The sequence below is a fragment of the Diadema antillarum genome, unplaced genomic scaffold, assembly GCF_040938485.1.
Source record: "Diadema antillarum isolate AM-2024a unplaced genomic scaffold, OU_Dant_1.0 seq00000283_RagTag, whole genome shotgun sequence".
Lineage (NCBI taxonomy): Eukaryota > Metazoa > Echinodermata > Echinoidea > Diadematoida > Diadematidae > Diadema > Diadema antillarum.
In genome coordinates, this window is record NW_027271311.1 from 56,277 (window position 1) to 128,365 (window position 72,089).

The window sequence follows — 72,089 nt, forward strand, 5'->3', positions numbered from 1 at the left end:
TTTACAGTCCCAAAACTGCCGTTTGTAGCTATATTTTTTCGCTTTAGAAATTAAGGGGAGGGGGCGCACCAGGCGCAACTGCTGGCAACTACTGACAGCAACATCAGGCACCGTCAGGAGAATTGCATAACGATTAAATGCGAGCGAGCGAAGCGAGCGAGCTTGAAAATATTGACATTTTACAGTCCCCAAACTGCCGTTTGTAGCTATATTTTTTCGCTTTGGAAATTCGGGGGGGGGGGGGCGCACCGGGCGCAACTGCTGGCAATTACTTGCAGTAACATCAGGAGAATGGCATATAACGGTTAAATGCGAGCGAGCGAAGCGAGCGAGCTTGAAATTTTTGACATTTTACAGTCCCAAAACTGCCGTTTGTAGCTATATTTTTTCGCTTTAGAAATTAAGGGGAGGGGGCGCACCAGGCGCAACTGCTGGCAATTACTGACAGCAACATCAGGAGAATTGCATAACGATTAAATGCGAGCGAGCGAAGCGAGCGAGCTTGAAAATTTTGACATTTTACAGTCCCAAAACTGCCGTTTGAGCTATATTTTTTCGCTTTAGAAATTAAGGGGAGGGGGCGCACCGGGCGCAACTGCTGGCAATTACTGACAGCAACATCAGGAGAATTGCATAACGATTAAATGCGAGCGAGCGAAGCGAGCGAGCTTGAAAATTTTGACATTTTACAGTCCCCAAACTGCCGTTTGTAGCTTTATTTTTCGCTTTGGAAATTCGGGGGGGGGGGGGGGGCGCACCGGGCGCAGCTGCTGGTAATTACTGGCAGTAACATCAGGAGAATGGCATATTATAACGGTTAAATGCGAGCGAGCGAAGCGAGCGAGCTTGAAAATTTTGACATTTTACCGTCCAAAAACTGTCGTTTGTAGCTATATTTTTTTCGCATTGGAGGGAGGGGGCACCCGGTGCGCCCCCTGGATCCGCCACTGGTATAGTCAAGGGTGTCGGTTAATGTTCATGATTGGGGGAGGTATGACCAGCGAGGGGGCGTCGAAGTGACCAAGCGGGAGAAGGATGTCCAAAATCTGCACTTTATATAGAGCATCCCCTAATTTGTTTGTGTTTGTGAGTGTGTGCGTTTCATATAGATGGAAAAGTTAGGAAATGGCCAAGGTCAAGTCTTATTATTGGCAATGCAAGGCATTTTAATATAGACTAGTATGTAAAGCAACACTGCAAAATCAATGATCAAGCTTTGATAGCAAATGTGTACAACCTATCAAACATTGCGCAACATTGCAGCGACTCTTCTTGCCATTCCGATATTCTGAGTACACTGCGCACATCCTGCTTGTATTCAAAATGCCAACCAGGAATCACGCTGAATCACAATCTTTTGTCGTCTCCGGGCTTTTTGAACAATGTTATACCTCTTTAATTATATGGTTAAAAGAAATCTTAGAAAAATATCTTTTTTTCTTGATCATCCTTTCATGTCGATTACCAAGTCCATGTGTTATTACTAATTACATTGAGTATAGCAATGCTACTTCCAGAGCTTCCAGAGCTTGCTGCTTCCAGTAGGCTACTATACTGACTGTACTTGGTAGTCAGTGGCGTATCTAGGGAAAACGGCGCCCGTGGCAAGCGCGAAAATTGCGCCCCTAATTTCTGAAAAAGTGTTCAACCCCAACCCCATCCCGGTAGGGACTTTAAAAGAGTCCTCATGATATGGTTTTTGAAGCACTTGAGAGGGGTCTTTTGAGGGTGATTTAAATGTAATAGGCAACCCTAAATTTTGATATATTTTGGCGAGCGAGCGCAGCAAGCGAGCCGAATTTTTTTTTTATTTCAGCTTTATACATAACATGGAATTCTTGTCATTTTTGGTTATTAAATCTTCGAATTACAACTCTAATCATAGTGACGGCCTTATAGATAACGATTTGTACCAACAGTGTCCAACCCCATCCCGGTAGAGACTTAAAAAAAGTCCACATGATGTGCTTTTTCAAGCACTTATAGAAGGGGTCATTTGAGGGTGTTTTAAATGTAATAGATATTGAAGAATTTTGGCCAGCGAGTGCAGCGAGCGAGCCGAAAATTTTTGTATTTCAGCTTACAAAACATGGAATTCTTGTCATTTTTGGTTATTAAATCTTCGAATGACAATTCTAATCAAGATGTTGTGACGGTCTTATAGATAACGATTTATACCAACAGTGTTCAACCCCAATCCCATCCCGGTAGGGACTTAAAAAAAGTCCTCATGATATGGTTTTTGAAGCACTTGAGAGGGGTCTTTTGAGGGTGATTTAAATGTAATAGGCAACCCTAAATTTTGATATATTTTGGCGAGCGAGCGCAGCAAGCGAGCCGAATTTTTTTTTTATTTCAGCTTTATACATAACATGGAATTCTTGTCATTTTTGGTTATTAAATCTTCGAATTACAACTCTAATCATAGTGACGGCCTTATAGATAACGATTTGTACCAACAGTGTCCAACCCCATCCCGGTAGAGACTTAAAAAAAGTCCACATGATGTGCTTTTTCAAGCACTTATAGAAGGGGTCATTTGAGGGTGTTTTAAATGTAATAGATATTGAAGAATTTTGGCCAGCGAGTGCAGCGAGCGAGCCGAAAATTTTTGTATTTCAGCTTACAAAACATGGAATTCTTGTCATTTTTGGTTATTAAATCTTCGAATGACAATTCTAATCAAGATGTAGTGACGGTCTTATAGATAACGATTTATACCAACAGTGTTCAACCCCAATCCCATCCCGGTAGGGACTTAAAAAAAGTCCCCCTTGATATGCTTTTTCGAGCACTTAAAAGGGTTTTTTTGAGGGTGATATAAATCTGATAAATTTTGATAAATTTTGGCGAGCGAGCGCAGCGAGCGAGCCGACAATTTTTGTATTTCACCTTAAAAAACATGGAATTCTTGTCATTTTTTGGTTATTAAATCTTACAATTCTAATCAAGATATAGTGACGGTTTCATAGATAACGATTTATGCCAGCAAACTAAGGACTTGGAAAATTACTTACTACGAGTGAGTGAGCCGAAATTTTTATATTTCCACGTCATCATTACGTTTTGTTCTTCTTATTTTTTTTTTTTTTTATAAATTTTGGCGAGCGGGCGCAGCGAGCGAGCCGAAAATTTTTATATTTCAGCGTTACAAAACATGGAATTCATGTTTTGTTTTTATCTTGTTGATTTGGTTTTCTGCCCCCCCCCCCCCCCCCCCATTCTCCTTCCCCCCGTCCGGGTGAGGTTTTTTTTTTCTTCTTCTTCTTCTTCTTCTTTTTTCTCGTTTTTTTTTTTCACGTGCCCCCTTGCCCCCCCCCCCCCCAGATACGCCACTGTTGGTAGTTGATACTACCGACTTAGCATGCAATGTGCCTATAATAGGCTGCAGCGCAGCATGCATTGTACACACATAATATTATGCATCATACACAATTTACGGTACCGCGTACGGTATAATACCGGTAACAAAGAGATTGTAATCTCTTTGACCGGTAAACAGTGAACATTATGCGCAATGTATCTTCGCGATTCGGTCAGAAAGCAAAGCAGGGATCGGGAATGTCTACTGTTTGCGCGTCAGCTTCGCGCGCGGTGCAGTAACGTAGTATTAACACGTACTGTACACGAGTTCTTTAGTGCGTATGATATAATGTAATGTTCTCCATAATGTATCATCATCCACACAAACATTAAAACAAGGAAGAGAGAGAGAGAGAGAGAGAGAGAGAAAATGAACGCAAAAGAAAGGAAAGGCGGAATTCAAAACGGAAATAAAAGCCGTAAAGACAGCTTTTGTTTCATTTGTCAACATCTAAGCATTGCTGAAGAGGGGTGTTGAATAGCTCAAACACATCCCTTTTGCCCAAGGGGGGGGGGGGGTGTTTGAACACCCAAAACACCCCCCCTCGGTACGCCCTTGACAATGATAATGATAATGATAATGATAATGATAATGATAAAGGACGCAGAAGCAACAGTAGCCAATGACACAATAGCAACAACAAGGAGGAGACTTGTTGAAACATTCCAAGGCACCTTGTTCAGGCACTATAATTAGGCGACCTAAATAAACACGCCTTCGGCATGTTAGGTACATACCTTCTTTAAGAAAGAAAGCGAGAGAGCAACTATCGGAAACTCGCCTTCTAACACCTGCTTAAGCTGCCTATATACAAGCACCTTGTTCAGGACGGGAAGGAGAAAAAGAGGAACTTGCGATAAATGTTTGAGTTTGAGTTTGATTCAAAGAGGGATCTTACTGCTTAGGCGAATTTCAACATATTGCCTCCTCGTCTTGGAACTACAGGTTTTTTTTTTTTTTGTGTGGACTTGATCAAAAAAAAAAGTTCAGGAGAAATGGGGTCATTGAACGTGCGACCAGTTCTGCCCTATTCATAACACTATTTGGCAGAACGTTGTAAAACAGTCTCTTACCGACAAGCAGATTTCTATCTTTGATTATTGAAGAAAATTATTATACCGTGGACACATATGATTATATTACACGTATTCATTTGATCGAATAATATAAATTCATCTTTAAACGTGTGTATAGCGTTCAAACACTCCCGACGGACGGGGTTTCTATCATTACTGTAAATAAAATTTGTTTAGTCGTGCCGTATCGTAGAATAGATGGGAGTTTGATAATCCATCACTTTCGCTTAAACTTAGAAAGCATCAACTTCTAATCGTGTGATTCCAAATTCAAATAAAAATATCTGAAATTCATATAAAAATTCTTTTATTGTTTAACTGTTAGCATAAACACGCTATTTCTGGTCAAATGTTACTCCATCCATAGTGTACCAGATGCCTACGAGCAGATGCATCTGGCTGGCTCCGCGCCGGCTTCGTCTACCACATCTCTGCCAGAAATGACCAGCAGAGCGTCTTCGAGGAGCGAAGACGGCTGCAGGGTGCCGTTGCCGCCGTCGCCGCGAGGCGTCGGGTACCAGGGCAACGACATAACGAATAAACCGTCCCAGCGGGTTGACGCTAAGGGAGCCACGCATCACTGCAACTTCTGCGAGAAGACGTTCTCGCGGCCGAGCTCGCTGAAGACGCACATCAAAACGCACGTCGGGAAAAAGTCCTACCTGTGCGACCTGTGCGGGAAAACATTCTTCCAGGCGGCGAATCTCACTACACACGTCAGGGTGCACAGCGGCGAGAAGCCGTTCAGCTGCAAATTGTGTGGGAAGCACTTTTCACAGGTTAGTATCTTTTTTATAGCAACAATTTTAACATGAAGATCCTGACACACACGACACCGTACATGGCTGCCATGAACTACGAGTATATTTTGGCAAGAAAATGATATTGTGAGAAATTTTATCATCAAACCAGAATCTAAAAAGGCTATTATTGTTGTTATCTTCATGATTATGATGATTATGATTTACCATAAACTTTATAACTACGCAATCATCAGTAGTGATGCACCTGGGCGTCCCTACTGTGAGAGTCTTGGTCATTCATGCCCTTGTAAACCCCTTTCCCTCACTTCCGCTTGTCTTGCCCCACCTACAGAGCTCATCGTTGAAGACGCATATGCGCACTCACTCCGGGGAGCGGCCTTACAAATGTCCCACCTGCTCGATTTCATTCTCCGACAACTCGACCCTGACGAAACACCGACGCATCCACACCGGCCAGAAACCCTACCGCTGCTCCGTGTGCCAGCAGAGTTTCTCGCAGTCCGGCAACCTCAGCCGCCACATGAAGATCCACACTCGTATGCCGTCCCGTAACTAGGGCGCCAACGGGGGGAAGATACCTCTGAGAAGGGGGAACGAGGAGGAGGAGGAGGAGGAGGAGGAGGAGGAGGAGGAGGAGGAGGAGGAGGAGGAGGAGCTGGAGGAGAAGGAAAGGGAGAGGGGGAGCTGCATGCGAGGGGGATTGATACGAATGGGGGAGCTACAGACATGCAGGAGAGGAGAAGGGAGGGTGAATGCCGGGGGTCGCTAAGGGTGTAGCGGTTCCTATAGTTGCCATCACGTGATGAAAAACAACGAAAACAACAGCCCTTTGAATCCCAATCTCATGTGTTACCCGCATGATAAAGTCCACTTTATAAGTGGGGGAAAACACATTTAACTTGTACAGGTAGGTGAGAGGAACGCCACCCCCCCCCCCAAAAAAAAAAAAAAAAAAAAAAAAGAAGAAGAAGAAGGATAAAGCATTAAAGCCAGTGAAGTACATATGCAAGAGTGGTGAAGTTTGAGATGACAACTTCACTTACCCATCCATGAAGCTTTGGATCCATTCGAATAAAGCAGAAAACACTCTTGCGAAAGTTCTTTATTATAGTGTCACTGCGTGATGCTCCTTGTACATACAGATAATTTAATTGTATTCATCGCACATCATTACAAGCAGTTTGCTCATTCCGTAAAGTATAAGTATGGACTCGCTGACCAGTACAATCACGACTAGTTGCAATGACGGCCACAAAAGCATTTTATTTCCGGATTCACCTACAGTGATTCAAATCACAGTTCCACACTTTGCTTAATGTGAAAGTTGGCATTGGCAAAGAGAGCAGACTCAGATGCGCAGACAGACTGGCCGGAGCTGGTTAAAATTGAAAGTAAGATGAAAATATTGCAGGATTTTAGAATTTCCAATAATTTTCTCCAAATAGTATGCCATTATTTGTCGCAACCACACGCGCGGATCTTAGGAGGTGACTATCTGTCACCCCTTCACAACTTTTCATTTGGTCTTTGCACCAAAATAGCATAAGATATAAAGCTTTTGGTCGATGATTTAGCCAGTACAATTCCTTTCAGTGTCGCTGGGTAAAAATCCGATACGAAGGATAACGTTTATTTTCACGCATATCAATTGAAAAGTATGGAACTATTATTCAAGAGTTGTGATTTTAAAGGCAATGAAAAGTTTGAATGGTGATAAATTCATCATCTTTTTAAATTTGCAGGTTATGTAGTTCTGGCTGATAATGATCGCTGTTTCTAGAAAACGCTTGGAACTATGCAATTCCGGAAGATTCGTATTCTAGGCAATTTTCTTTCAATCATTACCTTACAGACTGTCGTACTTAAAACTGTTGCTTGCCACCATACATTATAGTATGTTGTATCTGCTGGGTTTATGTGGAATATCGACATAATTATTGCCAAAGAGTAATGAACACCTTGCACTGTGAAGAATGTTATGTTGGTTATTTTCCTGGTTTTGTTTTATATATTTTAAATGTTATTCCCCGTGATGGCTTCAAAATGTTGGTGGGAACACCTTTTTTTTTCAAAGGGTCGTGCATTTGTGCTAAGTTATATTTCACCTTATATCACATTATTGCCATTTTGTATGATTATGGTCAGTCTGTATCCTAGCTCTCACAGGAAATGTTATGCATGTATATGACGAGGCACACACATTGTTCACGTCATAATTATTCTGGAAGCGGTGAGTTCAATCACTGTGCGTGGCACTTTCACTACCGATATAATGAGATGAGTGTAGATTATATTTAATCTGTTTGAGAACGCCATCGCTTCGATTATAGAAAGGGCACACGTACACACACAAACACACTCACACATGTCATCATTTTTGTAAAAACAGCATATAAATGAAAAAGTTACTCAATGAGTTTTATAAATTCTCAAAGGCGTCGTTGAAAAGATATGGAACGATTTAAGAGAATGCTAGCAGAATGCTTCCTGCTTATACGAATATTGTGGATGCATTTGTCGTATCTGAGAATTGGAATTCGAAATCTGTATCATGGTAATGCTGTAATACAAGAAAACAAGGGGGAAAACAACTTTACGAGCCCCATAAACTTCCCTAATATTTCACGGGTTATACAAGAAAAGGTTGATATCATAATTCATGCGATACTTGTAAGGGTTTTCACGCTTTCGTTGAAAGGTTTATCTGCACCACAAGTTTTCCGATAGTCCCTTTTGAGTATGTACGGTCGATAGCAATGGTTGATAGATAGCCATGACTCTGTTGTCTGAGACATGATTAATCGGAGCTTTATACGATATTTCTGATGTTAGAGCTTTTGTTTTTCATTTTCTTAATTTTTTTTTCAGTTTTCGCTCATATCAACGATTGTTATCAGAAATTTCTTCTTTTCTTCTTCTCATCATCATTTTCAATCGTTACTGTTATTATCATCATAATCAGTATTGCCATAATCATTATTATTATTATTATTATTATTACTTTTATTGTAACTGTATTATTGTAATTACTTTTATTGTTGCTTTCATCAATATGGTCATTATCATTGTTATACAGTTATAAGTAACAGATATAGAGTAGCTGTATTATTAGTATAATTACTACTATTAATACTTCCTGAGTCTCTAACTTTCCACACACCAACGACAAAACAGTTCTAAACTTTTGTTTATTGGTGATTCATCCTTTTGCTACAAACCTGTATTATTAGATATGCTATGTATGATGTACTACAGAATGCGAAGTACTCTTTCCTTGTGAAAATATTAAGTCGCCAAATATACTAGAACATGATTTCGCCGTGTGAGATAAAATGAGCGATACTACTGTCTCTGTCGCAGAAGGAATCGAGCAATGTTTTGGCCCCCGATATTCTACAGCGTTTTCGTAGAGATTTCATCATGTAAGACTCGTAATCCAGCATGACAAATTGTATTTCTTGCCATTAGGTCGGGTTTGTTTTTTACTTTATGTAGTGAAAATGTGCAATATACTTTATGCTACAGGCTTGATTCAAACGGGGGAAAGGTAGCTATAAGATCCCTGTCGCCGACAATGTAAAAAAAAAAAAAAAAAAAAAAAAACACACACACCCAAAAAACAGCAGAATTATGTCACTGTCATTTGCATAAGTTGCCTTTATCAGGTGACGTCGAAATAATCTTCATTTTATTTAATTTCCGACAAATATATAGAGTACAATATGGCGCTCGCATATACAAGCGAATTTAATGCAACTCATTTTTTTAATACAATAAAACAAAACTTGCTCATCGCATATCCTTCATTTTGTGTCTATGCATACCAGCCCTGATTAGCAGATCAAACGTAGAGAAGAAATATTCTATAGAATTAATATGTGTATTTATAGGGGAGAATCTAAATATCTTTCTAAATGCATCAAACTGGAAGGTGTTTATTCATCTTGGGGTTTTCATTGTAAAAGTCTTAAAAAAACAGCAAGGAAAATAACAGGAAATTAGTCCCATTCATTTCATGTTCACAACAAAAACTAATGATTAAGAAGAATCCGAGTAGTTCTCAATTTTCTTATGTTCATCAGAACATTGTTGGTTTTTTTAGCTCTGCAAGATATATTTCAGGCCCATAAAATCCTCAATTAGTTGAAATTCATTTCCTCTTTTGAAATGCATCTCGCCCACTACAACTGGCTTTGCGACACTTTAGTTAGGCAACAAATTATTGATGTTGTTGCTGCTGTTTATTGCACAATGCAGATATCTTTGGGGGGTCCTGTATGTCGGGTTGCTGCCCACCCTCATGCTCTTATCCAAGGCTTTTTGAAGTGACGGGAATAATTATCCTGAGATATGTTAGTACTAAACTCCCTTTGTTAATTTCAATCAATGCAAAGATAAGAATGAAATAAGAGATAAAAGTAAAAAAAAAAAATGAAGTTGATTATGTCATTTGTTATGATGTGGATAATCAAATTAACTGGGAAGATCTGACTGTTGCGTTTCTCGCTCTGCATGTGTGATTGTGCGATTGTGTGACATTGTGTGTGTGAGTGTGTGTGTGTGTGTGTGTATGTGCGTGTGTGTGTGTGTGTGTGTGTGTATGTGCGTGTGTGTGTGTGTGTGTGTGTGTATGTCGTGGTGGTGGTGGTGGTGGTGGTGGTGTGTGTGTGTGTGTGTGTGTGTGTATGTGTGTAGCTTCGATTGACTTTTCGCAGAAGCTTTCTTGCTAATCGTTTTGAATCATATTCCGAATACGATTTATGTGCTAATTATAACTTGACATTTCACAGTCCTTCATAATTATGTACTCACTGATTCCTCTGAGGGGGAAGACATCAAAAGAATTACAGCAAGTTTGGCAATGAGCCGATCGTTTAACCGATTGTATGCATGCTATCCGAGAACAGGGACCGGTATAAACAAGCATAGGAGAATGTTAGAATATTGGAGGCCATGGATTAAATATAAAGCACTCAAAGATGTAGCAAACCTCAAGCCAAAGCAGCCATGATTAAAATATCGCCATTCCGTGGGCAATATTTTCATCACAAACAAACGTGCATATGTGGACATTTACACAACACATTTGGTTTAAAAAAATCTGATTATCAATTGTTGGGTTTTTGGGAGATTAAGCATATCTTATGTCCTTTATAACCCTATGAACTTTGACCTTTGATCTTGTTACCCCAAATTTGATAATTTTTGTGTAACCTCAATATGAACCAACGTTCTCGAGTATCTTGTACACAAACAGACAGACAAACAAACAAACATGGGTTACAGAACCGAAAACATAACCTCCGCCGGCCGTAGGTTTAACTTACTGGCCCACGAAATGCTTAAATCAAGTCACAACAATAATTCACGCTGTCATCTTCTTTGAAAAATGTGACCAACTTGAAAGCCGAAATGTTTTATCAAATAATAAAATGTCATGTCTAATCCGAAATGGGAAACAGATAGTAAGTATACTTAGGAGAAAACGCCTAGTTGTTACAAACTATTCTTTCACCGGAAAAAGTAGAATTACTCGTCAGCAGTTGCACGTGACTAGTATATACAAAAATGCTGAAATATCTCTGAAGTTTGAAATTGAACCCTTATTACGCAGATATTTTTTCCCCTTGGGTTGTTGTTATCATAACACTTGTCATCCCCGTAGGAGTGAGGCCCTATTACCAGGAATATGATCAAAATAATAATTGTCTCCATGGAAAATAAAACCCCTGAGGGATTGTCAAGTGCAATTACAACGATAGTCAAGGCACTGTTACATAGAGACAATCATTTCATTCAAGCACCGTCAGCAGCTAGTCAAATTCTGGAATTATTTTACATGACATGACGTCACTATTCGTGATCAGAGATTATAATCCTTGCTCCATTAGTCATGTGCTTGCATTATGACCAATCACCGGCCAGTAGGCCTATCTACACTGTAAAAACGTCGGTGTTAGATTTAACACCACGGGTGTTAAATCTAACACCGATCAAACTTCAATAAAGGACCACACCCACAGATGTTAAAAATGCACTGTGATGGTGTTGAAAAGTGTTCACCTGACACTTCGTGGTGTTAATTTGACACTGTACTGGTGTTAATTCAAAAATGACACCACATGGTGTTGATTTGATATTCGCTGGTGTTAATATCAATGGTTTAACACCCGTCCAGCTTCAATAAGGGACCACACCAGCTAGTGTTACTTTGGTGTAAATTTATTTTCACATTTTTTCAAAAATCTAGTATTTTAATGTAAAATTCTTGATCGTCTTGTTTAAATGAAAAATCAACAAGAAGTGCAGTTACTATAAGAAACTCTTCAAAAAACAGTTAAAATTTGGAAATGACACCCGTAGGTGTTAATTTAACACCATAAATGAGCATCGAAAATTTAACACCAGCTCGGTGTTCACTATTTAACACCGGACTTTTTGCAGTGTATTATCTAGACCATTTAAAGCTAAAAGTAGTTCTCAGAAAGGCCTCAAATGGATTTGGATTTTTTTTTTTTGCTACAATATCGAAAGGCTCCACGAGGAAACTTGTCTGGTTGAGGCGATTTACCAAGGTAATGAGCTGTTTTGGAGAATTTTTTAGATCAAAAGTGTAGAATGATTTCGATCGAAGTACACGTGCGATTACTGGTGAAGCGCCCTCCCCGTCCAACAGTGGGTTGGCAGAACGTTACTAATATGGGATTATCAAATCGTTCCATAGCAGGAGTATTGCATCGTATTATGAAGCTAACAAACTGCTCCATGCGATTCACTCTCACTGCCCTTTGTTGACCAAGCTTGAATACAGCTCAGGCTGACTTGTTTGTTGTTTGTATGTTTGTTCATTTCCATCTGTGAAGATGGCTGGATAGCCCATATTCAGCTACGTTAAGCTGGGGGGCATTTCATGAAGGAACTTGTCGGATAAAATGTCCGACAAGTCAATCATATCCGACAAGTTCAGAGAAATCAGCCTATCAGACTAAAGAATTTCTCAAAATTTGTCTAATATGATTGACTTGTCAGATATTTTATCCGACAAGTTCCTTCATGAAGTGCCCCCCAGGTCTTCCATGGGGTCCAGTTGGATGTGAGGTGCGACCACTTCACCGGGTTGCGATGAATGGATGAAGCAGGATCTTTTACGTGCATGAGTTGTGACTCTCTCCCACACGGGACCTCCATTTTATGTCCTATCCGAGGGACAGAGTGTTTTGCCTCTTGCTAGAGGGGACGCTATGCTTACACACAACATTGCTCAGTCCAGACTCGGGTTCGAACCCGGGCCACGTGATCATGAGGCAGACGCGCTACCGATTGAGCCAACTCACCGCCCTCAGGTCAAGAAAGGGCAATTATAGAATCAAGGCGGAATGATCTATAGTCTGTATGCAACTGGATCAGGTATTTGATATCGGGCCGAACTAGTTCTATGGAGGAAATCTAACCAGGGGTGCAATATTAGATCAAACTGTGGCAGTTCGAAACATGATGGTGTCAGCATTTAATTAACAATCATCGAAGGGGTCAAACAGGATTCGTAAATGTACATGACGAAATATAAGCACTGTAGGTGAATAGTGGTACACAACATAATCGTATACAGCATTATTCGTCTTTCAAAAACCGTCAAAATACTGCAGCCTACTGCTATGGCTGGATACTGCAATCGATGTAATCGAATATAAAACCGAATATGAAATCGAATATCTCTTAACAGCCATGAATGGGTGCGGTCTGCGACTGCAATACTTCCGGCGTACCTTTATGAGGTAATATTTCGCATTTCCGAACTGTAATCGCAGTGCCATACTGTTACTTCAGACATTTCGTATGCATAACCAGAGTAAATTCAATGGTTTCTGTAGCCGAATTGGAAGTATTCGTTTTGCCTTTAATGTCCTAATATAGTCGCATGTATCGTCGTTTTGAATATCACGGCCGGCGGAACCGTGGGGGCTGCCGAGCCCCCACACTTTTTGTGCATCATACAAAGGAATACATAAGGTGTCATCACTTTGGGCCCCCACACTTTTTTTTTTTTTAACCCGGAAGTACGTAAGTGGCACAAAATAGAAATAGATGGAAATCCTGAAGTGTGAGCGCGGTAAGGTTATGTTTTTCCACTGAAGACCTTTTTTTTCACAGCTGAAAAAAAACCCCCCAAACTGGAAATGGAAAGGGAGAGATATGCTGAGGACCTTTTTGTTTTTGTTTTTTGTTTTTTTTTTGCTTGTCAGCTGAAGAAACCCGAAAATGGAAGAGATGAGCTGAGGACCTTTTTCTTTTTTGCTTGTCAGCTGAGGAAACCCGGAAATGGAAGGGGAGAGATGAGCTGGGGACCCCCTTTTTTTTTTTTTTTTTTTTTTTTTTTTTTGCTTGTTAGCTCATGAAACCCGGAAGTGGGCCCCCATACGGCCCTGAATATTACAATGTATGCGGCTCATCAGTGTAACGCGAAATAACAAACAAGCAGTGAGGAACTAAGGTAAAATGGCAGCAGTGTGTGTGTGTGGGGGGGGGGGGGAGGGGGCGAGGTTATACGGCAACACTTTACCCATACAGGCACATCCACACGTTATCTTTTTAAAATCTTTCACACGTACACAGGCGACGTCCTTTATTGAAACGAAGTTCTCGAGACCGACTTTTTTTAAAATATCGAAATTGATATAATATAGTCGAACGAATCAAGTATAATAAAGACCTATGAATGATAATTTTGGGACCTTAATGAAATTTCGTTAGTCCATGTCTGTTTTAACGGAAGTGCGCTGCATTTTGATGTTCATTGGATTTGGAACCAGGGTCACTTTGCACTGCAGACTTAGAAACGAAACAAGTCAATTAACCCTTTCTGTCTCAATGAGTCAAATGCGAACAGATTTCGCACACATACCTATGGACAGGAGAGTAATGTGGGACACGGAGGGTTAATAATTAGAAAGCATTCTAGGACTAGGAATGCAGATCTCCGCCAAGCAGTTCATTGCTCATAGATTCCCACAAATTGAGAGTTTCCCACTATTTGTTTCCCGCTTGGGAATCCCCCGACTGTATGCTTGTCTTCAGTGACAATATACAATCTGATTATGCTCAAAATGGCCATATTTCCCAATGATAAGAATCGATCAAAAACTACAGAAAAAACATTCAGTGATCCAGACAGTGATCCGGATCACTACCGGTACCAAATTTTAATCGTCTTTTTCTAGTGCTATTCTTGAAAATGCCATCGAAATCTGTCCATAAGTTTTTTATAGCTTATGAACAAACAAACAAACCAAAACCAACAAACATAATAACCTCGTTGGAGGATTAATTATCAACAGTTACACAACTACAGCAACCAGCTTATTGCCTTGAAGGTTTCAACTAGACCACGTACACATTGACGTACGTGCCCATCCCCAGCCCACTGGCAAATTTGTGTTTGCGTAACTGTGGTTTGAGTGAGTGCGTTCAAAACGTGATGGACCATTATTACGTGGAGCACTGGGAGCGTACGCGTTGCCATGACTACGCGCGTCACCTTATTGTTGGAGATGCTGGCTAGACAATACACCACAAGGATCCAAATGACTCGCCCCTTTCATTCCTATACACATTATTTTGAGCAGTGCAACTGGGAAGTAAAGTCCAAGATGTAAATCTAGGTCAACAATCAGTATGCAAAATGACGGTAAGTGCTGATTTGGTTTTGTTAAAACTATCATCGTCAAGACTAACATGTTTTCGTCGTTAATTTCACTTTTCTAGGTTCTCTACAACAGGTTTTTAGTGCAATTGAACCAACTTTTCCCTTCGTATTATGCCATCAGCGTTTAACTTTTCAATGACTTATCTCCGCTGCAGGTACGTCTACGAGTAAGATAAGATTTTTTAACGCGATGATCTTCACCGCAGCTACTATGCTTAATCTTTGTCCTAATATTTCCAGCTTTCCCCACTCCATAGCCCTTCAGAGTACTATTAGATCACATTACTGTCAAAATCACAATACGAGGTCTAATAAATTTGTCTGTGGCTTTTATACTACTACTCCCGTTGCGTCTTCTATCTCAACCATTGTCACTATTTCTATTACTGCTACGATGACTACAACTGAAACATCACGCATCGGTTTTTACATGAGTTGTCAGCCATCCAGAGGTTTATATTAAAAGCACTAGTAAATAAAATGTAGAAAAATAAAACAATTCTTAACAAAGCGCTTCGAAATTAGTGACATGAAGAACCGTTTCTTATAGGAAAGAAAGTGACTATAGCGCCCACAGTTGCCAAGAACATCAAGCAAATAACAAATTGAGCTTCAAATTCTTCGTTTGCATTGCAGTTGAAATGAAATTCTGACCTCTCAAACCACTGACTCAAAATTGTGCTCTTTTGTTGTTGTGTTTTCCAAGAGATTACAGCTATAAAATTTATTTATTACTTCATCGGTATGCTTTCTTTATCTCAGAACATAGGTATTCTCTCACAATTCTCTAGAGACACACCTACCAAAATAGGTAATGATTTGACAACTTATACCCACAGCGGGCGTTGAGGGAGTTCGTCCTGTCCAGAGTGACGATCGGCTGCGTGAGCTTTTCCAGCGGGCTGGGGTCGGGGAACCCTTCGGCTACCGCCGCGATGTCAACCTCCTGCTTGATGAGATCTGTGACCGCCTCTCTGGGTGTGTGCATTTATGTATCGTAGGTCTTCCAAAAAGAAACATGACCAAAACTTCAACATGATAAAAAGACAACAACAAATAAGTTTGATTATTATATTTATCGACAGCTTTTTCGGGCAACAAAGAGTAGAAGAATCGTTTGTTAAGGAAATCTGTGCAATACACACGCGACGAATTTCTCACTACACATAGGGCATACTACATATATATATATAATTATTTCAATTCAAGTGATTTTATTTCCACATAAAGTCATACAAAGCAATATACATAACGCTTACATGAGTACATAATATTTTAAGGAACTTTGAATCACATACGTTTTAACAAAACCTGGATACAATTATAATAATATCAACTTTGTTTTTAGATAAATAGACAAGTGAGCAGTACAATTTTATTATGTAACTCTATATGGATAAGAGGAATTCATAAGAAATGCATAGCTTGTAAATTTCGTGAATTACTATAGAAGATGAGGGCATCTCAAGATCCGTCAAGGGGGGGGGGGGGGAGGGAGTAGCAGTGGTAGTCCCCTGGAGATTTTCATGAAATCTCCCTTTCTTCTGATACATTTGATTACGTGTATCTTAGATTTTCAAATCATTCCATGGGTAAATGGAAAAAAAAATCGCGCAACAATTAAAGACACTATATCTTTCTTTGTTCATTTCTTGTATTTGCTATTACATTTCTTGAATCTCGTTATCCTGTTTTACTGTGACACGAATTCAATGTCATGGCATTATCGTTTATAATATGTTGCCACTCCTTTTACTGCCGTTTATGTTTAATTTTTGGTGAGCGCTATCGATCTTCGTAGGTATTACACAGTGACGACGGACACACAGAGCAAGAGGTGATAGGCCATTCACATTGTCCCTCAATAATGATTTTCTTAATTTTTTATTGAAAATTTCTTAAAACATGCTACCAAAGATGTTTAGCAGATATTTGAATTTCAATCATAGAATTGCAGAAGCTAAGGATACAGCTCTCCAGCGAGCCTGCCAATCAGCGAACAAGGTGCAGTAAGGGTGTATACGAGTTTTTCTATTTTGCAGAGAATTAAAGCTTATATTGTTCGAAATTAAGAAATTTGAGAAGTTTCCCTATTGTCTCATGTCTTCCTTTCTTTACCTTTCTTCATTTCTATCCAGTCGCCTTTGTCACCGCTGCCTGCGGCAGACAAACGATCACGTTTGTCCCCGTAGCACCGGCTCCGATATCAGCTCCTGCCAGTGCCAAGGTAACTCAGAAGGCTCAACACTGGTTCAGATCGAGAAAGTAACCTGCGGCCGGGACCAGATAACACAGACGACTTCCTCCTGTACGCACTCAGACCATGTCCGCAGCGACACGACTGAACAAACGTTCCGAACAATGGAAAACAGTGAAGGAGCAAACTTGAAGGCTCTCTCAGAGGGCGAAGGCAACCTTTGCCATGTTCAAAGGACTCCATCAAAATCAAAGGAATATCGAGGGGACCCGGAGTCAAGCTTTGCCCAAAATCGAGCTCTCCTGTTACAAAAACTCCAACGCAACGTCATACAAGACCCAAAAGGAAAGTCCATATCAAAAGGAATTTCTGACGAGGTTGCGAGCGGCTCGATTCCGAGGGACAACCGTGGGCAAACTGATTCGGACTTAAATGATTTTGATCAACATCTATGGAGCTCGCAGAGTACAAAAACAGTAGGGGCGTACTACCCGAGAAGTTTTACCACTTCGCCCGCAGAGCTACTGCGCAAGCGTTGCAGCAGCTTTGGAATGTGTCGAAGATCAACGGAAAGTCGCGTGCCGACGGACCAAGAACATTCAAGAGACCCACCCAGCGCCTTCATCCAGAGAGTCGAAAATTGGAATCAGTACGATATCAACGGATCCAAGGTATGGAAAGAAGCCAACGCCAGCTCCTCTTCACAGAACACGCATTACCAAAACAATGACGTGAAGCTCGCCTTGCACCGTCATGTGAAAGCTATCATTCCACACGCTCCCGAAAATAAGAAGAATATGTCGTGCAATGCGCTGTTACAGGTGGCTGAAAAGCTGGCTTTTGACGAGTTAGAGATAGATGATTACTTTGAAGACGATGCTGTGTCCACGTCTGTCAGTAATGTAAATACGAAACCTTCGAATCACTCACGTACTGACAGATTCTTGGACAATTACATTCCGGGCAATTGTGATGATTCATATCCAAGAAACTCCCATTCCAAAACCGATACAGTAAAGTCGTTAGACTTAACGGCGGAATCGTCTTCCTCAACAACGCTGCAGAGAACTTCACTGGGCCGCGAACGAAGCGTCCAGGCCGTAGCATCTGTGCAGTCAGCAAGCGTGCAAACTTCTGATATGCCAAGCTCTACGAAGCACGAAGAAGAGAATGTTAACCAAGACAATATGGGTCTTGGCAGCTCCGGAAGTGACATGATACCTCAGGCGGAGAGAGCATCGCTGCTGAGAATTTCACTTGAAGGCGGCTGCGAACGAGGCATCCAGGCCGTAGCATCTGTGCAGTCAGCAAGCGCGCAAACTTCTGACATGCCTTGCTCTACGCAACACGAGGAAGAGAACACCAATAAAGACAATCAGCACATGGCTCTTGGCAGCTCCGGAAGTCACACATCACTTCTGGCGGAGAGAGAATCCGAGGAGTGGGGTCCCTTCACTCACTTCACCCAGGATCGCTCCGTACAAGCAGGTGGACACCAAACGTCAGACGGTACTCAAGACATCAATAGCTCCAGCAAGGCCAGTGGTGCTGAGTTCACTCTGTATTCAAAGCCGACCGACGCCTGCACGCAAACGTCAGTAGAAAGCGTGAAACATTCCGGAGAGCTAGCACTGAACACGTGGACGCAAACATCGACATCCAATCTTGGCAAGGGGATAGAGAGGAATATTACCAGAGATACTCAGACATCTGCTGTAAACCTCCAAGACCGGTCCTCCGCCGATGCCGCAAGTGGCCCGGACTCGCACGATGAAGCAACCTGTGACAAGTCTCTAACGCATAGCAATGGAGATGCCGTGAGTTCTTACCAGCGCTCGTTTGTGAACCTGAGAGATAAGCTTCAAGGACGGACTGACTACTCGAGTGGTCACTCTGACGCTGACTCTCGCCAGCGCGTTGGAAGAGTTCTGGACTCCAAAGCATCAGAAGCCATCCACACCTCAGACGAACTGCCCATCGACAACGCGTACCAGACTAAATATGCAAAGTCTTTTCAATTCGGACATCCGGTACTTCACGGTGTCCTGGCCAGAGATGACCCGGAATTCGTCAACTCTATGACACACTCAGGGTCAAGCGTGCAGGAAAAAGATGCAAATGATCAACGAAACTCAAGCGGTCATTGCTATCCAGAAACTGAATACTACGAGCTTGATTTTACAACATTCCTTGAATTACATCATCACGAGGTTCCCGTTTCGCTTCCCAAGCGAAGGGCGCTCCCTAGCCACAGACTACCCTCAGGTAACAAAGGACCGACAGATCAACTAGAATACGCGAAAGAAGGGAAGCGGGTAAAATTCGACAACAAACAATTAGGTAAGAGTTAAACTATTTTTCTGTTTTTTTTTTTGTCAGCGTGACTATACTTGTGATTTCTAAAGTGTATATTTGAATTTCCAACATGTGATACATAAAATTTCAACAACAGCAGTGGCAGGTCTCCAGAGAATGCCGCCCCAGCCCTCCGTTAATGTTTCATTTTCAACGAGTAATACTTGGTTCATGTAGGATATGAAGTGACTTAATCTAATCTTAAGATGAATTATGATCCATGTATTAAGATGAATTTGATGAACTACGTTACTTTCAACAAAGATGATCAGGTTGCGACAACACGGCAGACCAAGCCAGCTGCGGAATCGGGGCCTGGAGCCAACATGCCTCCCTATCGTCAAGGTGCTCTAAACCAACGTCCACCGGAACCGGAAGTTCGCCGAATGTCCTGGCGGGAAGATGCTCCGATCTCAAGAAAAGTAAGAAGTGAACCAGTGCATGGGTCGAAGAAACAATGATTTGTGTGACTTCATACCATCTCGCTACTTTGTACTTTGTGCCATCAAAGGAGATGAGCAAACTACTATCAGTGATGGCAATGCGCCCAATGGTGATGATGATAAAGATGATGATTATGATCATGGTGATAATGATGCTTTTTTTTTTAATTATTTCAATTATTTCTGCTTTTCATGACAATAACAACAATTCCGATCTTTTATGAAACAGGAGATTTTTCAGTATGATATCATGTTACATGGAATATAAATATATTTCTGCTTTTCATGACAATAACAACAATTCCAATCTTTTATGAAACAGAAGATTTTTCGGTATGATATCATGTTACATGGAATATAATATCATTTTGTCGTTTATAGTATATATATATATATATATATATATATATGTGTGTATATCGTTTTAAAATGAAAATGAAAAACTGTGAATGAATGAATGAATGAATGAATGAATGGTTTTACGATAATGACAACAGCGTCATATTATATCGAAATACAATCAATAGCCATAGCTTGGCATACTTGGATTCTTTGGTCCACGAGGTTTACCTTTTTAAGAGGAGAAAGGAATGATTTAATGAAATGATTAAGAACAGATTATCAACAGATCTCATTTTTTGCTCGTTGTTAGACAGAACAGTGCTGTATAGTTTCTGCTTCCTTCTCTGCTCACAGGCCAAGTATTTCGAAAATGCTGCCCTCATCGCCGAACGGACGGAGACTGCATCAGAGAAGCAGCGGAGACTGTCGGGTGTCGGCGAGCAGAACACGGAGGGGCGTGTCCGCTTCTACGAGAGTGTCTGTCCCATCAGCTGATAAACGTCAGGCTCAGCGCACTGTATACAAACCATGGAAGCGACATCTGTTCTAGTGACACTCTGAGAAGAGCACTTGTCTCTAAGACATTGCCTGGTGTAGAGATTAAGCAATGCGACATGCGCAAAAAGATAATGTACTCTCACACACACACGCACACACACGCACACACACACACACACACTCATAATGTACATATATAATTACTTATATATACCTTCACTCACTAATTGAAAAACATATTTTACAACGAAGCCATTCAAGAGTCGTCTGTGTTGAACTTTACTAATTACATGAAAAGAATGTCTGCTATTGATTTGAAGAAAAAAAAATTAAAACGTAAAATCAGAAATGTGAGAAATTGCGGTAAACAATGTTTTAATTCTGTGTGCACTGTACGTCTCTTTATGTGATATCTTCATGCACAAATTAGACATTGTAGCTTTGATGTCGTTGGCTGAATTCAATGTGTATCAAATCTCAACGCTGTGAACTCACCTTTTCTCTACACACTCGTACTTAATCTTTCGACGGCGCAAATCGACAAGAACGCCCTCTTTTGACTTTTTTGAGCTCTCGAGTTGTTTCGCTGCGAGTGCAAGGGATGTTCCAAGTCCAAAATGCATTTTAATTCTCCTCGATATGGAAGCTGGCTCTGATTAGTACACGAAACCAAACAAACAGAATGGTGAATTTGTTGGGGTTTTTTCATCTATGATGAAAATGAACAGGAACTTATCGAATTCTATGGTTTCATGTGATTTTCCTTATATAGGAGTTAATGTGTTCACTGTGCGCGCACAATGCTTCCTAATGGTGCATTTCGTATTTTCACAATCTAGGTCTCTCTGTACGCATATGCGCAGAAATCCTTGATTAATTGATTTCATCAGTGATTGAAACTTCATGGTTGTTTTGACTCTGTCGTAAAGAAATTCATTCGGAAGAATTCGATATTCTTTGAGTATTCCTGCGTTAAATGCCAAAAAAGAAAAGAAATGGAGGTTAGTTTTGGTTATTTTATACATCGAGAGGAGGAGGAGGCGAGCAAAATAATTCCTGTCAGGATGGCGGTGGGGGTTGGGGGGGGGGGGGGATTTTTCGATTTCAAAGAGGAGATGATTGAGTGAATGGTGCTTTTCTCCGGAACGTAGTCCCACATATGCACATATGTGTGGGAGATGCGTTTCCGGCTGCCAGAAATGAGGCAATTAGAAAGGTTTCTCGAACGGTGAACCAGAATATCTCTCTCTATCGAAGGATCGAGCCTTTGACACCAAAATGTCTATGTTTTATCATATCTATTTTTCTATTAATCAAAAAACTGCATGAGACAAAACGACTATCTTAATTATGTATTTGTCTTAACGCATGGCCTGCGGAATTGACTTTCACTGCAAAACGGGACCATGATGTCTTTAACCTTTTATTTGCTAATGTATACAGATAAACTTAATTTTCGGAGCGTTTCTCGACCAATTCATGTATGCAGTTTTTTTTTTCTGTATTATATTACGGAGAATTAAATAACATTACTATTTGCGAGGCTTATATTTTGTAAATATCATGATCGCGTCTTTCGTTTTCACATGTGTTCCACTTATCAATATTCGGATATAAGCTTACGTAAGCATTGGTAAGCATGTTTGCACTAGGTCTTCTGTTAAGCTCAAAACGTAACTCCACTCTACGTTCCGGTGGATTTTTTTTAATGGATAGAATGGAATATGAAAAAAAACCCGAATGTGAAAGAGCAAAAAATAAATGAGAAAATAGCGTTTCTCTGAATTTCATGTCCAATTTCAATAAAAAGATATAATAATGTCTGTTGAACTCAACTTAAAGAAATTCAACGAGAACATGGGATGGAATCAACTTTCAGCGTGCGTAGGCGATGGACATGTTCCAAATTCCTCTCATATTTCTATGTTATTATAGCCATGGAAAACAAAGAAAATTCCAGCCCTAAACTCCCGAAGTGAAAGTGTCGTGTTTCTGGACAGGAAAATATAATCATACCTGCTAAATAACTGAAAGCGATATGCCTTTCTCTTCGCCCCTCGGTACAGAATCCCCACAGCGCCAAAAGATATACGAGCTGTGGAAGTGTAAAATTATCGCACTCGCATATAAATGAGAATACGTGGCTCTTTTGAAGTCTTCAACCTGGTGTATGGGCTCAACGCCTCTGTGGGCGCTCATCTTGTTTGATAGTCCTCCCATGTCTTGTGAGTCGTGCGATAACTGTGAAAAGGTGGCATAGGGTAATTGGGAATGACTTAAAAGGGAGAAGAAGTGTGAGATGTGCCCATAACCAATCAATCTCTGATAGTGATATCAAAGTGGACTACCAATGAAAGTTTTTACCTCTGTGGTTCCCTCTTTTCATTGTTGTTATGGGAAGAGAAAGACAGAGAGATATAAACGAGAGAGATAGAGAGAGTTGGATAGGGAGAGGGATAGATAGATAGATAGATAGATAGATAGATAGATATATAGATAGATAGAAAGATAGATACATAGATACATAGATACATAGATAGATAGATAGATAGATAGATAGATAGATAGATAGATTGATAGATTGATGGATAGAGATGAGAGAGAAGCAGAGGGGCTGTGGGAGATGGAGAAATATAGTGGAAAATGTTTCATCAAAATCAGGCATGAAATAAAGTGACAACGTCTGTTCTCATGATTAGGTCTTCAGCTTATGTCAATGAGAAACGTACTGTCATCGATCAGGGCCCCGTTGCTAGAAACTTTGCGTTTAAACGCAACTTGCAACTGATTGTCACTGGCCAATCAAAATCATTGTTGCATGCATGTCTTCTTAATAGGGCAGACCCTGAGCCAATCAGAATGGTTGTTTCAAAATTAGCAATTATTTGCAATTGATTGCAACTTTCTTGCAATGGGGCCCTGGACTGTGCGTCTTCAGTGGTCAATAATTCGCAATGTGTAAGATCTCCCAATGCTGGGTTCCCACTGTGGTGCAACGGAGTTCACTACGGAAGCCACAATTGGCAGTTTGCAGCTGATCATGGAATTCTTGTCCGCGACTGCCACGATTGAAATTGTGGTCTAACTCGTGGAATGGTCGTGATGATCTAATCAGATCTTTTTGTCAGTCGTAGCAAACGCGTTGATCGTAGAAAAGTTTGGACGGTCAAAAATTGCCTACAATCAACGCGATTGCCACGATTGACCTCAAGATTTGACGGGATCTGGGGGGCGTTTCATCAACGAGTTCGTCGGAGTTTTCACCGACAAATTTTCTATCAGCCAATCAGACCAAGGATTTCATTAGCTTTTGACAGTTGTCAGTATAAATCCTTGCGTCTGATTGGCTGATAGCAAATTCGTCGGTGAAAACTCCGACGAACTCGTTGATGAAACGCCCCCCTGGTAAGTATGCTAAGGGCACTACGACTACTCCACGATTTTAAGAATGGCGGAAATTGTGATAGACATGCACAAACATTCTACGATAAGCTACTAAGGCCAATCGTAGCGTGCCTACATAGCGGATCGCACTATACAGTGGGATCCCAGCATAACGCTTTGAATCACGAAGAGCAACCTTTGTAGTTGGGAACTTAAGACCTAACAGTCTCCCGATGTAACAGAGAAATGTAATTACCCTGCAATAATGTATTTATCGAACATTTTACACATGCACACACACACACACATACACACACACACACACACACACACACACACACACACACACACACACATGCACACACACACACACCGATATATATTATATATACATATATATACCCATATATATGTATATATATATATATATATATATATATATATATATATATATCCCATCAAATCCCTTACATGGATTATTGAGAATCGTTGATTTTATGACCCGTTGAAATAAGTGAGTTTAACATGGAAAAAAAAACCCAAAAAATTTGCTTCTTTGTCAGCATCCTCTATCACCTAAATCTAAGTGCTCTGTCAAAGAATGAACAGAACGGGCTAAGCACCAGTTTTACTATACTGCATGTTTTAAACTTAGTCCATCATCAGATAGGGCAAAGTGGATCCTTTACAACGTACCTCACTTATTATATAACAAGGAATATTCTCGAAATTCTCAAATTCTCGAAATTATGATTAAACAATCCAATGTTTCCTGATTACTTTTTATCTATGTGTGTTGTGACAGCTTTAATCGCAAAAGTCCTAAACAAACACGACTTTGAGGTAATTCTTTTTTCGATCGCTCTCTTCGTTTATGGTCATGCCTCTTTAATAGCCGATGTCACAAGCTTTCCGATGTTACACTTTGCATCGCAAAAGAAAAATACATAATATGGCAAAAAGGAACCAAATGAAGTCATTCGTGTTGAATCCCATAATTTTTAGAATCCATTCTTTTATAAATGACTGCAAACTTCGTCGAGACAGCCGTACAGCCATACAGACAGATAGACAGACAGACTTAAATCCTGTCACATGTAATGTGTGATTTATATAAATATCATATAACATAGGTTTAATTTGATAGAGTACAGCAAACATGGGTCGTTATCCTCGGGACTACGTAAAGTGTGCCCGACTCCAGCGATATTCGATTCGCATGGTTTCTATATTTTTTTTTTCGACCTGTTGGGTTCGTGCGGTGAAAACATGTTTTTACATAATTACACGTATTGTAGGGTGTTTAGATATGATTTTTGTTGCATGTTGCCCGTAACTAAAATCGAATTCGGAATTTGCCAATGAATTGTATACATTTGTCATTTTACTGTTGATTCGTACATTGCATGGATATATTCAAAACAGAGCTGACACAAAGATATGTTTGATGCGTTAATCTGTGTCTGTACACCTGTTTGTCATAGCGTTGTCGTGGTTGTAATGACGGAATATTGCTACTTCACTAGAAAATGTTCAGTTCAGAAAGCTGGGTAAAACACAACCAGCCATGAGTCATCATAATTATTCAACCAGCTATCAACACAGCCATGGCCGGGGGGGGGGGGGGGGGGGGGAGGGGAGGGGAGGAAGGGGCATTTCATGAAACGTTAAATTTGTCAGGTATTTTTTTTCTGAACAGTTGTTATAAGCAACTGCAATCCTTTCACCTGATTAGCTGAGAGCAAATGAGCAGGAAAAAAAAAACGCCTCATGAAATACCCCTTACCTGTCATGCTTTTATGATTAAAATCAGACAAGGACACGTGCAGACATCAGAAAAAAAAAAATTACCGAATCCACCCCAGTCACATGTTCCGCTGACTTTACTAATGAACGTCATTCAATTTCATCTTGACTCACGTACATGCATCCACATAAAATCACTCTTTATTTCTTCAAATTGGGACCGATTGGTCACATTGACATTGAGGGCGAAGAGTTGGCTCAGTCGGTAGCGCGTCTGCCTCACGATCACGCGGCCCGGGTTCGAACCCGAATCTGGACTGAGCAATGTTGTGTGTAAACATACCGTCCCCTCTAGCAAGAGGCAAAACACTCTGTCCCTCGGATAGGACATATAAAATGGAGGTCCCGTGTATGAGAGAGTCACAGCTCATGCACGTAAAAGATCCCGCTTCATTCATTCATCGCAAAGAGCAGGGTGTCTAACCCGGTGAAGTGGTCCCACCCCACATCCAACTGGACCCCATGGAAGACCAGCTTAGTGTAGCTGAATATGGGCTATCCAGCCATCTTCACAGATGGAAATGAACAACAACAACAACAGCAACAACAACAGCAACAACAACAACAACAACAACAACAACAACAACAACAACAACAACAACAACAACAACAACAACGACAACAACAACAACAACAACATTGCGTCATACTAGACCTGCACATTGTCCAGAAAACCTGGAGAGTATATTACGAGTTGTCATTTATAACCCTAACGTAGTGGGATTCACGTTTATGATACTATTGTGTGTGTGTATATATATATATATAGTGAAAACTTTGAGCAAAGAGCACGGGTTTTCATCGGGATGGAAACCCATGGTCTTTGCTCAAAGTTTTCACTATTTATCTTTTGTTTCTGATCCGTTTTCCCTTTCTTTGTTTATACATCATATATATATACATACATGATAATTTATATTCATAGTGTGTATGTGTGTGCGTGTTTGTGTGTATGTAAGTAATTCAGCAGTACATGTGAGACAAAAAGCTGCTTATTCGTGTTCGAATTAATATCATTGGAAAAAAAGAGCCTGATATTGACTGAAATTCAAATAAAGAATATCTTTAAAAATACATATTCATGCATAGGACCGCGGTGTGCATGTGTGATAAAACCTTAAATGGCAAGAAAAGGTTCAATCCTGTCGTGGAATGGAGCGTTTTCAAAATGAAACTTACTTGAAATAAACTAGGCTGTGGGTGTTTTTTCTGTTTGATGTTTGTGAGAGAAATGAATCTTGTCACTTAAGAGTGGAATGTCACTTGGTAATGTGTATCGTTGATCGATTGATATTCTTCTTTTATCTACGCTAAATCACACATCAATTTCATGTATTAGGAAAGCGCCCTCACTTGGCTCCACGTCAAATCAAAACAATGTACATCTTCCAACAGAGAGGAATTTTATTTCAATTGTTGCTTTTATTTTTCTCAAAGTGAATATTATACACAATGTGCGTCCGTCAGTGAGTGCGAAAATAAGTTTCTACCAATGAATATCATCCCAGAGAACTAATACGATCTAGTAAGACAAGCGACAGCCGAAGAGAAATTGAACAAACTAAAAAATATGTACAAGCTTATCTTGAAGAACGACTAAGCCCTTTCATTCAACTTAACAAATCTAAAATGCGCTGCAGTAGAGTGCAAACACGACGTGATAACGGACGTGATATATTCATTATTTTACCTTATGCACACTCTCGTATTTACACTTAACATTTTATCAGTATATATATATCCAGACTCTTGTATTCCCATTTTTAGTTTTTCTAAATAATGTGACACTGTTGCAAACTTTCATCTCCTCATCAACGGCTTTTCAATAACTCTGATTGCAAAGATATCAACATCACATACAAAAGCCTCACTTTTCCTTTCTTTTTAATCAAAGAGACGGTTTGGAATTTCATCTCTTTGTGTATTTTCATGCCAGTAATAGCCAATCTACTAAAGTAAATATCTGATACCGCGTTTCCTGCCGCTCTTTCAACAGAAAACGGAGAAAGAAAAGACGCAATGTGGGAAATTATCTCAGCTTGACTCTTGTATTTCTTTTGTGACGTCATTAACCGTGACGGCTCTTGTTGTTGCTCTGGAATTATACGTTATTGACTCAAAGACAATTACGTAATGGTGGGCCAATAGGCCCACTGTGATATAGTGATACAGATTCATACAGATGGATTGACGAAAAAGACCGGGAGAGTATCCTTTTTATGTAATCCATTCATAAGGCAATGCAAGTCCCTTCTCTACGAGAATCAAGATCGTGAATGGAATTCAAGAAGATTTCAATACAATGTACATGTCCGGGAAAAATTAAGATAAAGGTATAAGACAACAGCAGCAACAACAGCAAAAGAAGATATTTGATTTTGGATGTCGATGTTTGGTGAGTGCAAATAATGATTCGAACGAATGTGCTAATCGATATTATTTTGATATACAACACATCATCATTAAGAAGTATACTTCTTGCTGCAAGAAATTATAGTGTCGTGCTAAGTACAGTTGCAGCGAAGGAATTACATTTTACATGTAATTAGCACCTACCGTGGAGCTGTGGGCTCTTCTTACTCAAAATCTAACCCCTTCATACACAATGAATTTGATACTATGCATATATACTGAAAATCAACTATATCAACGACGTGAGAGGAAAGAAAATTCCACGTAAATGGATATTTACACCAAGATTTGAGTGAAAGTGCGAGATGAAAAGGGAAAAAAATTAAAGCTTCTCAACAATGAAGAGTAAAACTCAGAAACTCAGATATTAGCCATGTTTTTCAGCCGAAAATGCAATTGTGCGAATGCAATTGCGCATTAATCTACTTACACATATCTGCACGAGGGGAATACGTAATTTCCTTCTTTTTTAAAAAAAAGAATATACGTCCAGTACAATTACACTTTATTGAAAGAAATAATAGCATTTTTCGAATGTTTTGGTTTGCTCTTTTCCTGGGGGTGGGGCATTGTGAACCTTAATGAAAATACTCGAAAGAGTTTTCCTTCAACTTATGGTATTCTGCTCATGAATCCATATCAAATTCTGACAAATGTGGACAGTACTTTGGGAAATTTATCACGTATTTACTCATCACCTAATGGCATTATGAACAGCAGTACTCTTTTTTTTTTTTTAAATCTCGCAACAAGACAGTACTTTCATTGCATCAATTTTGTCAAAAGTTTTTTTTTTCTCTCTTTTAGTTTGTTAGTTTTCTTTTGAAGTTTCTCTCATCAGCTTCGAGTATCATTTTCTCTGGGATTGGAGAGCGGGCCTGACACCGTCGAGAAGATTGAGGAGAAAGTCGCAGTAATCCCTCAGCTCCAGCAACATTTCGCGTAGCGTCAGTTGACTTTCGGGTTTCTGTATACAAAGAAGAAGAAGGCAAAAAGGGAAAGAAGAAAATTTATAAGTGAGGATCATCTTGACTTGAATAAAGAAAGGGCGACCTCTTGAGTTCGTTCCTCTTTCTCTCTATCCATTTCCTTCACTTCTGTTCTTTGTATTGCTTCTCGTTCAAAGCATTTCTTCCTTTGCAAATAGTCATATGTAAATATCTAAGATTTAAAGTGATGGATTATGATTCCGAAAAACAGTATGCGAGATCAGTGCTTGTCGTATATCATAGTTAGTGTGGCTGCTGAAATTAAGTTAAAGTAATTGCGTAATGGTGAGATAATTTATGAATTGTATCTTTATCATGAATTTTCCTTCTGGAAAATATTCTTGGTCCTCTGTTTCTCAAAATTGTAAGAGGTACTGTTTTTTTTTAAAATACATGAATCTTTACTTTTATTTCAACTCTACATAGATTATATTACCATAAACCCAACCCCCTTTTTAATGTAGACGCATTCCAAAATTGTAAGCAGTAATCTGTGTATCATAGTACATGACATATAATTATAACATACTACGAAAGAACATTGTGTCAGGAACAAATGACAACATTTCTCCTCGTCAAAAGATGAAACTTAACTCTAAATATCGACGAATGAGTAACCAGAAAGTCAGTAGGAAGAGATCATGATTTATTTGTACATCTTTATTCATAATTGATTATACATACATAATGTACGCAATCATACACATATATAATTATGCATAATCATACCTAAACATAAATACATACATACATGTACCCATACATACATACATACATACATGCATACGTGCATACATGCATGCATACATACATATATACATACATACATACACACATAAAACAAAAGACATGGGACACCAAAGAACTTAAACATTATTTTTTCTTACAATAAATATGATATCATGATTATCAAACTCCATGCTGCCCGCTCTGTAATCTGTATAAGAGGTGGAAACCTTAGGTCAAAATTACTCTCTTGCCTGAAAATACTCCAATCAAAAGGAAAGGTATGTACTCCCATGTTGAAGGATAAAAAAAGGAATATACATATACAGGTGCAGAGACTGTTGATTACACAAGATAATACACTTATTTCTAAATCAAGCACACAAAAGAACATGCCTATGAGTTCAGACGGTAACGATATATCGAGGTTCATCGATTGTGGTTATTATAGGATTCCCATATCCCCGCGTTTTTACAAAAATAAGTCGGGTTTTTATCTTAGGCTATCATCTGATGTTACTGCGCCTGTTGTTATGTTACCGATTTTGCATGACCCTGCATGTCTGTAATCCTCTGTTTTGTATTACTCTGTAACTCCAGCATAGCAATCATTTATTTGCCGAAAATGCCATTGAATGAAATAAAATGCCGCGGTCGAATTTCGCTTTATTTGGGTTGATAGCCAAGTAATATGCCACCATCTTTGACCCGTAGTCAACCCGTAGTCAACGAATGATAGTCAGCAAACACGCATTCATAGAAGTGAAACATACCGGAATGGAAGGAAGGGAGAACAAACAAAACAGATGAAAAAGAAGAAGATTAAAGTGGCAAAGAGAAAAGTAGTAGTAGTAGTAGAAGAAGAAGGAGAAGAAGAAAGAAGAAGAAGAAGAAGAAGAAGAAGGAGAAGAAGAGGAAGAGCAGGTTCATTTAAAGAAAAGACAGATCATCAACAATCGCCTGGAAAGTTGTCAGTAAAAAGACAACAACCAAAATTGCGATTCGATCATACATGTTTGAAATCGAGTGATCGGTACCTCTGTTAGTATGATCTTCGACCACTACAGAAGTTGTCTTTTTTTAACATTATTATCATTCTCAAGGGAGTACAGTACACTTTAGTTTGTTTTGGGCAGCATAATGATAAACGCACACAGTCCGGACCGCTTTGCCATTATACATTTGAAAATCAAAGTATCGCACGCATAGCCTGTGGAGTGCTCCCCTTTTTCTATTGCGAGGAATCAATGGCGTTTAACCAGGCAGTTGATTCACAAACATCGTTGGGGACACCTGGCGAGGAAAATCTCTCCTTCCCTCCCTCCCTCTCTCTCTCTTTATTCTGTCTTATGATGACAGAAACAGTTTCCTGCCGAGTTTAATGTGTACTCAGATGCTAAGGTATGGTGCCCCTTTACCACCCTTGGCTAAGAAATTCAAACAGTTCACGGATAATGTGATCTTCCAGCTTGTTCTGGCTATCTATTAGTGACGCCTCTCCCGCTCTGTGTGCAGAAATTCGAGCCACCGTTTTGCTGTACATAAACGGTGGGCCTCGAATTAACGAAGACTGAGAGGAAGAAAAGGATAAGGAAAAAGGAAAGAAAGGGAGCATACAGAAAAGGGCATAGGGGGAGGGAGAGACATTTCCGTCAGTCCCACAGTTTAAGATGAGAATTCTTGTTTATTGTAACATTCGTATATGGACTTAACAATATTATGAGAGAAATGCACAATACACACTACGAGCACAAGGCATAATGCAACTATTCGGAAACGAATTATTCGTTGTTAATGGACGCCCATTTACCAACGGGTAATACACAAAGTAACAATCATGACGAATTACTCTTCAATACGAGTAGCCTTTGAAAGGACTTCAGGTAAAGAGACCTTTTTGATACAATGCAATATGCAGACAAAAAAGAAATTCAATTACACGACGTGAAATAACCTTCATCTAAAATGTCAGGACTTTTTATTTTCAGTCACATTTTTCTAGGCTAAACAAATTGTCTGGAGTAGGATAAGCTGGCAATGACAAAAGCATTTTTCCGTTTGATGTTTTCCCAGCTCCTGGAGGATCCCCACTCGAAGTCTATAAACAACAACGTCTTTGTATCTGTCGAGATAAATGCACCTCTTCATGAGAACGTGTATACCCCTTTCTCCCCCTGAACAAGAAAACTGAATCTACAGAAATGGACATGACAAAATGAAAAAAAAAGTTGATCCTCACAAGAACTCTCGACGAGTCTGTAGTCCTAATTCCTCGACAGCCTCGCGTCAGCGAAGATTCCAGATTCTGGGTGAGATGTTTGAGCTTGTTGGAAAGGCTTTTCGGGGGAGATTAAGAAATGTCGCTGAATTTTCCAATTTAAAACTCTTCACCGAGAAAGAGATGGAGAAATTTATCTTGATCGAAACTAACTTAGCACGGCTTGACGTCACAACTCCTATGTGAATCACATGATTCAACAGGCTAATACAGGGTAGCGAGACTAAACAACATAACAACAAAAACAACCGCAAAAATTATGTACAAAACTATCTTTGGCCTCGTCAAATTTATGCACGATTTTGTTAACATGCTTCAGACCCTTTTTTTGGTACTTTTTGTTTGCCAGCTAAAGATGACAGTGATGTATTGTCGTATGATTGTCAAGTAAATATCGGCCCTTCAATGCTGTCTTAATGAAAAAGCAACAACAACTGAAGCTTCAGAGTATACAACAAAATTGCATGGAATTCGTTTCCCCTTCTCTTTGCTGAATCCTGAAATTTTTAAAGTAGTGATTTTCATTGTTCATGAAAGAAATTGGGACGAATGCAAAACTTTGTGCAAGCATTTTCCTACTGAAAGAGACCTCCTCATATTAAAGGGTATGTATTTGAAACGCTTGGACGGTATACATGGCTTCCTTCCTTTCCAGATGCTCACACACACACAACACACACTCAACATACACACACACACACACACACACACACACACACACACACACACACACACACACACACTCACACACACACTCACACACACTCACTCACTCACTCACTCACTCACTCTTCCGCTGAACTCCCTGTCAGCCGTCTTGTCCTTTTCGCTGTCTCCGCTTTGGTCAAAAGATCCCTCGGACCACCGCACCGTCTCCCCACCCAAACCCCCACACTCCAGGTGCTCTCTGTGCATCGCCTCTTCATTATCTCACTCTTCAGCGTTTGTCTGAATAACAATACCGCCCCGATAGCCACGGAAAGAGCTCGAGGGGGGAATAGTGGCGTGTGGATACATGCATTGACTCTCCTTCCTCTCCCTGCGATCAGACCTAATAGGCTACTTTTTTTTTCTCAGTGTCCCGACTCATTGCGCCTCCCTCTTCCTCGTCCATTTCCACCCTCAACCTTTATTGATTAAGGTATACGTTGTCACCAGTGGGAGCCGGAAACTTGCATCGAGTGGCACCACTCCCCGTCACTTGGCTCGGATCCCCCCACACCCCCCCCCCTCTCCCATTTGAGATGGTGGAAGGTAGCAAGGGAGATGTCTAACAGTCTGTTGGTTGTTTCGTCGCAGTTCGACATTTTGTTTTTGTTTTTTGTCTTCTCTGTGTCAACAGACTCCGGAGAGAATGGATAATAGTCATGCGGCGTAAGTCCGTCCCTTGTTTCGCATGATTTGAAATGACGTGCGCGACGTGCGCGCCTCACCGTTCACCCGTATATATATTCCAATGTATTCCTGTCTCCTTCAAATTTGAGAAAACGCAATGAATACATAATGGAGAGAAGAAAATGATCGACGTTTACCAACACTTTGAGTTTGCTATAGTGGAAAAATTTCTCCGTTCAACACTTATTTAAATTAAGAAGTGCCTTGAATGGGATTATACCATGACTGGGGAATCTTAACTAACTAACTAATAATCTTATGATTTTATCTCGACTAAGAGGATTTTTATCAAGCTTTTCCTCTTTAAAGTTTATTTTGAATGACCAGCTGGCGCGACAAGTTGAACGTTAGAGCAATAGTAGATCTAGAAACCAACGTCTAGTTGAAGGAACTGCTGACATAAGACACATAAGCGCAGTGTTCTTCACTCTACCATTTCCGAGAACCAAAAATGTTTTCTGGAAAAGAGTATCTCTCAGAAGGGCAATGAACACTGACAATAATTGTATTTGCGAGAGAACTTCTTTACGTCATACCTCCTTTTCACCGCGTGGCTGCTATCGATCACGTCGATCGATCACGTCGACAGTCCTTTATATATTCTCATCGAACTTCAAAACTGATATAGATACAGCCGGGAATGTCCTTTAGTTTGTCGAGTGTACCATTCATCGCGATTACTTATGATATTGGTAACCAGATGACAGCATCAGGACTAAAGGTATCAATAAAGTGATAGATCCAAGGAGGAAGTTAAAATGATAAGAAATCTCTCCTTAGCCGGCGTTTCCTTTTTCTCCTGTCAATTGATGAATGTTTTCCCTAAAGTAATGCTGCAAAAGCTTTGTGTCTACTTTGCTCATATACCATCGAGCTTCCGCCCGACAGCAAGTGTTGGTTTTATCCTTATAGCGTGCAGCGGGTACTGCGTAATTATTAAAATTCATGAAATTCTTCCGTCGAGATGCTTTCATTGCAACTGATTGACAAATTGCCCTACATCGACGTCAATTTTTGTCACTCAGTTGCAATGAAAGCATCTCGACGCTCGATGGTCTAGTGGAGATGACGCCTGTCCGGAGATCAGGAGGTCGTAGGTTCGAATCCTGCTCGAGTATGTACGCCCATGATTTTTTCTATCATGGCTACTACTAAAACACTGATCAATTCAGTGCTTATTTACGTCGATGTAGGGCAATTTATCAATCAGTTGCAATGAAAGCATCTCGACGGAAGAATTTCATGAATTTTGATAGGAAAAGTAGCTTTGATTTACTTGCTTTGCTTTGATAAAGATATTCATAACATATGCCATTACTGAACCGAGTGAGTATACACACACATAGACACACATATACATACATAAACACACACATACACACAAACACACACACGCACACACACATACATACATAATAAAGCATACATACATAAACATACATACATACATAATAAAAAAATGACGCACGGCGCATATTCAGGTCAATACCAATTTCGTACACTCTGTACAATATATATATATATATATATATATATATATATATATATATATATATATATATATATAATCTATACTAATGATTTGATGACGTGTTGCAAGGGACCTTTTTTTATTTCATCTTGATTAAAGATCCATTAATAATGAAAATCATGCTGTGTTACTTCAAGTCAGTGGCATCTCGAGCGTCACAAATTGTTGCCATTATCATCACTTCTTCTTGATGATACCATGAACATTTCTTCCTTCTCAAGAACACTGGCATTTCCCTCTTGTTAAAAGTTAATGTGCAAACACATTGTCCAATCGCGCTCATGCAAGTACATTTTACTAGGTCTCCGCCTGCTAGTTCGCCGTGAGCTGGTTTACCCGCGGTCCTCCGTGCAGACAGATATCTTTATTTCGCCACTGAGCCATAGCTGTCGATGACTGTCAGATCCACCGTCTTGAATCATGACAAAGCCCGCGACATGCTATGCCTTGCACCGATACAGCGAAGCGGGTAGGGTAACAATCTCCGCTTTCATAATGTCAAACGCTGTGCGAAAAACAATGTCTCATTTCTTTCTGGGCTTCGCGTAATTTTAGTACGAAGTAGCCTCCAGCGCGCAAATTCTCAACACTGTCTAGAGTTCTTGTGTCCTCTTATATTAGTTGAGCGGCGGGACAAATTTCGCGTGACGGACACTGACAAGTGGAAGTGACTGATCATATTCGTCTGCTTTTTTTTTCCCTACACGTATTTCTCAAATCGATGGGGATCTTTATGGGAGATCAGGGCGGCTGGGTGAATGCGTTACGGACGTAATGGATTCATAGAATAATAACGCTTGGGGAGCGGATTGGAAGAAAGGAACATTGGAGATAGACAGATAGATAGATGGAGAGGGAGTTATTTGGAGGGAGGAAAGAAGAGCAGATTCACGGACTGATCGGGAAAAACGACCGAGAAAGAAACCGAAACGAAAAGCAAGGACAGAAAAACACCTTTAGAAGCATGATAATTTTAGATTTAAAACTTGTTTGAAATTTAAGGAATATCATGCGGTATGCTTTGAGAATTTAATTCAGCTCAATGTCCAGACCAAGGCAGTCATTACGCTCTTAAATGAATGAGTTAAAGTGATGTTGTTGGCACTGATAGTGACGATGGTCACAGTGGTCAAAGATGGTAGTAGGGCAGGGTGGGGTACAAAGAGGCGCCAAAGATCACTAGCATGAACGTGAGTTGCTGTCATTCAATGGAGATTATACTGATTTACATAATATTGTCCATAGTCCAATCTAGAATATACCGGAACTACCAATCAACAAACGAAACGACTAAGGACGTTCATGAGAGAAGTATCGAACAGATCCCAAGCCGGGTACTTAATCAATGATTTCATTATTATTATAGTGATTATTATTATTAGTAGTAGTAGTATCATTGTAAGAATTATTATTGTCATTATTATTGTTATTATTGTTATTATTATCATTATTATTATTATCATTTTTCTTTTTATTATTATCATTATCATCATCATCATATTATCATTATTATTTTGATGATTGTAATCATATTATCTTTTTTATTTGTCTTCTTCTTCTTCTTCTTCTTCTTCTTCCAGAAATGTGCGGAATCTCCTTAGGGCTACTCATGCACATTCATCAACCATCATCACAACCATTATAATCAATGAATACCAAAGACGGCCAACCACCAATCTCTCTTGTAATCATCATCCCATACCCTTAAGACCCCTTGGTCTAATGAAATATTCGTAATCAGTATTGTGTTCACGCGCAAACAAACCGTCTATGGAATTGAGTGAGCCATCAAATATCTTTGACATCAACAAAAAAAAAAAAGTCAAAACAAATTACCTAATTAGCTTTGGGCAATTCACGATAAAACATACTCAATGATTGATACTAAGACTAGCTGTTCTGAAATTCACTTCTTAGCGAGAATTATATTTGTTTCTTTTTTTTTTCTCGCTCATTGATATTTCATGTTTTCATGAGAATATCCCGAAGAGATTACTCTGAGGGATATTTGGGTGGGCGTTTCATCAACTGACGAAAAGAAATAAATGACATGAGAAGGCATAAGCTTGCTGATGAGATGCGTTGTAATTATGAATGAAATTGATTTGCCTTTACACAAGACAATGTCATCATTATTGAATAAAAAACACATGAAACATGACAGACAAAGAATTTGATTTAAAGACCCGTGGGAGAATAATATAAACATTTATGAGAAACACTGGGATATGATTGAAAGTAAGGACAACATAATCCAGAGGTGGATAGTTTCATGTCATACATTCTGTCTCCGGGACAATAAGAATGAATTCGAATTCATTCTGTCTCCGGGACAATAATAATGAATTCGAATTCAGATGCTCTTCTGTTATCTCTTTTCCCGCCAATGTCTGTGAATTATCTACGTTGCGTTCAGACGACCTTCGCCCATCAGTCTGTTTTGCAACGATCCAATCCGATTCGCCCCTGAGGGCACGAAAACAGCCAAGTCCTAGTCAAAACATTGAAGGCCGAGTCTCGAACATGTTTTTTTCTCAAATATCTTGGATGTTTTGAAGAATATGAACATAAATGTGATGAAAAGACGCTAAAAAATATGAACATAAATGTGATGAAAACACGTTGAAAGGGAGTAAATGACAGTAAAGTAGAGAAAAAATGATGAGTGAATGTCGTGAATAGAACATACAACCCTATCAAAGCATAAAGAAATAATATACGATTATTGTTTTTTTTTTCGTTTTTCTGACAAGTTTCTGAATTCCGTAGTCACCGAACTCTTGGTCAGTGTTGTAAGTATTGCACTGTGTCCTTGATGGTATAATTGTCTGTCTTTATTTCAATCATATTATTCAAGGGTTTACAATTTCAAACCATCTCGTAACGATTGCATCTTTTTTTTTATTGATATCAAGCAATGAAAAATCAAATGCTTTCTATAAGGATTCTTTTGGCAAAACAAATTCAATACCAGTGTTCTGTCTCATCAATAAATATAATCTTCATGTTATTTGGACGTCGTCTCCAAAAAATATGCCGTACCCGATAGTTTCATATCAGCATTAGATAACCACGTCCATATCGTGTATAGTAGTAGCCACAAAGGTGTCGGTGATGGTGTTGATGTTGATTTTGGTGTTGGTGTTGGTGTTGGTGTTGGTGTTGGTGTTGGTGTTGGTGCTGATGTTGGTGTTGGGGATGGTGGTGGTAGTGGTTTTGGTGGTGTAGTGTGTGTGTGTGTGTGTGTGTGTGTGTGTGTGTGTGTGTGTGTGTGTGTGTTTGTACGTGTGGCGGGGATGGGGTGAAGATTAGAGTGTTCATATCAGATACCAAAAAAGTAATTACATGTGTACAGTAACTCGATATGATGATAATGGTCTCATTTATAGACCAAGGGTAGCCTCTTCAGAGTTAGCACTGTTCTTTATAAGGGCCCCTTACCATTATCAGGCATTATAGGTATCCATTTTTACACTCGGGTCAAGAAAAAACTCTGGACCCTCTTTTAAGTAATAAGTCTTATCCACTAAGCCACAGTGCCCCCACTCTGTTTCGCAGAACATTTTGTCTGATGAGAATTAAAGAGGCATTATTATCCATTGTGTTCTAGGAATGCCGTAAGTTTGTTTGTTTGGTTGTTCGTTTTCAAATTTGGGCAAGACTTGGTCGAGCTAGTTTAACGAACTCGTTTTAGCGTCCGGGCGCCACCTCTCTGTAGCTTCATAGAGCCCTGAGCATTAAGATTCCTACACACTGTTTTCACACATCCTCTTCAGGGCCTTTGGACACTGATATAACGTAAGGTTGCTGATCTTTGGTCAGTGACACAGACATGTCAGTGGCATACGGACTCTCAATCCTCATTGATCTACCTGCCCCTTCGACTGGTTCATTGATGTTCTGACCCAAGCCATCGCCTTTACTCTTCTTTCCCCCATGCAAACACACCTACTTGGACTCTTGAACTTTAAATCTTGAACAGTTGTCATCTACGTTGTTATGATCAGGGACTGAGATGGGATAGTGATAAAAGGACTTCCATTACTAGTATGTCATTTTCGAAACATTTTCAATGTTTAAAGTGCCCTGCTTTAACGAGTTAGATAAACAGACCAACACGTTTCGAGTGCGTGCTATCACATGAAAAGATGCTATGTAGGTAAATATTCATGAGAAGTGTTCTTGTATTATGTCCTGCTGACCGACGGTTGCTTTCTTAGTTTACTGACATTCGGTTTCCAACATTTTTATGCACTTACGATACCTGCCCATGGTCTGAAGACGATGAAGAAGCAAGGGTGGGTGGATGTTGTTCTGTCCCCCTCGCACTCTCGTCTCTGCGTCACGGGGAATAGGCGGGAGAGACTCTTTGATCGAGAGTGATACGGTTACTTTTTGGCGTCTTTGTTTGGCAGAAACCTGGCTTAGCCATCAACGAGAATCCACGGAGGGTTCAGGTAATTATGCACTAATCCCATCCCATTACATCAGCTTCACAGTCCTTTTTTTTCCCCCTACTATTAATGAGAAGCGCAGCTTCATATCGAGCAAGTAGAGGTGCGGGAAAAGGGACTTTCGAGATGATTGATGAATTCGTCAAAATCTCCAGGTACCACATACCTTTTATTACGGCCAGTAACCCGTACCAAGCCCACAAAAAACCTGCTGAGTTTCCCCGAATTGTCGCTTGTTGCCCCGTGATGAACTGAAGTATGTACATGACATCCCGCTGGATGTTCTGTGAAATTGGAGATCGGTATGCCAGCTTTCACCTGTAGGTGGTGGTTAATTTTAGTCACATCGCTATGTGATGTTTTGTTACGATGTTTTACGCTGACAATGCTGGGAACGAATGACCTGATATTTAGGTCGATGACATGATTTGCAGCAATTTACCAAATGCCAATCACTTGGTAAAAGACAACTGTATCTAATTTAAACCTTGCTGAATATGGGTATTGTGACATCAGTATATTTGATATTACTATATGATATATTACTTGTAATTATGAGTATTATATATGTATGTATTGTATAGAGTGTAAGAAATTTGTATCGACCTGTGTCATTTTTTTTTTATTATAGTGCGAAAGAAATTAAGTGTGAGATGCGGACGTTGCTCTCAACTTTTGCTTCATCTAACATTTTATCATGATACATTGAATAAAAATGAGCAACATAAATAGGTATCCATTTCGACGAAATCCCATTTTGTTTTGCTCATTTTCATTTCAATCACATAATAAAGAGAGGAAAAAAGTGAGAACGATCGCACACCTGATTACCCGTATATAGGTTATGTACATATATGTATGTATACACACACACACATATATATATATATATTAAATCATGATCAGTAGTAGGGGAACAAAACTCCAGAATTTTATCATGCTGTCAATACCAACAGCTTATTTACAAAGCGCACAATTTCGGGCACCCTGCCCTTTGTCAAGTGATTGTGATTCTAAGGAAACAGTAAACCAGCATGATAAATTTATGGAGTTCTGTTCTCCTGCTATTCATGAAGTCATTGACCAACACGTGGACTACGAATTATATACTAGTATATATATATATATATATATATATATACATATATATATATATGAAGAGTGTGCTTCCAAAAGGCGCTATATCTATCATTTTCAATGGATTTAGCGCCTTTTGGAAGCAAGATCTTCATATATTGTTATACATATGTACATTGTTCACATGTACTTGCAATGTGCTTGACATGATAATCCCCCAACAACCTGCTTTGCTCATTGAAGAACCCATTGCCCTCTCCCGTAATGAAATCCGATGCGTCAAAATTGACGGCCTCAAACCATACACGTGACAAATAGGCTCAGCATTTTGGGCTCAATTTCTCTCTTTTCTCTCTCTCTCTCTCTCTTTCAGAATTCACGTATGTGTGCATGTATCTATATAACATTTATATTTTTTAAACAGTTATTGCCGTCCACTTTCATCAACCGAGACAATTATTCGAAAAAGACATCATCTTATTTTCTTGAAGCGTGGGAAATCGATTTGGAATTTTTATGAATGTACAGATGTGCAAACACTATAACGAAAGTTAGACGCAGTACGTCTCCATTTTTTTCATGCCGGAAGGGATCTTTGTGTAATACGACCAATTTCAATATCGACGCGGAAAGAAATCATCTCAAAATTACGACAATCTTGAGAGATAATCGTTTCGCGGGGCAGTAGAAACAAGTCATTATGTAAAGAAAAAAAAATACTCAGAGTAATTTGATATTTGGGGAAATCAATTGAGAACAAGGCATTTAAAATTCAGAATTGGTCGGGGATGAATTTAAGAGCAATCTTTGTAACAGCAACAAATGTAAAAGCACTAAAAAAAAAAGAGACATGCACTTTTTTATAAGATAGGTTTTGGTGCTAATAGACCATGATGGCGTATTCACTGGCGGCTGCAGTTAAGGCATAATTTTGCTCTTTGTTTTGCTAAGGGCGCGTGTTCTGCAGACAAGTACAAGTAAACTATGTTCTGTTAGAACGACAACTTCGTTGAAGAATGAAATGATTATGTCCTGTTACTGCTCTCTCACGCTCCAGGTCGGCATGTCTACCGTGTAGAGCAGCGACTCAAGATTTCACTTGTCAGGATCTGAAGTTAACCCCTCATACTCACATATTAACAAACACACGTATCAATCAATCTATCTATCTATCTATCTATCTATCTATCTATCTATCTATCTCTATGCGTCCGTGTATGTATGTATGTATGTATGTATGTATGTATATATCTATCTATCTATATATATATATATATATATATATATATATATATATATATATATATATATTGTTTTCGTATGTGTGTGTGTGTGTGTGTGTGTGTGTGTGTGTGTGGATCAAACTGAGCACTGATTCACTACTAAAAAAACCAACGTTTAGCTCTCTGCTGCTTCTGGTGATGTACATATTTATCAATTGATCAGATTGGGCTCAAACTTACTTTTATTACACGACGAAGAAGAGGATAAAAAAAAGGAAAGAAGAAAGAAGGAAAGGAAAAGAAATAGAAGAAAGAAGGAGAGAAAGAAAGCTAAGAGAAGAAGAAGAAGACAAAAATAAAAAAGTATGGAAAGAAATATGAGAAGGGATAAAGATTTTAGTAAAAAAAAAACGAGACAAATATAAAAACCTAAACTTCATAAGCTATTCATGAGGTAAAGAGAATGCGCAGTCGGATCTAGCCAGTAATACGAGTCGATCAGTAGCTTTCATGTCACACGTGCCTCCTCCTGTGACGCCGGTGTCAGCGACACGACCAACAGCCATCGATCAGGAGTGGGACAGCGGAGCGGTAAAATGGTCCTCAGGGATAATAGGTTGGGGAGAAAGCAAAGAAACAGAATGGTATAGGGAGAGGGAGTGTGAAAGGAGAAGGGGGTATACTTTGTGTGTGCGCGTGAGTGTGTGTGTGTGTGTGTGTGTGTGTGTGTGTGTGTGTGTGCGTGTGTTAGATACAATAGAAAGGGATAAAGGAGCGGCCACATTGGGGAGGGGGAGGGGTAATAGTGGGATAATTAATAGAATATTCAGACACTAGAGCATTGATGGAAGTGTATAAGAATGTCGGATCATTCTCCCCCGCAGCGTTTGTTCGATCAGGGCAGCCGTCCTCTTCGTTCGTTTGACCGTGTTGTTTGAAATTTGTTCTGTCGCTAGACAGGTTATGTGCTCCCTTTATCTCTGTGTCTTTCTGCAGTGTGGTGTGAATTGGAGAGCAAGTGGGCGTGAGAGCGTGCGTTGCTGTTGCGCATGCGTCAAATAAAACAAAAGGGACTGGAAAAGTGAGAGAGAGAAGAGAGTAATGGATATATATATATATATATATATATATATATATATATATATATATATATATATATACATAGATAGATTGATAGATAGAGAGGAGAGAAGGAGAAGACAAAAGAGGTCATAGTCGGAAGGGGGCTTGCAGCTGAACAGGAGCAACATACGTTTACAAAAATAAAAAATAAAATGAAACGAAGTACGCAGTACATGTACTCCAGGTAGCCATCTTTAACATCGTTTGCTGTGACTGGAATGTGTCTATTACATTGTTGCTGTTATATCGCCTGGTCGTGCAATGGGATATATTTCTTAGATCACTATCAAAGATGAACTCCAGTCATTATACCATTATACATTATACCATGCTCTATCATAATATAGGTCAGCGGTTGGGGCCGATTTTAGCTGTACGAATAAAAGTTGTCACAATGAAGACTTACAAATATTTATCTTGGTAGCAGCTGGCTGTGATGACATATAGGAATTACACGAAAGATGTATAATGACCCACCCTAAGCCGTAGACATGCAAAAAAAAAAAAGAAAGAAAGATGGGAAATGGCAGGTTCCAGGCATATACGCTTCGCAGGGGGTGCGTTGTCAACAAGCCATTTACCACATTAACCAATAATTACGCGATCATCGCTCCGCGCATGCGTGATGAGCCTCTCGAGAATGCAGAAAAAAAATATGCAAGACGCGCATCAACATGCTTTGTGTTGTTTTCGTCGTCAAATCCCTTAGATTGCACCACTTGGGGTGCTTTTATAATTAAAAAAATTCTTAATAATAATCTGATTAATAGTTCCCATTCAAAACGTGTTTGAGACATTTTCCAGCGGCATATAAACACGCAACTGTGTTCTCCTTCGTGGTTAGAAACTTCGATTTGAAAAGCGTTTCAAGTACAGAAGATAAAGTAGATAGATAAACACAAAGTCGTCTTTAAGTGTGCTGATATCACACACCTAGATACTTCTTGGATGTAAAGTAGTGACAACTCCCGCGATCAATTTTTATTTCTATTTTTTAGGGATGCGCAGCATCAAACCACGTGCCTACGTATGCCTTTCGAAAAGCTTTTTTGGAAACGTGGTTCTTATTTTTCGAGTTAAATAAACGAGGTATAAAAAGCAAGAACAAACAACGCAACATAGAAACAAGGGCGTGTCATGTGGATGGATGGGAGGAACAGGTGACAACAGGTGAATGTCCTATTGTCCTTTCTCTTCCCCTCCCCCTTCCTCCCCCACCCCCACTGTCATGTTACATCGATACTCCCTGCGCTTAAGTTTAATTCGATCAGTAGTCCTACAATGCCATTACGGGGAAAAAGTACACCATAGCCATTTTCGAGCTAGTGTAGAAAGGCGGATCTTCATGCTCAAAATATCTGATTAGAATTTGAGCATATCTGGTTTGATACTAGACCGCTTTGTTCCTTTTCTCATGTAACATAGGGCTGCGTGAAATTATGTAAATACAATATATAGGTAAGTTTGTCGGATTTTCTCTGAAATCCTGTCTTCTCTACTGTCTACTCCAAAATTACATTATCTTGATAACATCACATAATTTATATCATTCTCTCTCTCTCTCTCCTTCTCTTTCCCTCACTTCTTTTCTTCTTTTCGTAGTTTTCTTCTTATTCTTCTTCAATCATCAGTACATGATATATGTTCCTATCGCTATTTTATGTATGCTATTGTATATTATCTCCGCGCATTCTTCTCGGCAAAGACCCAGACCAAATTACTGATTTTCAGTGATAGACGTTGATCTAAAAGTAGGTATATTCTTCTGTAGACCGGTATATTACTGAGAAGTTATTAGCTGGAATAACACGGTCAGGTGTGACAAACAAACAAACAAACAAACAAACAAACAAACAAACAAACAAACAAACAAAAGAAACACCATCCATGCCTGTATAGTACACATGCACACATTCGCACATTTTATTATGAACAGGCATACTCACACACTCTAATATAGACATAACAAACGCAGAAATATCATGTACATTGATACATGCATCTACTACTAGTGCATACGTACACATACGTACATAAAAAAATGAGCAAACACATAATCGCATATAATCGATAAAAATCACATGGCTAAGTTGTCATAATCTCTTGCGAATACACATTTCTCCAATAATAACCACTATGGCTGCTCATTGCAAGTCAGTCGTATGCAGGTCGTATCATACGTCACAAGTGTGGCTAAACTACGAATCTTTGCAGCTGGACAAGAAAAAAAAATAGCAACGGACCAGCTGAAGCCATTGAGATCATCAAAAATGCATAGAATATAATTTCATGGCTAGATCAGACGTACATTACAGCGCGCAGCGAATTGCGAATTGTATAAAGACAGATGCGTGATCCAAAATAGAAGCAGAGGACACAACGCACAAAACTGCCAGGAAGCTCAATCTGCAATACCGTAGAATGGTTTGTCCTATGCATCGTATTAAATTTATGTCATATCAATAGCATTTATTAGCTTTTATTGATCTCATTTTTATGCTTGTTTAAATCGAAGCTGTGTGGATTAAACGCACTGTGTGAATTTCCAAAACCTCAAAACCTCTCCACGATGTTGTTAAATGAACACCGCCCGTAAGTGGTGAATTTTTGAATAAATACTTCTACCTCTATTACCATATACTGCACCGTGCAGTTAAATGATAGGTCAACGAGGCCTGTATGCATCATCATCATCATTATATCCAAAAGGACAAAATGTGAAGTAGACATTTTGAATTGACGAAAAATGTCAGGGGCACGAGTCTCTCCACTCAGTGTTTCCAAAGTGCTTCCAACCCGGCACTCCCGGGGGGCCAGCGGGGGCGAGATCCGTGCGATAACATGAGCTGGTGCTGACCCATTGTTTGAGTATACATCACGATCTTCGCTTTCCCTCGAGATTCAATTACGGCTGATGAAGCTACTACGGTGGAATATGAGTTTTGGTATACATCCTTAATACCACTCTCTGGTGAAAATAGACCACAGCTTCCAGGAACATTATGATGATAGTCATCTTCTTAATTCATTTCTATTGCTCTTTTTTTTTTTTGGCATTGATATTCAATTGAAGCAGTGAATTCATTCAGAAATTTTCACCTGCTCGAAGGCATGGAGACGTGACGGTGTCTCGACACAAACGTATCTGCATGTCTGTATGTGTATGTCTAATATATGTATAATTTATGTTAACAATACGTATGTAGGTGCCGTACGGTGTGCTAGTATACACACGATTGTGATGTATGTGTGTTTGGCTGATATACATGGGATATGCTAAGTGAATGTATATTTCGAATAATGTGTGTCTCTTTATACTGACTTGGAGTTATTCGTTTGTTATTCAACTTCTACTATTGCCCAGAAAACCTCATAATGAATAACGAGCATAAGAAATACAATGACCTGGAACCGATTAAGGTATTTTCTCTCCCGGGTTGTAAATTGTCTACTTTCTGGGCCTACATAAATGGTATAAACGCATGCACAGACATAAACGAACACACACACACACACACACACACACACACACACACACACACACACACACACACACACACACACACACACTCACACACACTCGACATCAGTAAAAGAAGCTATATTCCTGAAAAAAGATGCGTTTTTATAGGACAGATGTTACATGAAATTAAGTATTATTTTGACATGCATATTTGTGATATAAATGTATATTGCTTGGGAATGGAAAAATGAACGAAAATGAATGAAATATTATCATTAGGCGAATCTGAAAGAAAAAATAGGCTACATACTTTAAATAATATCGTTAGCATTTATATGGTAAAAACACCATTTACAAGCGACTTTCCACTAAATACACCACTTAGGGGATTAACCTCATATACAAATGGGATTATTTCGATATCATTCGATTTCACTTGATTTTGTCCTGAGTTTTGTCCAAGCATAATGATTTGATAGTAAGGTAATCCAAACAACTAAATAGGAATTGAATTGAATTGAGTTATACCTTTTATCATGTACACATAAACAATATTATTTATAGACAAATACGGGAAAAAGTATCTCGACTAAGATGGCGGTCTTCACACAAGAAAGAAGGAGGAAATCTTCTCGACTGGCTCAAGCTAAGAAATCACCCATGTATTTTCGAAAGGTATGGTAAGAAAACTGCACAGAAGATAATCTGTTTATGTGTGCGCTTGACATTGTTTGTGTTTGAGAGCGTCATGATATGTGTGTCAATGGGGATCAAGGAGACCCTTTTCGTATTTCCCCCACATCACGTGAAAGAGGCGTGACCTGCTGATCGAATCTCAATAACTCCACTTAGCGCGTCACGGTGCAAGGTCCCTCAACAACAGGCGAACCAGTGGGACACTGGATTGGAGGCGTCACTGCACCTTTAAGGGTATATTTCCGCCTACGTAGGAAAAAGGGGCCTTTAATTGTCAAATGCGATTCTCGGTTTCGATAACGTATCTCGCTACGGCGCTTCGAAATTAGCAGGTGCTGGGGTATATAGGACGGCTAGAGAGTTCCCTGGTAGAGAATTTCTGCAGGGAATCGACGCCGCAACCTTGAAATTATCAAGTGCGCCCGTTCGGATTTGGACAATTTTCTCTATTGGCCAAGCAAAGAGGTTTTCTACCTTTCTAGATCCCATGGGTAGAATCTGTTTCAGATTTCGGTCTCAGTTTGTTATCGCGTTCTTCCTCTTTCTCACCCTTTTTTGAAAGCTCCCCGAAGCGTCTTGCTGCTCCCTTAAGGCACACACAAAAAAAGGTCGGTGTTTTCCTTGGTTTTTATTGGCGCGCGCAAAATAAAACGACAAAACAAACCAGAGTGAGACCTAATCAGGTAAGTCAGGGGCCCGGAGGATATAGAACGCGCAAGCCTTGAAAGGAGAGGCAGCTAAAGACATTTTGTGATGTGTCAAGTGAACACTTGAATTCGATTCTTTCGTGATGTCTGTGCGCAAACATACTACGTTGTGGTTTGAACATTTTCTTTTGGCCATTTACGTAGTCTTTGCACCTAAAGTGCAGCGGGTATAGGCCTAGTTATCATAGACCTGTCTGGTCTGCCCACTTGTTCCGTGAGGAGGTGGATTGTTCGAAATGCCTCTTTCTCCTGACGGTCGAACTTACTATCTATTCTGGATTTCGGCTTTAAAAGTAATTAGATTGAGAATTCATTGTCCTGGTGCATGTGGGGAAGAGCGGTGCGGGAGGTATAAGCTGATACATGCGTGTACTTGTGCCCTCAACGGTTTTTTGTTTTTGTTTTTTTGATATAGTGGCAAAAAGAGTTTACAAGTACTTATACATGTACGAATCCCGGTAAGCTATGTACACATTTAGGTCAGAGAAGGTTACGCATTTTACAAACCGCCTTAACTCTCTCCTGGTGCTTATGTAAGAATAAGACCCGTCTCATTTTTCACAAACAGCCTTGACTCTGCCCTGGCGCTTGTGAAAAAAAAAAGAGATCCGTCTCATTGTTTTTTTCTTGTTCTCTCTTGTCACAAAATGAACATCGACAACTTACATGGGATTGGAATCCCGGTCAAGTCAACAAAACTCAGGTCAAATGCTGGCACACGGTAAGATAAGAGCTGATCATAATTTGAGCACTTCATTTCGAGGTCCTGTTTGTTAGGAACGTTGCATAGCTAATTGCATTCATTCGTCACACCGAATGCCTCTGACTCGCCGCCCCACTTGAACTGGATCATCTTGTGGCTGTGTGAGTCTCAAGCGCTGTAATGATCGTTTCGAGTTACGGTGTTATGATATCGCTGCTAACGGTAACCTGCGCTTTACGTTCGGCGGTCTTTCAAACTGTCTTCTCTATACTGGCTTATTTTGCTCTGCAGCTTGCAGTATGAATATATCTGTCCTGTGTGTTGACCTTATTACCGTGTTTTAATTAGTAAAAAAGTGAAGGGGAGAAAAGAAGGACAAGGAGAAGAAGAATCACTAGAGATGGAAGAATACAATTGTATAGAGATAGAAGATACGAAAGACTCTTTGTTATCTTAAAAAAATCTCTTGTTCATCTATGGAACACATTGCATAAAATGCGTTGCTGTCATTACCTCTGCAAAAAACGTTGATCTTAAAGAAGCCACGTGAATGCGGCTTTTCGAGATCCAACGAAAATCGTGTGCATCTACGCTCCCTACCCCTTCCAAAAAAAAAGAGAAAAAGATAAGACAAACATAAAATACCGTAAGAATGTGCGCTGTTGGTATCACTTATCCATTACTTCTCAATGTCAGCCAATATTGTAGGTTAACTTCCTATGTTCAAAGATGGCAGAGATGAAGTAAGATCCAGTCATGATGATGGTGGACAATAGATGGTGTAAAGAGGATAGTATTTTGGACGTAGTTGATCTTTGCACAAATGGAAACTAGACCATGAAGAAAAGTTTTGTTATTCTTACAAGACTCAAACAACTAGTTCAGAGATGTGTGCTGATATTATTTTTTGTTATCTTCATTAGATGTAAACATGTAGAGTTCTACTTAGACTTCTTATAAAGATGGACAAGAACGGGAAGACAAAAAAAAGTCCCAGGGCGGATGTATATTGCTACTTGATTCATCCTGCCTGTGAAAAGAGGAAGACTGATTTCATCCTACCCTATGTATCACTCGTGCGCGAGTTTTTATATTATACCGCGGGTAGAAATCAATGCGATGGAGCCGACTTTGTTACTATCTAAAGGACGTAACGAAGAAGATAAACCTTTATCTACAGTTCGGCAAGGTCAAACGATGCACCAAATAGACTGTTCTAGAAAACACTTTGGGCAATATTCTTGCCAAATCAGATATGAAATTAGGGGATGGGATCTTTAATAGCATTTACATGGATAGGAATCGTTAGCTTGAACTCTTACAATATGAGAGAGAAGAGGCCCCGAAAATGAAATACTTTTTGTGAATGCATACCAAACTCCAGTGAGGAAACGGTTGATACATTGTCGAGGCTAACAAAAAAGGAGACATTTGTTTGGTGTAATCAGATCCAGAGAAATAAAAGCAATTCGAAGCAAACAGAGGAAAAACATTAATTGGAATTCTTAACCCATGAAGAATACGCTTTGTCGGTATCATTATGCCCATCGAAGTGTTTATCATAATTAGTTAGAATCATTTTTCTCTACATTTCATTTCCACATTTTCTTATCAGCGTCAAGTAAGAGCGAAATATTCATACAAAAGAAGCTGCCAAACTAATAGTTCAGGGAAAGTACTGGGAAAGTCAACGTCCATGAGATTTTAGGTCGCAGCATTTGAATTACATTTCCAAAAATGCTACATGGCTTGAACCAAAGATATTATGTTTCAATTTGATAATTCTAATATTTATTTATGGTATTGTCTCGAACTCATCTCAGGATTACATGGTGTATAACACGAGTATATTCTCCCCCATCATGAATTAACCTCTGTGACTCTATTTGTTCCAAGAAATCTTTCTCAGTAGCAATTCAGTACTATGATATTATAGTAAATAGGTCACGCTAAGTATGAGTTGTGATTGGTTGGATTGCATCGCGTGATCGTCGTGCAATTTTGTTTCAAACATAACGGCTCTGGGGATAATTTGTATTTTTCGTTCCATACTCCAGTGTAGTGCATGACAGAGATGCACTTTTTGCTTAATAGTCTTTATCAATGTTCGTAATGTCAGTCAGAGGCGTTTGTTTTCGTCAGCATCACTGTTCTTATCACCGTTACGACCATCAAAACACAATCAGATTTATGTTGAGTACTCCACATTTTTGGGAGAGATGAAACTGAATTTCGTTGTACCTAGCGAGAAGTCTTCCGCGGGCGAATGCTTGTTGCTGTAGATGAGCATTACCAAACCCGTCGCCGTCATGTTATTGTTTGCAGTCTATTTCATTCCAAACAATTCTTTCTATACCTCTGTTAATCCCTTTCCTTCCATGTCTACACCCCTCACTATTTAGTTCTCAGCTGAAATTGGTATACAGCATTGTTATTCATGAGAAGGGAAAGGTAATAAGACAGATTGTAGCAGGAGCGATAAAAGTAATCGGGGTGAAATTCATGACGATTGTGGTGGTATTGGATAATTGAATAAGCTCATTGGATCTTGGCGTGTCAAGGTCTTTTGCTACGAAATTAAGAAACAAAAACAATACAACGACAACACAGTGACAGAAAAATGATGACGAAAATGATGACCCAACAAAGAAAAACAACTGAGGATAACCTAAATAGGTCATTGGATGAATTTTCATATAACTGTGAATGACAGCATCTCTTGCGTTCCTCACTTCTGTTGATTTTTACATCTCTTTGGGGGATTCTCCTTGGCGAGGTCGGTATGTAGTAACCAAATTTCGCATTTGGCACGGACCAGCTTCGAGGTATATTTCATTGTCATCCTCCAGATGAAGATTGGAAAAAAGAAAATGTTTTCAACCTTATGAATCAAACATAAACGGAAGCCAGTATTCCATGTGGAGATGCTGGCCTGCAAACACCGAAACGTACTAACTTATCAATTATGCTGCCCATCCCCCCCCCAACAACACACACACACACACACACACCTTAAACCAGTACTGGCGTAAAGTAAACAAGGAAACACCAAGATCAGGTCGAATATGGAGGCGTATACGTAAAAGTGAAGGAAGAATTCTTCACCCACTAATTGAGCCTTCGTCCGGTTCAAATCTAATTTCATAATTTAACCTAATTATTGCTAATCATGTTGATTTCATGCCACTTTCATGCTTGAGAGATGGTAAATGCGATTACTCAGTTGTCATCAATACTCATTACCAACCCACACGGTTGGAGCAGCGGGGCAAGTTATTTCGCCGATCTATACTTCATCTGCTTATCCTTCGAAGGTAAGAATTTCCCATCACTTGAAAGGTGTTAAAACCTAAATAAGCCATCTATAAGCAATCAATCAAATGTACTAACTAACATTAATATCTGCATAATCTGCACAGATGCCAGTATTGCTGCAAAATGGAGTAGAGTACCAAGTTTACTCTCCCTTAAGGAGAAGAGCCTTGCTAAATGAAAGTAGGATGGTAACAACTAATGCTTGCTCTTACACTGGAAAAAAAAATAGAAGGAAAGAAGGAAAAACAGGAATGAAATAACAATGCTTGACAGAAAACAAATAATGAAGACTGGAAAGAAAAGACAAAAAGAAAAGAAAGGGAAAGGAAGGAAAGGAAGATGAGCACAGAAAGGAGCATAGGAAGATGACGTAAGAAATAAACATGAGTACCAATGGTCCTTTCCCTCTCCTGTTTCCCCCCTCCCCTCCTCCCTCCCTCTCCCTCCCTTTATCCTCCAGCGCCCTGTTAACCGCATCATTTAAATTCATTACAACCAGGAGACCGTGACATGAAGCATCGGTCATAAATATATTTTGTGTTTTGACGATGATTTGCGGCGAGCTATCTTTATTTTCCTCGTGCATGGTATACTGATAAGAAATATTTACCATCCTGCACAATCTTGTTCAATTTTCTATTGAGGATTATTTTCCCCTCTTTCTCCACCCCGTTTTTTTTGTTATTCCTCAACTGAAAGTGTCAATCATGAATATTTGTTGCTTAATTGTTTTGCACGCTTTTACATGCTTATAGCACAACGAACGGATCCTTTTAACTAGTTGCTTCCCAGTACAGTTTTCTATTAACCTAAAATATGGCTCGTCCGGTCCTTGTTCACAAGGGGTTAATGTAATTTACCTGATGTACTTGAGACCACAATACTTAATGAAAAAAGGCGCCATTCCCACGATTGGTGGAGGCATGCATGTTGATGGCTCTCATCTCCTATGCCTATGGACGGCAAATGGTTTGACGTCTAGATAACCGTCAACAGTGTCTTGAATGAATTTTCTCACAAACCCGTCTGCCTTCTTAGATATGAAATTAACAAAATGAAAGAAACAAAAAGAACAATAAGATAATCAGTAGCAGCTCTCGTGAACAAAACAAACTGAATTAGATTAACATTTCTTGCTTGCTACATCCAAACTTGGCTCTGAGAAATTTGCAGGTTTTGTGTATTAAACCTCAACGGAAATGTCTGTGATATGTCATGGTACATAATTATTTATGTCCCCTGAATTTCGTGACTATCGGTATCGTTTCTCTCATTAATAAGACCATCCCTGTCTTATACTTCTTCATATTGTCAAACGTTCTCTTCTTGGTGCCAGATTCAGTGGGTTAACTTCAAATTTTTGACGGCTCAATGTAAGCACACCAATCCGCGGTGTGTTTCTTTTTTTAACTTAAAATTTTCTGACGCTTTCCACTGCCTTGCAGCGATTACGTAATGATGCGCAACAAAAGGAAGCACTTATGCTCTGAGTGTTCCAACCATCATGTTCTGAAGAGGGTGGGACAGAGTGCTCGACGAAATGTCAACCCGCAAGTTACCGGCGAAAGTTACTGCTACATTTCACCGTGAACTCTCCTTGCCCAAGCCTGTGTACGCGACTCGCGGTGGCTTGGAGGTGCTGAACGCAACGAGATGACACTCTTCAAGCTTCTAGCAAATCTCTGGTTTTAGATCTCCTCTTCTCTTTTTTTTTCCTTTGAGGACACCTTACTTTTTCACAAGACTCCACGACACATTATGCCCCAGGGCAATTATTTCTCAGTAGCTTCTGACGATACTGTTACATTTTATATTCCTATGTATACGCTGTTTTCTTTTTTTATGTCCACGTTCGAGGACTCTTAAAGTTGGATGTACTTGTCGACGATGAATCACAAAACTTACAGCCACGTTATCTGCCTGTGTAGTTAGTTCTCAATAACATCTAGCCATACCACACGTTCATTTGCTTTCGAGGGTCTGTTGGGTCGGCTAAACTTACTTGAATACAATACACTATGAACCATCCACTTTCGCTCGGTATTCCTGGTACGACCCACTACGAGAAAAGCTGATGTATCACAGTGTACAATGTGGTGTAACGTGTTGTCACATTTTTCCGCTTGGCAGCGACACTTAGAGAGACTAAAGGTGAAAGAAGAATACTTTGAATTTTGCACCCACGGAGTGTCATTTGACATTAGCAAAGACAAATTTAGAAATGGCACAATCTGAACGGAAGGTGCAGAAAACAAGTGCAAATACATATAAGCTTCCCTTGAAGAACAAACAAACAAACAAACAAACAAACAAATTAAAAAGACAACGGAATCTCCGCCTGGTCAGCTCGTTTTCCCCTAAGATTACAGTGTGTGTATTTTTTGTTTTATTCTGTTTTTAGTTTAACCATTCTGTATCCTCAGAATGAGTTATACTGATTGTATTTTGTTTGGTATGAAGCTTTAATTCTCCGATTAATTATGAGTAAATGTTTTTTTCAATGAATGATAATGAGACTCCTGAAAAAAAAAGGTCACGACTGTATTCAAACGGTGATCGGGATCACCAAAGGAAAAAAGGGATGGGTTAAGGTTGGAACGATGTACTTACACCAAATAGGTTATGAGGTTAACAGGTCAGGACAAGTGTCTTCTTAATTGATGGATTTGCCCTAGATTTTGGAGTGGCGTGTAATCTCTGTTTCAACATTAAAATCAAATCAGTTTTACCCCCTCGTTGTCCTATTTAGCCATTAGACCAGATCGTCTGATCGGACAGTATGGGACAACAAGATCCATTCGTTAAAAAAAATCCCCAATCCCTCAAGATGGACAATAATTGTTTTCTTGTCTGTTTAACCGATGGTGCATTTCCTGCGCAGTTCTTTCCCTTCGGGTGCCAGAGTGTATACTGGTAAATGATAGTTCTGCCCGCTTACAGGTCCGGAGGGTTTTCAGATACTTTTCCGTTTCCGTAGTAACTGCCTCTTTAGGTTGGTTGCCTTCTGCTGTCTTTTCTTCGGCTTGCGAAGAGCCTTGTTGGAACCTCCACAGCGGTGCTGAGAGGTAGGCTGGAGTCATGTATCAATTGGTTTCTCCTACTCAACTATGAGTTCGACAGGAATCCTTAAGAAGAAAGAAAACACCTCATTTAGTGTCGATCACGTGACACACGTCGTCAGCATGATACTCTGAAAAGGTCCCAGGTATGAAAGTTGAGAAAACTGAGAAGAGCGGTAGTATGGCTGACCAAAGTAAAAAAGAAAGAGATATAATGTTTGTTCGCAAAATCGAAGTTTGACATCTCAAGTACTTTCTGCCGAAATTTCAAAATGTAGGATTATTTTTGAAATTGTAACCATCCCATTTCGTTGTGTGTGTTTTTCAGCCTTCCGTTCCTCTGCCATTTCGACTAGACCAAACCATCCTGTACACTGGCTTGATATAAGGACCTATACTCACATACCTATTCTCACAACGGTAATACGGCCGTCCGTCTTTCTACCCTTCTGCAGCCGGTTTTTAGAAATAATATTTTTTTTTTCCACAGAATTGAGTACATAGAACTAAAATCAGACAAACAAAAACACACTCAAACAAGTAAACAAATAAACAAACAAAAAGAGCGCACTATTGGCGAATCGATGAATTGAATTAGGCACTTTGGCAGGGTTTGATGGTGTCGGGTCACATATACGATATTAAGAAAAAATACATGAGAAGGGAGGGGATTGGTGAGCGAAGGTATAAAATAACATGGGGTGCGTTACAGCGTAAAATGCAATGTGTAAATGGGTTTGAGCAAACTCCGTAGGGTAAGAAACTAATCAATTATTTCGTCCACTGCGGCAGCATGGCACTCGCATCATCATCAGCATCAGCAGCATCAGCAGCATCAGCAGCCGGCAACCACTTGTTGCATCGCCCAGGGGAAGGCAAGAGCGTAGAGGGCAGTAAACGACAGACAGCTGCTCCGACAGCACCACGACGCGGACCTGTGTTCATTTACCCCGGATGCCTGGGACGCTCTGGGGAGCATCGAATTGGTGTTTGATGATATTGGTATGACATGCATGCTGGACCAATCAATTCCCAGTGTATCCATGTGACTCTGCCATCAGTGTTACGATGAAGAGAATGCGTTTGTTACAAAATAACGAGATCAACATCGTAAAGGCCGAGTGAACTCACTAAACCCATTTTACCCTAACCCCCCACCCCCCAGCCCAAAAGAAATATTCGTGTGACCATATTTCACAACTTTCCCCTTTAAGAATCTTTTCGTAACTTTTAAATCGCAAGCACAAACACTTAACTTTTTTTTAACATGTGTATGCTATTTCGCACTTAACAGTTGCTCATTTTAAAAGACTGCTTGAAACCTCGTTTGTCCTTGATATACAAGCATATGGGATCTCGGAACTTCGTATCGAGCGATTTAAAGGAGGCATACAACAAGCAGAACAAGTTGTGGAACTCCCAAGATCACATGATAGCAATTGATTGTCATTTATCCATCTTAAAGATGACTGTCATTAATCTATCTGATGATCGATACAAGATATTGTTCTTGAAAGATTTCGACTGTATAACGAAAATGCTCACTAAGACTAGAATGATACCACAATTGACCATAAATCCGCTGACCAGGAATTGTGCTAATCGTGAAGTATATGTTCTACCTATTCCTCCTTTAAGAATTAAAGAAAACTCATCATATACAGAATACATTCGATCACAGAAACTAGAAATAACGGCAATTCAAATTTGCATGAGGTCGATTTTCTATTCAGACGCTGCATGGTCAACAGGCAATAGTGAACGACGATACAAATCATTACCAATGCTTTGACAAATAGAGAGAGAGAAAAATAGGGAAATGAAGGGGTTGGGAGGTTAGCTGATAGTGTGGGAAGTGGGAGAGTTCACTATCGTGGACGAAAATAAACAAAAAAAAAGAAAGAAAAAAAATCCTCCAGCGCTTAGCCATACACTTCGTATCGACGCCATTCCTTTGTGCTATAGCAAATCATAGTACAGGGAGTAAGTCTCCTTGATAAGTTATACCAGGAAAATGCCACCCCCGGACATGCCTAGACGTACCGTCAGTCAATTACTGGTGGTTGTACAAAGTTTGTTGAGCCACTGACTACAAGCAAAATGTCCGTCTAAAGTAAATGTTTGCTAGTTTTTTGTTCTCATTATGCTTTCCTGTATTCGCTGTATCTGAATAGAGAGTTACTCTTCACTTCCATTCACAGCGATTCCGGCCGCCACCTACACAGTATTGATTTACATTGTGGTTGCTACAAATAGAAGGGATCCTTGATATATTTCTTTTTTTCATTGAATTCTTGAATTCGTCGAATTCATTCCCAATTCATCGTGTCTTGCAGAGATACAAAATTTGTTATACAATCCTTTAGAGAGCAAAGTCAATACTTTGGTTTTCGGACAGGAGTTAAATAAATAGTGTTCGAAATACTAGTTCGACAGTATTATCCAGATTCCCCCTTCCACAGCCGCTTGATCTCTTTTTAAGTCTTTCAAACCTATCCCTAATTCTTAATCTTGAAATTATCGCAATAATCATAGGAGAATAACAACTGCATGGTGCATCTCTTCTGCAATAACCTCGGAAAAGCTGAATTGCATTGCGTCGTGACGATATACTAGTAGACTTGCCGTTTTGTTAATAGATCATGGTTAAGATTTGCAAGTCTACGTGGTGAAGAATTTGGGTTAAAAGTATGCGTTGTTGTCTGTTTTTAAGATGCAATCATATTCATTTTTTTTTGTTTCTTTCGCTAATGATGACCAAACACTTTTACTGATCGATGACACTTTACTCATTACTACTCTCATCTCTCGTTGTGATTCCTCAGCATTGTCGCCTCTTTTGAATCGCTTCCAACTCCAACACCGCGGGCTGGGTGTCAACTTCAACAACCAAACTAAAACGCGGTCGCTTTGGATACCTGCACGCATCACATCGCTGGCGCAAATTAATTTCACTGCTTCGGGTTTTTGGGTGCAGGGAATGGGAACAGCGGGCAGAAAATATAGGGCGAGGTCAATTACAGCGTGAAATGATGTCATTATTGTCATAGACGTCCCGAGATGACGTCATATAACAATAATTGCAAATTATGCCGATAGATTCAGCTTACGGTAGCCGTTTTTGTTGCGTCAATAATCCTTGAATTTTCGGTACTGCGAGTGCCATATCAATAAAGCACACTTTAAACTAGACTCGACCTACAGTGTATAGACTGGCTATGGAAACACAAATGTGAGAGTCCACATACCTCTAAAACCACCAAGTGTAATGGACGAGAGTGAAAAAGCGTAGTTGAATATCGAAAGTTCCAAAGAGAGGCAGGTAACATTAGGCCATCTCTGCAAAATAATGACAGGTGAGCATACCATGCAGACTATGCAGTCCCAATTATCCGAGGGATTTCGTAGGTTATATAACCCAACACAGACTGATAGATATGATACTGATCCATGATTAATAGTCCCCTGAACAGCAGCCATGAATACCTGTACTCGACGCACGTTTCCGACATAGGCCTATGCAAAATAAGAAGAAGCTAGATTACCCGATATATCATACTTAGACGGTTACCATGTGCGACGAGTGTGTAAGCGCCAGAATGCATGTCACTCTGTCGTGTCTGCCCTGGCGCGTGCTTATAGGAACGATCGTGTAATACTCCCTTAGTATGCGAAAAAAGATCCGCTGCTTTTCCCTTCAATTTCCCGTTCGGCGTAAGTCGCGAGGTCTCTGGAGAGATTCAAAGTGGATGAAGGGTGTCTTTGACTTCTCCCTAAACCTTTTAATATGGACGCCCTCCACGGGCTTTAATTGTCAACGGTCGCTGGAGTGAACATGACGCTAGACCTTTCCGCGTGCTTAAACCAACTCAACTGTTACGTAGAAACGAACGAGGTGAACACCCTGATAATCCTTGTCTGCGGAACTGCTCAATCGTACAAACCCAGATATGATGATGATGATGATTATCATTATTTCGCTTTATCGTTCGGGACAACAAGTTTACATTGTGCATACAAAGGGAGCTGCACATTTGATGACAATGACTAAAAAAAAAAATGAAATCCTGTTGTGATGACCAATAGGAACAAATGAAAATGACGTATAGGCCTATATTTATGGTGTAGGCAAATACGGGCAGGGAATCTAACCTGATATTACAGACTTATCAGATCGAAAGGGGAAGAAAAAGGGGAGTGCTGCCACAGTACCATCTGCAGTTAAGACAAGCCTTAGTGTCTCAGATAAGTATCCTTCATCAAAAGCTTTATTTTGCTGAGAAAGATAAGAAATCAAGATTACAGAAAACATAAAGGAAAACATAATCACACACCTCTCAATGACAGGACTCTCCAACACCGTCAACATCTTTTCATGTTTGTCAGTGGTACATATTGACAGATTCCGAGAGAGAATTCGAGACATATCCATGCTATCTTTTGTCCAATTTTACTAGCACTGATTGTGACCGATATTTTTATTTCATTAGAAAAGAAAGCACTGCCTCAAACCCCCCTGCTTTATGAGTGTGCATGTGTGTGTGTATGTGCATGTAAGTGTCTAAATTGATTTCTTCTGTTGTTTGTTTGATTTCCATCTATTTCTTGAAAACATGAATTTAAAAGCGGAGCGGATGTTGCCCTTTAAGTACAGGAAACTCCGCTAAAAGATCAAGAGATGCCAGGAGTTATTAGTCACATCTCTGTTCTTGAAACTCGACACGCCGGGAGCCATGGGTATATACGGACTTCATTAGTCTTACACCTGTCGAAATCTAAACTGGTAGCAGCCAGAGCTTTTAGGTAAATGTTGTAATTGATAGGTGCTGCCCTTAATGCGTTCCATGTCATTAAATGACATAGATTCTGAGGATAATGGAAAACCGTTCTTCCCGTGTTGTTGTTGTTGTTTTTTTAGCTCCTTAAACCTCACAACCACTGTGGAGAAACTGGTGCGAATTCGGCACTTTAAGCAGTTGTCAAGTGCAATGTTAAAGCTGACTTAGATGCTGAAGTAGAATAGAATCAAACACGCAGATTGGTTGAGATTTAATTAAATTAAATTTAATTGATTAAAAAAGGGTTACTAGATTTTGAAGTCTCACATCTTTTCACAAAAGAGCCATGTTACCACTTATATCACATCAAAAAGACCTCCTTTTTGTTTTATCATTATTTGACAAACTATCTTAAACGAATATTCTTCTTCCCCGTGAAATCGATAAGAATAAATGGTTTGCAACCTTAGAACTTACAGTGTTTAAATAACCTTTACATTACTTCTTTAATATGTGTTAGGATTGCAGTTGCTGCAGGTATACTTTTACAATATCTTTGTGCACGAAACCTAAATGCGACTGCCTGCTGCCAGGTGGTATTTTCATCACATTGGATCTGAATTGATGTGATAATTCTCGAAATATTTAAATGTCATCTCTTTCATACTTATAGTATACTTTTTATAACATACTCTGCTCAACCAGTACAATAACGATGTTGTGAACACGATGTGGCATTACATTCATAAGTGGAAATTGATAAATGAAGGGTAATGCTAAATTAAAAAAAAAAGAAATACAAATAATTATGGGAGAATATTTTTTTCCTCTCCTTTCAATTCATCTCTGTTCTTCTCCAAACGAATGACAGTTTTTCTTGAAGCTGGAATAGGAGACGGAGTATAAAAAAGAAGCTGATTAGCAAAACGAGAAGAGAAAAGAAGGAGCAGAAAAAGGAGGAGGAGGAAGGGGAAAGGGGAAGGAAACCGAATGGTGATAAGGACTGAAAGTAGTAGTTGCAGATATCGCGACAAAACTGAGACTTGATGTTCCCCAGATCTTGCTGAACTTACAACCACTTGAATTCTCACATCTAATAGCTGGTTGTGCTCTCGAGATCTTTATCAAAGCTTGCTCCAAGTTAAAGTGGTACGCAGTCATGACATGTTCGGTGAAGCAAGATCCACGTGTTCGAAACTATGATTAACTTGCCAGAATTACATATGAATGTGACAACAGGGTGTAGTCGTTATACCAGCATCCATTATCTATGGATGAAATATGAAGAATGTGACCAAGAAATGAAGGGGTGGACCCCGTGTTCTTATTTACCTTACCGGAATATAGTTATGAATAATATATCTGGAAAGGGAATACTGATGATCGATTCCTTCTTACACCAATCAGGAAGTTCAGCCAAACGCCGCTGTGCTGAAGAAGAATTACGGAAAGAGGTGTCAAGCGATTTCATAACATCGCCCGTTAATCTATTACAAAAAAAAGTGTTTACCCCATCACGACCCTATACTGCGGTGAACTCTTTTGGCGTCTGGATACAGTTCGCTTTTCCTGGTAGCACCTGTACCCACACCCCTGTCAAACGGCCCAGCTATCAAATCCGCATTGATTAACCCGCTTTAGAGCGAGCCAGATATTGGATTAGGTGGATAGTGCAGATATATGATTCCCGGGACCCTACTCCTTACGACGGGTGGAGCTTTTCGTCCCCTTGCTTCGTACTATTGATTTTTAAGCGGTCACACCGCGATGGTATGGATCCCAAACCTGTCTGCATAAATTTGAACGTGTCATACACTTCTTAGCAACTTCGGCATTAGTGCCTTATTGACCGTTTCGCCGGTGTCGTGTGCGGTGAAGGGATATCGGAATTCGGAAGTATAGAATCAGAATTAAGTTTTCGCGGAGCAATGTGAGGCTACCATTATCTTGAAGGCAAGATGCCTCTTCTTTACTTTTTTTTTTGGGGGGGGGGGGGGGGGGGAGTAGATTGTCCAGGTAGGCTTCGTATAGTCAGTCAAATATATCATCGTTTTCGACTAGTTTTACATGGAAGCTATCTCCTTACCTCCTCGAACTGTTCTGTACGTTGGTGAACCTTCAAACTGTCCTACATACAAACGTCGGACCTAATCATTTTGTGGTATTTAGTTTCATAATTTTATCCCATAATTCTTATGCCCCTAATCTAGCTATTATTGGGGAAAAGCATCTTATACAATGAAAGCGGTTATTCTAAAAATCCAGGGGGTACAGACAGAATGTACATTTATGTAAAAAAAAAAAAATCTCCAAACCTTTTGAAAAAATTGATTTCCTCCTGAAATAGTTCATGCAGTCTTTTTTATTAGCTGATGTTGTGGCTATGGCACGTGGGTCCTGATTAGCTTTCACTTGGTCCTTTCCTCTCTTTTTGACGTTTTTCCTGATTTTCCTCAAACTCCTTAAGGTATTCTCTCCTTGCGTTTTTCGGTCGACATTATGACCTTTCTAATATTTTCCGCTAATTCAGTACATCCTATCACATTACTCGTCAGCTCGCGCTATGACAGTTTTTGCTGGAAGAATGGGGGTGAGTTTCTTTCCCTGAGCGCCGAAATCTGCTTTGAACTGTTCGCTCTGGGAGAGGGGAAAACAATTTGATAACTTTAAGGCTGCTTTCGTCAGAAGAAGAGGCTACGAGGAAGGCGGAAATGTGCCATTTTCACCTTCTGAAGTAATCTGATACCGTGGTGCAACCTGCTTTAAGCCCAAGATGTCAACGAAAGTGTCCGTTGCAACTTTCAAGACTGTTCACGCGACTTGACGGTGTGAGTTTGTGAGCTTTTAGCGATTTACGACTGCTGCGCTTCATCACCATTCTCTGAGATCATGACGCCCAGAGTTTAGGATGTCAACATCGTGCGTTTCATTCAGATAAATAATGACATTGGTGCTCCGCTAGTAGATCCTTAATGATTGGTGATTTTCCGTCCGACCGCAGCAGCGTTTAGGGAAAGTCGTGATTATTAAAATCAGGCTTATTTCACAGACTATTTCTTAAAACATATATCATAATAATTATATTAAAGAAAATGATACCACTGAATATACATAATGGTTTTCGCCTTTTTCAAGGACTAAGTTGGATCCCTTGTATTTGATTACGACCACTTGTTTTCACCCAGATTCATAAGTTGCTTTTTTTATTGACGCAAGTTGAAGCCAACAACAACAACAACAACAACAACAACAACAACAACAGCAAACAACAACAACAACAACAACAAACAACAGACAACACAGCAACAACAACAGCAAAAGCAGCAACAACAATAACAACAACAACAACAACAACAACAGCTAGATAAACTTACGAGATCCGGCGACAGTGTGTAGGTGTGAACAGAGATGCCGGAGTGTTGATTTATCCAATTCATCTAACCGGACTCAGTGGGTGAATGATAGTCAATTAATCTTGGCACAAACGGACAGTTTCCGCGCGTGCTTAAGATCCGATAAGTGAAAGTAATTCGTCATCCTGTTAAGGCATCATCGGCGCTAGAAGAGCCCTGGCTTCAATTAGGACACTGCGGACGGGTGCCTCGAGTGCGTGAGTTACAATCACATCTCTAAGTGCATTCTGGTGACTAGAAAAACGTGTTTTCCCTAGTTTTGGTGGATGTGGGGCTTGGTTTGAGCGTGATAAAAAAGCACCAACGTTGTGGTGTGTGTTTGTGTGTGTGTGTGTGTGTGTATCTCTGTACTCTCCAGCCTTTAGTTTTAGGTATACTAGTAGACTGGGGAAGGTTAAAATATACTGACTGAAGTATTTTTCACGTGCGATAGATTAGCCCTAGTGTAAATACTATAGAAAGCTTATCTTGGATCATAAAAAGTTTTCCACTTGAGCTAAGATTCTCCGAGTCCATTTAGTAGAATTTGTCATTTTGCATAACATTTGTTTAATAACAGAAGGATTGCGGTGATCGTTATTGCCAAAATGGCATAAGGTATTTTGACGGAACAATACACTTTGAAGTACGTGACACTCTGAGCTGAGTGAAATGAGCCAGGTCAAATTCTGACCACTCGCCCTGTGAACACGGGCCAGCGGTTACGGGCACTCTGTATGGCCGCGGCTGATCCAGTGTACATTGCCTTGGCGGCTGGAGCACCCAGTGTGCATGAAATTTAATCATAACGCCCCAACGGACCTCTTTCTCCCCGCCTCATTAGACATCCCGATTATTGTCTCATTACGGTCGCCAAGCACAGTAGAATACTTCCTCACGCAGGGCTAGAATGAATATGACCACGAACAGAAAAAAAAAAAAAACCCTCAAAACAAACAAACACCTCAAAAACCGAGAACGGGATGGGAGGATAGGGGATGCGGTCATAACGATATCAAGCATTACCAACACATCAAATTTTAATGGGATTTTATAACCACTCCTCAATCTCTATTCCCGTGACCTGTTGAGACTGTAGAAAGGAAGAGTGAAAAAAGTACTGGCGATCATTTACTTTAACCAACATTCTGAACCCCTCGTCTTTAGACCGTGAATGATGGGAATCCTTTTTTTTTTTAGTATTGGAGCATCGCAGCAACAAGTAACTGGATCATTTTTCTTTTGTTGATGTTGTTGTTGTTGTTAATACGGACAAAATATGATTCCCGAGACGTTCAATTAACACAATTTAAAAGGGGAAGACGCAAAAAGGAAAGTGAATGTTTCCTTATGATATCAAAACGGAGAAGGTGCTACACTTTAACCTTGATATTATGTTACAGTGATACCGCATCTACCGCGCTCACTGGCATACAATACTGGGGGTGTATGGTAATTACGTATTTTTTAATTTGTATTTTCCAGGGGGGGGGGGGTTGTTATCCACTGGGCAACTGCTAAGTAAATGACTAGATCCCTCTTTGGAATCTTGCGAACATCAAGGAGATAACTTGCAATTTGCACATATTGTGAAAACACACACAAACACACACGCGTGCTTTCTCTAATGCACGTGTCCGCATACACGCAAGCACGCACACGCATACACTTACACACACACACACAAACACACACACACGCACACACACACACACACACACACAGACATTCACGCCTTCCCCCGCATTTTAGGAATTTTACAAGCAGTGTGATACATGTATATTTAAGAATAGCGAGCGCTGTATGACCCCCTCCCCCGCATAATGAGGATAATAAACACAGAAAATATTGTTACTACCATTGTTTTAATCCAGCCAGGTGACCTGGGATAGCCATTTGAAAGTATCAGGCAAATACGTCATATTATACGAAAAAAAAAAACCTCCCCAAAAATGTTAGGAAGTTATCGTTGAGTGGTAAATAATATACCCAACGTTTGACGTATAGTTGCGTGGTTAATGACACGCCTATCTTATGCCGTGATTGATGGGTCTCGGATTGTGTGTATTTAGGATTTTCAAGCTCTGAACACTCAACCGGATGGAAGTTACGTGAAGTAGCGCACGTAATGCTACTGCTCAGACAAACAAAAATATAAGGTAGCGACACGTTATAATGTAACCTACCATTTATCATTGTACAGCAATATTATGTTGGCTGTGGACTTTAGAGTTACGTCCTAACGGTAAGATAGTAGCTCTGGTTGGTATATTCATCTTAGGAAAACTAGAATTACTCTGAGAAATGTTTTGTAGATAAATCGCTTCTTGTCTTACAACAAACCGGCATTCGCCTCGTCTCCTGATGCTGTAGTCATGTTCATGAGATGGTCTCACCAGGCTAAAATTGTGCCATGATGTAAATAGATCATTCAAACCACGACATCTTCACAAATGCCCCTCAAGCACTTGAAGAGATTTAGTTTATGTCTAATTCGATCGTTATCGACAGCTTCAAATGAAAAATGCATTTGTACCTCACTTTAGCTGGTACGATTCTATCTATTTTTTTTTTCCGAATGTTTATTTCTGTTTATTGTGCATGGTTTGACTTTAGACTTTACGTACAACATACCTGGATGAGGCGTCTAGTTTCCTAATTAGCTAACCTTCCAAAGAAGAGCGAAAGGTCGCTTTTCTCTCCCGTCCAGCTTTTCCATATTCGGTCATTATTCCCTTCTACCTTTAAATCTGAATTTAATTATCCTCACGGACAAGACTCCTCCTATACGTCTTTTAATCATTCAGTCCCAATGAACTGTGATACTTCAATTACACATTGAGAATAGGACAGTAAGCTCATATTGAAACAACACGTATCCCCCTCCAAAAAAAAATCTGTTTCAGTACAAATGACAGGTGTAGTAACATGAGAAAATAAAGTAAGAACAAAGCACTGGATCGCTGAGCTTCGTCGGCGGACGAAGTAAACGAACAAACATGCCTCGTCAAAGTGAGCACAACGTAGCCCCTTGGCAACATGCATCCGCGTCATTGAGTGAGCCACAGAGGCCTGCGAAATATCCTGGATGAAGTACTTAATCAAGATACTTGACAATAATTATGCAATGATTTGCCCTCGGCTGCAAAGGCAAGCACTCTGAAGTTTCTAAAATCGAGCAAACACCTTTTCTCTCGCTGCTTTGTTCTCCATTAGCGCCTTCCATCAGAGAGAGATGATGAAACACACGAATGTCTCAGGAAATCGGATCAAACGATCTTTATCCTGCTTTCGCGCCGTTTCGCTTTATTAGATCTGAGATGGCGAAAGAGAATCCCTCTATGCGTTTCTCTCTGAAGAGTGAAACTCCCCGTCAATAACTATACCTACAGTGAGAGCCGTGGAGGGAGTGTCAGAGCACACAAGACAATAGGAAGAAACCATTAAATACATGGTTTATTCAAAAGCTTGTCTGGGATTGCACGGGCACGATGATGACGTGATAATGAATTAATCATTTATGTTCTCCCATTACAATGGGCAGAACGTTTTGAAAATGTTCTGCCGTTTTCATGTGTTAAAGCGGATTAATAAAAGTATCAACAATACGACGATGGCACCTTTTTTTTTTTTTATCGGAATAGACTTATGCAGTCTTTACGAATTTAAAAGCTGAGAGTTCGATTATTTGCAATGCGTACAGCAAAGAATCTTGCATAGACTCTTGAAGTTAGCTGCGCACTGAGCGAGTGAGAAGCAAAAACTGTGCTGTACAGACCCACCGCAAATGAATTCCACGAACGGTGTCTTGTATGATGTCTTTTGCCGTCGGGAACCGAACGTTTAAATCACTGAATGTGACAAGCTAACGAAGAACGCGGACAATAAAACATCCCTTAAGAAGCATTAATCGCTTCACTATAGATTGAACATTTCCCTCTCAACCCAACCATTATCTATTTAAAATGATACCACTACTCAACAAACAATATTACAACATCAGTGTACTTCCCCTTGTTTTTTTCCCGTTAAAGCACACCGTCATTTCTGGAGGCGTGAAAATTCGTGATTTTTTTTTAAAATTTGAAATACAATAAAAAAGAAAGGCTTTTATCTCAAATAACTTTCTGCCCACCATCACACTTAGTATACTGTCTATTCTCACTTACTGATCATAAATGAACTTTCAACGGACCGAAAGGAATGATTTATTCGTAATGAGAAGCAACAAAGAAACAAGTCAACCAAATGTAGTTTGCACCGCCACAGAAAGTGACTTGCTGTTTTGGTCCGTCTACATAAATGTTAAATGTGTAAAAACGCCAGAACGTCCCCGCTGCGAAATCGCCGCCGGCGCGCAACATGACTTGACATTATTTAAACAAGGGAAAGGAAGGCGGCGAACGTCACGTGACGCTTTCCATCAACCAAGCATTGGTTGATTGCACGTTCAATTAAGGGAATTAGGTTAAGATACAAGCAACCGCTTTGCAATAGCAATCTATCGTTAAAGTCAACCTTCTGCTCACCGTGGATAGACGACAATGAAAACAAAAAAGCGGTTAGACCGTCCGGGGTAGCATACGCACTTTGCTGATATAATGTCTCTTCTTTTTTGTTCTTTTTGTTCTTTTTTTTATGTAAGCGTCAGACGTCATTTTGATCTAACGAGACAAAAGGGGAAAAAGAAATGAAGTGAGTCCATGGAAATCGAAAGAATGGAACACTGATTTTTTTTTTGTGTGTGAAAACTTATAAGAACGGTATGAATTATGCACAAATGAGAATGGCAACTGAGAAACTTGCTGTGCTTATTGAAAAAAGGTGTGCCATTTCATTTAATGTAGCCAACAAAACAAACTAATTGTCTGACGTCATAATCATCTCCCATCGTAATATTAGCGTGATTCTTATCTTGTCCCAACTGTGAGTAATTTCTGAAATGAATTTTCGCCATGACAACATTAGTCTGTTGGCATCAATTTGCTCTGCATCACTAGCATCGGTCTAATTTGATTTTGTGGGCGTCGTATTATTCGTTGTTCCACCAACATTAAAGACAAGCACACATTTAGTATTAATTGTCATTGTTACTAAAAGCATCGCAGGCATTGCAATCATTAATCATAAATTCCCTCATTTGTTTTTATTCATTCAAGTTTCATGGCCCTAATCAACTAACCCTATTTCTTTGCTGTGCTATCTACGGTAGATATGAACGGAGGGGCTTGATTGTTCTGCGTTTGGAACCAGTCACGACTTGTATTTCTTTCTTTTTTAAAGAAAACATACATAACTATGTAATCCTGTCATGAGGTAATTTCCTATATTGATCTTGCGGGTTGTTTTTTTTTTTTCATAATAACCAGTGCTTGCTCTAACGGTCGTGGCAACATCGTGACCCGTGATATATGGCCATTAACAACCTTTTTGTGTGTGTGTGTGTGTGTGATAAAGAGGATATGGAATGTAAACATCTTGCTCTTAGCAGAATTCCAATTAAGTCGATCCATCATAACAAGGTGCTCAAAGAAAAATGTGTACACACACACACACACACACACACATTCACAGAAGGCCCATAAAGTAACCACGACATGTTAATCATAGAAAAAAATTGACCAATTTCAGCTACGCAGACGATTTGTGGGAAATGAAAAGTACAACCTTGCGGTAGGTTTCATAGGGAGCAAAGCAAGCACGATATAGCTGTTATTGCCAAACGTAAAACAACTAGTAGCTGATGGATTTCATGTACTGCACATGGAGCAACCACTTCATCTCGTCCGGTTTTATGAATTACACCCTCGAGCTGGCTTGGATATCCGAGACGATATGGATTGATGTCAACGCATCAACGCTCACTTGTAATTTCTGCGCAGACAGAAAGTCGTCGCATGATTTGGCGGTATTCGTCTCAATTCCTGGACTACTTCTGTCACGTCTATGGCGTCCATTGGCTGCAGAACGCAGCTGCGAATGAAAGAACATGATGGGTAACGGTTGTATATCTATCATATACTCATGAAGCGCCTTGGGCACAGCAAGATAATCATTTCATCTGTTATCTGTTACGATAAATGAAAGCATACCATGTGTAAAGTAACATGAATGAACCGCAAGGAGCGAGTCTAATAGTTTCTACGTTTGAGTGAATTGCTTCAAAAAGATCTGAAACCATCTGTCACCATTGCATCATTGCCAGTGATGACAGTTTTGATGACTGTGATGTCGATAATTATGATGATGATGATGAGGGAACGAGTCGAAGGAGTAGAAGATGATGCTAAAATATTCTGAGAAGACGAATTCTTAATTTCTATTTAATCATTATTTCAGGTGGAAGCACACTTCTTGTTATCTTTTTGTTCGAAGCGAACCCGAAGCGTACCCGATATGTCTCAGAGGCTGAGACATATCGGGTACGCGAAAAAAAATCTTTCAATGACATAATACAGTTTTAAAATGTGCAGAGCTTATTATGCGCAAAGAATACAGCATACCCAGAAACAAAGTAAGAAGCAATGGCATCAATAAAAAAAAATAAGAAAAGGCAAATTTCTCTGTGTCACTTTGAGAATAGAAATTGTGTTTGGTGTTGCGTGAATTTTTTCTCCCCTGTTTGTGAGTGTTGGTGTGTGTGAGTGTGTGTGCGTGTGTGTGTGTGTGTGTGTGTGTGTGTGAGCGAGAGTGTGACGGACATCGTATGAAGCCCATAGTTGTCATTATCGTGCACACAAACCAGGATATCTTCAATGTAGGCGTTGGCAAAAAACCCCTATCCACCCTGGGATTGATCACGTGGAGGAACCAGAGGTTGGAGAAACGCCGTAAAGTTATCGCGAGGGGGCGATCGATTCGTATTGTGAGAAATAAAGCGCGCGCACCTGCTTGCTTTCGTACGTCCACCTGCTAAATCTCGGGTGGAGCAAAGTGATTATAATGTACGGGTTAGAATCGGATAGTGCCTGGCACACGCATCGTGTTTCCACGCGAGAAGTGTTTGTTTGATAAAGGCGGGAAAACACATTTTGGTCTTAAAGGAGGACACGGCACTACTGCACTCAGTTTTTGGCAGTCTACCACGTGTCTCTGGAGGGAACCTATTTGACTGCTAACGTTAAAAGACGGGATCTTAAATGGGTGATTGTTTATTGTTCTTTAGCAACGCACGTTGCGCGGAGGTCTCTGCGCCGGTATTCCTCGATCGACAAAAATATCAGCACTGTCTATCAGGACGCAACCTGCTGGCGGAACTAAAAGAAACAAAAAGAAAGCTATAAGAAAACGCAGTGTAGATCCAGTAATGGAAGAAAACATAAGGACCTGCGTTTCGAAAGTCATCATATCCACAGTCGCTATCACATTCTGACCCAAAGGGAGTACAAAATTCGTCTTACTCAACACCGCGCATTAAACGACAGTATCAGTGATGATGATATTGACAATCACAATAACAACAACAACAACACCTCACACTTTCCTCATGGTCCCGTCCTCAAGGGAGCTGTTTCTTCCATCACCCCTTCCCTCATCATGAACATGTGGGATCCTCATTCTGGCTAAGCTAATTTCTGACTCCATCTGTACTTTGAACAATAAGACGGATGGAAATCATGCAGAGAAAAAACATACGGACGATGTGAAAGAGGGCGGGGCGCCAAGTTGATTACGTCACTCAAAAACAAAAGAACAAAAGACTTACCGTCCTTCATGAATCATTCACTATAGTGCACCTCAATGTGTCTGGTACTTTGCTGTTGCAACCTTCGCGAAATCTCATCCCGCTTCAGTAATTAGAAGGCTAAGCAGAGTATTTATACAGACATTTTCCCTGAAAATGCATTAGTAGAAGGTCTCGAATATTATATGAAATAAAAAAGCTTCTCACACTGCCTTGACCTCACATTATAAAAACTCTCCATTAACAGTCAGGCACAGGCGCAGAAAACTGCGCCTGTCGAAAAGCGCCGATTTCTGCTATCATGAATATTATAATGACAATACCCATCATGCCACGCGATGCTCGTAGTGTAAAAGGCATGGAGAAAATTTAGGTGATGAAGACACCTAATCGATATTAATTTCGTACGAAAATTCTAACCTTGACACTTTTCTGATATTTCATCTGTAGTAAGCCAAATACCTAATCTTGCATAATATCTCATTTCTAGGGGAATAAAACCTTGACATCTGGCGTAATTCTGGTCGGAATACATAATTAGGTAAATGTTTTTTGAATGACCACCGGTTTGCCCTCTTTTTAGCCTTGTGCAACAGGTGTTGGCTAGTGTAACAGAAATGTACTCCTTCCTATCAGACCTTCCTCTCTCCCTTCTCCTCTCTCATCCCCTCTCGTGGCTTCTTTCCCTTTCTCTCCCCCAGCACAGCCACCTTCCATCTCTCAACGCATCATCTCTTTCCCCCTCTCTCTTCTCTGTGGTACTCTCCCCGGCAGGTTGGGTTCTTATCACTGTTGAGTAAACATAGGGCAGCAGTTTAAAACAAGGAAAGTGTTGTGAAAGTGCGGCCAGGCTCTCTGTGGGCCCTACCTCGTACCTCCCTGGTCTTGAACTGACCATGGGCAAAGCACAGAGGCAGGGGCTATGCGATAGGTATTGCAGTTTTAGATTAGATTCCAGAGAGACAGAGTTATACAAGAGAGCACATAATAAACATGAGTTATCACAGTTAATTGCAGATGATTCTGCAAAGGAAGCAGAACAGCGTAACATCGTAACAGCAAGGTAATCCCAATGACTCCTACTTCATTCTCAATCTCACTAGCCTATTTCTTGATTTATAAATGAGCTATGGTCAGTGTGGAGAGACCTATA

General features: G+C 39.9%; 1 non-coding gene across 1 annotated transcript; it reads left to right on the forward strand.

Annotated features, from left to right (window-relative positions):
- The first annotated feature begins 34,777 nt into the window (after positions 1 to 34,777).
- Positions 34,778 to 34,850, forward strand: Trnas-gga (transfer RNA serine (anticodon GGA)). The gene has a single exon. It is a non-coding gene; the product is annotated as a tRNA-Ser (tRNA).
- Positions 34,851 to 72,089: the final 37,239 nt, after the last annotated feature.